The sequence below is a fragment of the Cetorhinus maximus genome, chromosome 6 (genome assembly GCF_964194155.1).
Source record: "Cetorhinus maximus chromosome 6, sCetMax3.hap1.1, whole genome shotgun sequence".
Classification (NCBI taxonomy): Eukaryota; Metazoa; Chordata; class Chondrichthyes; order Lamniformes; family Cetorhinidae; genus Cetorhinus; species Cetorhinus maximus.
In genome coordinates, this window is record NC_135884.1 from 928,804 (window position 1) to 991,490 (window position 62,687).

At 48.0% G+C, this 62,687-nt stretch overlaps 2 protein-coding genes across 5 annotated transcripts; one reads left to right on the top strand and one right to left on the bottom strand.

Moving 5' to 3' along the window:
* The first annotated feature begins 4,362 nt into the window (after positions 1 to 4,362).
* Positions 4,363 to 7,587, top strand: ndufaf3 (NADH:ubiquinone oxidoreductase complex assembly factor). 2 transcript variants are annotated; one of them, XM_078543087.1, is made up of 4 exons: positions 4,363 to 4,763; positions 5,589 to 5,655; positions 5,976 to 6,076; positions 7,423 to 7,587. In XM_078543087.1, the coding sequence occupies exons 1-4, from the start codon at positions 4,593 to 4,595 to the stop codon at positions 7,519 to 7,521; spliced, it is 438 nt and encodes a 145-aa protein (XP_078399213.1). In that variant the 5' UTR covers positions 4,363 to 4,592; the 3' UTR covers positions 7,522 to 7,587. The 2 variants fall into 2 exon arrangements, with proteins under 2 accessions (XP_078399213.1, XP_078399214.1); XM_078543088.1 differs by having other exon boundaries at positions 4,544 to 4,763; positions 5,976 to 6,117.
* Positions 7,588 to 8,759: 1,172 nt separating this feature from the next.
* LOC144681472 (inosine-5'-monophosphate dehydrogenase 2) lies at positions 8,760 to 46,776 on the bottom strand. 3 transcript variants are annotated; one of them, XM_078543086.1, is made up of 15 exons: positions 46,588 to 46,769; positions 38,255 to 38,303; positions 36,367 to 36,468; positions 34,935 to 35,009; positions 34,145 to 34,351; positions 31,331 to 31,418; positions 28,948 to 29,147; positions 28,566 to 28,656; positions 27,111 to 27,206; positions 17,992 to 18,063; positions 13,902 to 14,045; positions 11,397 to 11,541; positions 10,274 to 10,417; positions 10,073 to 10,156; positions 8,840 to 9,486 (listed from the first exon to the last, which is right to left on the bottom strand). In XM_078543086.1, exons 1-15 carry the CDS (start codon positions 46,737 to 46,739, stop codon positions 9,465 to 9,467), a joined length of 1,671 nt encoding a protein of 556 aa, XP_078399212.1. In that variant the 5' UTR covers positions 46,740 to 46,769; the 3' UTR covers positions 8,840 to 9,464. The 3 variants fall into 3 exon arrangements, with proteins under 3 accessions (XP_078399210.1, XP_078399211.1, XP_078399212.1); XM_078543084.1 differs by lacking the exon at positions 17,992 to 18,063 and having other exon boundaries at positions 8,760 to 9,486; positions 46,588 to 46,776; XM_078543085.1 differs by lacking the exon at positions 17,992 to 18,063 and having other exon boundaries at positions 8,760 to 9,486; positions 27,111 to 27,194.
* Between the last annotated feature and the right edge of the window lie 15,911 nt (positions 46,777 to 62,687).

Genomic DNA, 62,687 nt, shown 5'->3' on the forward strand with positions numbered 1-62,687 from the left:
TATTTAAGCAATTGCAGTTGGCTGGCTTAGTCATAAATCTGGCCAAACGCGAACTTGCAAAAGCAAGGGTATCTTACCTGGGTGACATTGTAGAACAAGGGCAAGTGTTGCCAAGAACAGCAAAAGTGAACGTTCTAATAGAATTCCCCGTTCCTAAAACTAAACGAGAAATCAAGAGGTTTTTGGGAATGTGTGGGTTTTAGAGGAAGTTTGTGCCTAACTTCAGCACAATAGCTGTACCTCTCACCAACGTGTTAAGAAAACAGGCAAAAGCGGTTTGGTTAGCAGAATGCCAAGCAACCTCTGAAAAGCTGAAGGTAATCTTAATAAATGAACCCGTGTTGGCCACCCCTGACTTTACCAAACCTTTTAAAATGGCCATTGATGCTAGTGACTTGGGGGTAGGTGCTGTCCTATTACAAGATGATCAATTAGGGATAGAGAAGCCAGTGGGGTACTTTTCCCTAACTAAATCAATATCAGAGGAAGTACTCTACGGTAGAAAAAGAAACTCCAACACTGTTGTTGTCTCTTCAACACTTTGAAGTTTATGTCCGACACAATAACAAAGAAACACTAATCTACACTGACCATAATCCGCTGGCGTTTATTGAAAAGTTTAAAACTCAAAATGAGAGACAGTTTAGACGTTGTTTCAACCATTCAATGTAAAGATTGTTCATGTTTCCGACAAAGATAATGTGATCACAGATGCATTGTCCCAGATGTAAAATACTGAAATAAATTAAAAGGGTAAGAAATGCTGAAGATTGTATAAGATTGTATAAGGGGAAGAAGGGTGAATGGAAGTAAGTCTCATGTTTTGTTGTCCATGTGTCACATACCTTGTGATGAAACCCATTTTTGAAATGGCTTATAAGTGTGGAGTCATGTAAAGAACATATCTTTTTATTTCTGTTGGACTGTGGATTAAAATTGCAATGGCTGCAGTTTGAAAGATATGTCTACTGGAACAGTATGAGGAATATATACAATGTTGCTTTCCTGGAACAGAGTGTGCCATGAAAGACAGGTTGTTGCCGAGGAGGATTCCGGTCTAATGGGGAACTGCCTGGCAACAACATTTTAATTGGGTCCTAACCAGGTGACCAGGGTTTGTGTGAGAGCCTGAAAAGAGAAAAGACCTAAAATCTCTTTCTCCTGTGTGTCAGATTCCAGTAATTCTACAATAATAGCTAGCTGGGTTTTTCCCCTCATATCTCAATAACCTGATCTCTCTCTGAAAAACCCCTGTCAAGAGGCAAAGGGGAAAATCACCATTAGAGACATTGAAAGGCAAGTGCTCAACTAGTGAACTAAATATTGAAAGTGCTGGAAGACCACCTCATGTCACCAACAAGAACTGAAAGGAATTTGGGAGACATCGATCAAAATCAACCCATCGAATCCTGTACTCTGGAATTGGTGCTATTGAACTGTTTTATCCCACCCTTAAAATCCATGTTTTTGGGTGTCTTATGTGTCTGTCTGTATGTGTGTGTATAGGGATTTAAGAAGGGGTAGAGTTTAGGTTATAAAGTTAGGGATTAGCAGTTCATATTTTTTTATTTCGCCACTGGTTAATGTCAGTTTGTTCAATAAAGTTATTTATTTATTAAGTTTACAAACCTGGTGTTCGTATTCTGTTAACCTAAATTAAACAATTAGATGATTTGATCAAACTTTTCACATTTGTTGTGGCTCTGGAACAGTGGGGCATCACATTGCAGTGCACTATCCCCAATGAATCATGACACCACCAACTACAAGGCACAAGTCAGGAGTGTGATGGAAAACTTTCCACTTGCCTGGATGAGTGCAGCTCCCACAACACTCAAGAAGCTCGACACCATCCAGGACAAAGCAGCCCCGCTTGATTGGCACCCCATCCACAAACATTCACTCCCTCCACCACCGATGCACAGGGACATCTACAAGATGCACTGCAGGAACTCACCAAGGCTCCTTAGACAGCAACTTCCAAACCCATAACCACTACCATCTGGAAGATCAAGGGCAGCAGATAGATGGGAACATCACCACCTGGAAGTTCCCCTCCAAGTCACTCACCATCCTGACTTGGAAATATATCGCCGTTCCTTCACTGTCGCTGGGTCAAAATCCTGGAACTCCCTCCCTAACAGCACTGTGGGTGTACCTACACCACATGGACTGCAGCGGTTCAAGAAGGCAGCTCACCCCCACCTTCTCAAGGGCAACTAGGGATGGACAATAAATGCTGGGCCCGGCCAGCGAAGCCCACATCCCATGAATGAATTTTTTTAAAAATTAGGAGTTCAGTTCCCAATTTAAAATAGAGATCAGGAGAAATGTCTTCTCTCAGAGTGTTATCAGCCTTTGGAATTCACTACCACAGGGAGCAGTGGAGGTTGGGTACCGAATATATTTAGGGCTGAGTTAGACAGATTTTTGATCGACAAGAGGGTTGTGGGTTATGGGGGACGGGCAGGAAAGTGGGGTTAAGGCCACAATCAGATCAGCTGTGATCTTATTGAATAGTGGAGCAGGTTTGAGGGGCCGAATGGCCAACACTTGTTCCCATTCTGGGGTGGCCCTGAGGAGTGCGATCTATTTACAATGGGAGTGAGCAGAGCAGGAGATGAGGCTGGTGGAGGGGCTGAGGCCTGGACTATGGATCTGGGGCAGCTGGGCTGTCCAAGCCTGGGGCAACTGAGGCTGCAGGATTAGTGGGAGCTGCAGTTGCTGGGAGTGGCCGGAGGGGGTGGCAGAGAGTCAGGCTGGAGTCCGGGGCCGCTCTTGCCGCCCGGCTCCTTGGCGCTGACCCCTGACCCCGAGCGAGCCAGCATCATGGCGGCCGCGCTGCGTCGGGGGTTCGTGTCCCGGTTCCGGCTATGGGCGGCCCGGGGAGCGGCCCGAGGAGCGGCCCGGGCACAGGCCTGGGGAGAGGCCCGGGACAGGTGAGGACCGCAGCCCCGGCCACGTTGAGCGGCGCGAAAGAAAATTAACGTTTCTATGGCGCCTGGCACATCCTCAGGGCGTCTCACAGCCAATGAGAGAGATTTATAACCCGAGAGACAGCAATAAAATAATGAGAAATATCACCCTCAGTACTGACCCTCCGACAGTGCCGCACTCCCTCAGTACTGACCCTCTGACAGTGCAGCACTCCCTCAGTACTGACCCTCTGACAGTGCAGCGCTCCCTCAGTACTGACCCTCTGACAGTGCAGCGCTCCCTCAGTACTGACCCTCTGACAGTGCAGCACTCCCTCAGTACTGACCCTCTGACAGTGCAGCACTCCCTCAGTACTGACCCTCTGACAGTGCAGCACTCCCTCAGTACTGACCCTCTGACAGTGCAGCACTCCCTCAGTACTGACCCTCCGACAGTGCAGCACTCCCTCAGTACTGACCCTCCGACAGTGCAGCACTCCCTCAGTAAACCCTCCGACAGTGCAGCACTCCCTCAGTATTGACCCTCTGACAGTGCAGCACTCCCTCAGCTGACCCTCTGACAGTGCAGCACTCCCTCAGTTCTGACCCTCTGACAGTGCAGCACTCCCTCAGTACTGACTCTCTGACAGTGCAGCGCTCCCTCAGTACTGACCCTCTGACAGTGCAGGACTCCCTCAGTACTGACCCTCTGACAGTGCAGCACTCCCTCAGTACTGACCCTCCGACAGTGCAGCACTCCCTCAGTGCTGACCCTCTGACAGTGCAGCACTCCCTCAGTACTGACCCTCTGACAGTGCAGCACTCCCTCAGTTCTGACCCTCTGACAGTGCAGCACTCCCTCAGTACTGACTCTCTGACAGTGCAGCGCTCCCTCAGTACTGACCCTCTGACAGTGCAGCACTCCCTCAGTTCTGACCCTCTGACAGTGCAGCACTCCCTCAGTACTGACCCTCTGACAGTGCAGCGCTCCCTCAGTACTGACCCTCTGACAGTGCAGCGCTCCCTCAGTACTGACCCTCTGACAGTGCAGCACTCCCTCAGTACTGACCCTCTGACAGTGCAGCGCTCCCTCAGTACTGACCCTCTGACAGTGCAGCACTCCCTCAGTACTGACCCCCTGACAGTGCAGCACTCCCTCAGTACTGACCCTCTGACAGTGCAGCACTCCCTCAGTACTGACCCTCTGACAGTGCAGCACTCCCTCAGTACTGACCCTCTGACTGTGTGGTTAAAATGTGGACATTTCCTGTTGCTAACCTTTCAGCGGGGTGATGCTAAAGAGAAAATGTTTGATGTACTTTTAATGCCGGAAGCAACAATTTACATTTATATAGAACCTTTAGTATGGTAAAATATCCCAAGGTAATGTGGAGGAGAATTATCAAACTAACATTGACACCAAATCACTGAATGAAATCGTCTGACAGGTGACCAAAAGCTTGGTCAGTGAGGTAGGCTGCATGTGAAAAGAGGAGGGAGACATGGAGAGGTTTAGGCAGAGAACATCACTGCAGCCGCTTTCAGTTTTCTTGTGCATCGCTACGTGCGTGTGTGGAGCTGGTTTGTAGCAGGTGAGTTCCGTTTCCAGGAGTGATTCCACACTGATTCCGAGTGATTTGATTCTCTCTTTGCAGGCAGCCCTGTCGGGGTTATAAGATGACACCCTCAGACGATGAGCTGTACCAGCGCACCAGAATGAACACTCTGGAGCGAGAATCGCACAATGTCATGTTCGTCGATGGTTACAGCAAGCACGGCTTCACTATTAACGGGAACCGAGTATTTGGCCCGTGTGCAGTGATTCCACAGGCAGTCCTACAGTGGGATGTGAGTGTTTGGGATGGTCGTTGAGTAAATGGATCTTCTGTAGAATTAATTCCCCAAAATAATAGGGTTCAAAGGCATTTATTGGTTTTCATAGGAAATAAGTATACAATGATAATCATTAATACTTTTACCACGTATACTTAACAAACATACACTACCAGTTAGTAGAGAATTCACATTATCATTCTCGAGTGCAATGGGTTAATAGCTAATCTGGCGGCCTTGCTTTCTGAAGCTTCCTTTGAGATCACCCACCTTTCACCCTGTCCCTGTGGAAGTCCACGTAATTCACGTTACCTCATCCAATTTGCTGCTCTACACTTCAGTTTTAAGAAGAATCAGTCCCAAGTCTGCACCTGACCTGAGCTGTCAGTCGAGTCTTTCCCGGTTACTGGAAGCAAAGACCCCCTCGCAGGGAGTAACACAGCTGCCCTCGGAGGAGGACTGTCTGAAAACGTGTCTGCCGCTGACTCACTGCTTCTGCTGAAACTGTGATCAGCCAAAACACAGATTAGAATCCTTTTTACTAACTGGACATTTCTAACAGATACACACTTAAAGGCTAAAGTTACCATAAACAATTAACCCAATCTGTGCTTTTAGCTTATTCCAGCTGCAGTTGAGTGTTAGGGAAGGTTACAGGTGACCCTGCAAACCCCAGTGAAATCAGACAATGTTTCTGTCTTGCCCGTGGGCAGTGGGCAGCTGGCCCTTGAGTAGTGGCTCAGGGGACATTGAGGGGGAGAAACGGGAATCTTGCTGCAACAGGATGAGATGAGAATAGGACTGGAGGGGTTAACGTTGATTTTTTTTCTCTCTATCTAGGTTGGAAGTTACAAAGACATCAGTGAGGACAGTCTTGCTCTGTTTTACATACTGGAGCCTAAAATAGGTGAGAACTATTGTGTCTCACTTGAAGCACTTAAGTCAAAACATTGGAGCTCAAATGATAAGGACAGGTTACATAAAGTGGGGTTTGTATTTTTTTTGGTTTAGAAGAGACTGAAGGTTTTTGGTTTTCTTTACCCTGTATATTCTGTATACACCAGATGGACTGCAGCGGTTCAAGAAGGCAGCTCACAACCACCTTCTCAAGGGCAATTAGGGACAGGCAATAAATGCTGGCTTTGCCAACAATGCTGACCTTAAATAAAAGATTAACCCCAAGTGCTGCCCTTCCTGCTCCACTAACTGAATTCTGTTCTGTTGCAGAGATTCTGGTTTTGGGTATGGGTAATCGAATCCAGAGACTGGACCCCAAACTGTTGATGTTTATGAAGAGCAAGGGCATTGCTGTGGAGATACAGGATACGGTGAGTGACCCAACCCAGAGACATAACAAAGGGGCAGGAGAGTGAGTTGGAACTAATTCAAGCCCAAAGTAAAATGCTTTTCCCAATAACACACCGACCCTCACTGGGGTACAGTCCCACACACACACCGACCCTCACTGGGGTACAGTCCCACACACACACACCGACTCTCACTGGGGTACAGTCCCACACACACACACACCGACCCTCACTGGGGTACAGTCCCACACACACACACACCGACTCTCACTGGGGTACAGTCCCACACACACACACACCGACTCTCACTGGGGTACAGTCCCACACCCACACACACTGACTCTCACCGGGGTACAGTCCCACACACACACACCGACTCTCACCGGGATACAGTCCCACACACACACACCGACTCTCACCGGGGTACGAGTCCCACACACACACCGACTCTCACCGGGGTACGGGTCCCACACACACACACCGACTCTCACTGGGGTACGGGTCCCACACACACACACACCGACTCTCACTGGGGTACGGGTCCCACACACACACAGACTCTCACTGGGGTACAGTCCCACACACACACCGACTCTCACTGGGGTACAGTCCCACACACACCGACTCTCACTGGAGTACAGTCCCACACATACACACCGACTCTCACTGGGGTAGTCCCACACACACACACCGACTCTCACTGGGGTACAGTCCCATACACACACACACCGACTCTCACTGGGGTACAGTCCCACACACACACACTGACTCTCACTGGGGTACAGTCCCACACACACACACACCGACTCTCACTGGGGTACAGTCCCCCACACACACACACCGACTCTCACTGGGGTACAGTCCCCCACACACACACACCGACTCTCACTGGGGTACAGTCCCCCACACACCGACTCTTACTGGGGTACAGTCCCACACACACACACCGACTCTCACTGGGGTACAGTCCCACACACACACACACCGACTCTCACTGGGGTACAGTCCCCCACACACACCGATTCTCACTGGGGTACAGTCCCACACACACACACACCGGCTCTCACTGGGGTACAGTCCCATGGGTTTCCCTGTAGTGTCTATTTCATGTGTTGGCTTGAGGGTGTGAAACTACAGGAGTTCTGGCTGCAGTGTGTTTGAGCAGTAACACAAGATGCTGCTTTGATTCTTGTCTGTGCTGCACTGGTGTTGGTCTCAGTGCCAACCCAGAGGGAGGGATCACTGGAGTGTCGTCACCAGACCATTTCTGAGGGGGCTTCACACTAACTCATGGTGCTCATTGTTTGGAATGAGATTTAGCCGCCCAGCCACCCACCATGCTAACCACTGCTCTTCTCTCCACACAGCCAAACGCCTGTGCGACCTTTAACTTCCTAACCAGTGAGAAAAGATGCACAGCAGCTGCACTGATCCCACCTCGCTACCTCTCTACAGAGCTGATGTAACTTGCAGTAGTGTTTGAGGAACCTTTCTCCAATTGTACAGAGTAATTAAACTGTTTGTGTCAAGAAGTTGTTTGTGTTGTTTTGCATTTGGATCAGGAGTTACTGGTATCTGCACCTGCTCATTGTGTGTGTAGAGGATCACACCTCACTGTCAGTGGCTGAACCCGCTAACCCCATTCCTGCTTATCAGTCTTTCTCCTTCCCAAGTTTCTCTCCCCATCTCAAGCAGTTTTGTATAAACCCTGGGCAGAGTGTTCAGCTGCCAAGGCATAGCACAGGCTGATCGCATCCTCCTCCACTGCCATCAGCCCTCATCCATTCCCCAGCTGCATAAGTACAAGTGAGGAAGGAAGAACAGGCTGTGTTGATGAAAAGGGATGGGAGGATATTTCATGTGGAATATTAACACTGGTCATGAACCAAATGAGCCACACGAGCGATTTCTGCGCTGACTCAGACTGTCTTCTACAAACACTGTCTTGTGTTTCCTTTCATTGATTTGACAGATTCATGATGGTTTTCCCTAAGTCTAAATTGGAACAAAAAATGTGCATTTGCTTTTATGTGAGTCTCTATTCACCAGGGAACAGAATGTGTTCTTCCAGTCACTGGCAAGAACGGAGAAGCAGCAACTGTTTAACTGTTTAAAAGTCTGATAGAAACACTGAAAATCATTATCAGTTTTATGAGAATGAATAGAAACTGTTCCCAGTGGCAGGAGCGTCAGAACCTGGGAAATACAACAAGCATCATTTCCATCTCGAGATAAAGGCACGTTTCTATTAGTGTTTCGGATTACTCTTTGTAGCCAGCTCTTGTGATCCAAGACCACGTCACTGTTCATTCATGAACCAACATCGGAAAGTATTTGCAGGCCATTTAACTGTGGAAGCCTCGTAACAGAGCCCGATAACCACATCAGGTCGGTACCAACAAGGTCTGAGTAATGATCAGAATTGGTCACTTTTACCCTCAGCATCCCAGCCACGAAATGTAGCACCTCCCACCCGCAACTCTAATTGCAGCAGAACGTTGGTGGTGGTGGGGGGGGGGGGTCAGTGCCGGGGGGAGTGGTTTCGTTTCCCTGGTTAATCAGACACGGTTGTTTTTGCTCAAGGCAACACCTGTCAGGATCCAGTCCCTTCAATCAAAGGGCTTTTTAACAACTTCTGTTGTTAAGTGTTCTGTGTGTGTATGTGTGTGTGCGCGCATGTACACAAGAAAGTCTTCAGCCTGCGACATCATTAGTTTAAGAACAGTTTAAGCCACAATCACAACCCTGTTTAAGACGATGAATCAGTAATTACACAGCCAGTTCGAAGGCATCATCCCATCTTTAAAATAAATGCTATTCATCTGTCAACAATTTGAGGCATTAATTATTCTGCAAACATGGATCTTCCAGTCAAACAGCTTCATAGACAGGTCCTGGCTTAGATTACGTTTCATGAAACCCCAGTTCCTCAATGTTCCAGAGTCGATTCCTAAGTGGCAGTGACAGATGCAAAGGCACCAGTCCCAGTAATAAATTCTGTGTTAATGTGCAATTGTAACTGAGAATAAACAATCCGACTGTGCAAAGGTTGGAAAATCCAACACAAACTGACTCGGTGACACCAACACTGACAAACTCAGTGACATCAAAGTGCCACACTCAGTAGCAGCTTTGAGGTTTAAATTACATAATGCCAAACAATCGCATTCCATTTTAACAAAAATAAAACACATTTGGTGAAAATAACCCTCATAATGCAGCGGAGGTATCAGGCATGCAGATTCAAACAGCTACAGTGTGAATTCCAGAGTTCCACAACCTCTCCCATCGCTCTCGGATATGAATTTCAAGCTGACGGAAGGCTGAAATAGGATATCTGGAAATTTGACCAGAAGCGTTCAATGAGAAACAGAATCCTGGAGTGAGACCGGGATTTCTTGGACAGGATTTAGAAAAGTCTCTTTTCATATCTGGAAAAAAAAGGAGGCAAATCACTCGCTGGTCGCAGATATTCAGTGGCTCTTTACTGTCCAATCAGAAAGCTGCACAGATGGGGACAGAGAAAAGCACTTGAGGTTTCGATGGCTGCTTCATGTTGCAACCTGGGGTTTAAAACATGTTAAAGAATCGGAGGAGATGGAAAGGAGATAAAAAACAAAAGTTACTGCATAACATACATCCCGTGGAACTCCGTATGGGAGGAGAGATATAGCAGCTGTGGTACTGAGACACATACAGCACATCATACTGTCTGTGTCAGTGAAAAATAATCACATGGCCAAGGGAGAGAGAAACTACAGTAAAGAAATTTGCTTTGAGTATTTCCCACTGAAAGACGCCAGGTTTTTCATCAGCCCAAACGGTCGCATTACAAAATTGTCATTCTATGCAACAGGATTGGCTGGAACTTGTATCTAAAGCGCTTTCACAACAGAAGAAACAGCCCAAATCTCAGCAGCTCAAAGGGGAAATGGGAAGTAGATCGATAGAGGAGATACAGGGAGAGGGAACCCTCAAGCTCTGCAAGGAGAGAGGGGGAAGGGAAACAATACTTACGAGTGCAGCCCATGAACACCTCCTTCCATCTGAGCACACAACGTTCTCTTCTCAAATTTCAGCTCCCCAGAGTACATCATCGCTCTAGAAAGAGCACAAAGTCAGTCACTGACACCAGATCACAGGGAGGGGGAGGAGAGACAAATGGAGAGGGTGGGAACAGCAGGAGAGCAGAGGGGAGAACAGGGGTCATGGTCATACCTGAGCTGTGATAGACTCTTGGCTCCAATGTCCTGGCAGCCATGTTGGATCCCAGCAATCAGGTAGGGAACAAACTTGTGGATGGAGCCCTTGTCCTGGACAGCACCAGAAACCCCCTGAGCCACTTTAATCTTGTCTGACTCACTGGAAAGAGGAGTTGAGTTACTTTGGATCAATCAATACATGATTCTACTTCAGACACACAGTCCCCTTATACTCCTGCAGTACATGTACCACAGCAAAACCCAAACAGCTTGTGGAAGAATGCTGCTGTCCTGTCCTGAAGGACAAGTCATTCAGTCACTTTTTTAATGACAATTCAACAACAGAGTCTTTTCTGGGGCAGTGCCAGAGAAATTATAGATTTATTAAATTCAGTTCCACAACCTGTTGTAGTCAGACTTGAACTTACGATCTCTGGATTCACACAAGTTGAACCCTGCACCCCCAACCCCCTTAAACCACTCCCTCCCCCCTTAAACCGCTCCCTCCCCCCTTAAACCGCTCCCTCCCCCCCCCCGTTAAACTCCACCCCCCTTAAACCACTCCCTCCCCCCTTAAACCACTCCCTCCCCACCAGTTAAACCCCAACCCCCTTAAACCACGCCCTCCCCCCTTAAACCACTCCCTCCCCACCAGTTAAACCCCACCCTCCCCCCTTAAACCACTCCCTCCCCACCAGTTAAACCCAAACCCCCCTTAATCCACACCCTCCCCACCAGTTAAACCCCACCCCCCCTTAAACCACACCCTCCCCCCTTAAACCACTCCCTCCCCACCAGTTAAACCCAAACCCCCCTTAATCCACACCCTCCCCACCAGTTAAACCCCACCCCCCCTTTATCCACTCCCTCCCCAGTTAAACCCACCCCCTTATCCACTCCCTCTCCACCAGTTCAAACCCTGCTGTCCCTTGTGATGAGATGTAAACTGGTAGAGGTTAATTATTGATGTAAATTTCTGGCTTCTCCAGGGTATATCTAAGTTAGAAAGGTGCTTTTGTCATCTTGTAAACATGTTAAATTCAGCAACTTTTTCATCTTGGAGAGGGGACATTTCAAACATTTTTACAAACAGATTTAGTGTAAGTTGACTCAGAGATTCACATCTATACACAACTAACCTAAAGTAGCGGTTTTGACTCCCCACATGTTTGTCCATCGCATCCAGGGAACCCATCCCTCGATACTTCTTCAGTCTTACTCCATCCGTGAAGAAATACTCGCCAGGGGCTTCACTAGTGGCAGCGAGTAGTGATCCCATCATCACTAGAAGGCAGGGGCGAGGGATCAACATTATAAAACCAACACATTTCCACCCACCCACTAGCCCCTCTGCTTTTAAGTAACATTTCCCTCCACTATCTCTCAAAGATGTGCATTTTTATAGCTTCATGTCCTCAGGACAACCCAAAGCACTTAACTGCTAATGAAATACTTCTGAAGTGCAGCCACTGTTGTAATGTAGGGAACCGTAGGAGCAAGGTTTTATACAAGGTTCCTCAAACAGCAAACTATTATCCACCAGATAATCTGTTTCAGGGAAGTTGGTTGAGGGATAAACATTGGACCCTGGAAACTGGAGAGAACTCCCCTATTATACGAGATCACTTACATTCATCTATAGGTCAGACATTCCCTCCAGAAGTAGGTACCTCCAACAGTGCAGCACTCCCTCAGTACTGACCCTCCGACAGTGCAGCACTCCCTCAGTACTGACCCTCCAACAGTACAGCACTCCCTCAGTACTGACTCTCGGATAGTGCGGCACTCCCTCAGTACTGACTCTCGGACAGTGCGGCACTCCCTCAGGACTGACCCTCCGACAGTACGGCACTCCCTCAGTACTGACTCTCGGACAGTGCAGCACTCCCTCAGTACTGACCCTCGGACAGTGCAGCACTCCCTCAGTACTGACTCTCAGACAGTGCATCACTCCCTCAGTACTGACCCTCGGACAGTGCAGCACTCCCTCAATACTGACCCTCGGACAGTGCAGCACTCCCTCAATACTGACCCTCCGACAGTGCAGCACTCCCTCAATACTGACTCTCGGACAGTGCAGCACTCCTTCAGTACTGACTCTCGGACAGTGCAGCACTCCCTCAGTACTGACTCTCGGACAGTGCAGCACTCCCTCAGTACTGACCCTCTGACAGTGCAGCACTCCCTCAGTACTGACCCTCTGACAGTGCAGCACTCCCTTAGCCCTGCAATGTGTGAGGAACCTGTTTTTGGAAAATTTGAAGGACATTGAATTTTGGACAATTCTTCCTCCTGAGTTAATGTTAAGAATTTGCAATATTAATTCGGGGCTGTGACTATGCCATTCTTCAACAAACCACTGGTCATGATAAAAACAGAATCCCGCTTTCACTGGTCAAGATAGATGACCAGTGGGAACCTGGACAGGGAAGAGATAGTTTGTATATCTAAGTTATCAAAGAACTGCTGTTGCCAGGTTAAAGATGCTTGCTCATTGGTTAAAAACACGTAGCCTAAGAGAAGTATTCTTTGAACATTTTAGTCTCTAAAACCCTCAGAGAGTGAGTGTGTATATGAGAGAGGGGCAGGGAGGGTGTGCCTTAGAAGCAGGCTGCAAGAAAAATACTCTCTTTCCCTCTCGCTGCTCCACGTCTGGGCTACATGTGGTCTTGAGTGAGTTAAACTTTTCTCAGAAACGTCTCAACAGGATAACTCAATGGTTTTATTTTGAAAGTCTGCAAAGTTGTGATGAGAGAGTCATCAAAGACAGTTTCACCAACAAATCTGTCTGAAAGAGCTTCCAGATCTATTGTGACCAGAACTCTGTTAGATCAACAGCATTGAGATCTTTTCAAATTTTAACCTTTAAAAAGAAACGTTTCCCATACTCCAGCCTCTGCAGGGGACCGTGTTTGTTTTGTCCTGTTTTGTGTGTGTGTGTGTGTGTGTGTTTGTAGTGTATGCAGATTCGAATATCTGTTTTTTAAAAAGGGGGAAAACAGTTACACTTCTAAACTACAACTTGTATGTTAACCAGTTTATTAGCTTGTTTTTAAAAAGAAGTTTGTTTTATAATAAATCAATGTTTTTTGTGTTTACTGAAAGAAGCCTGCTTCGAGACTTTTTATGCTGGGAATAACCATATCAAAAGGTATCAATCGGCTAGTTTTGTGGGTGATTTAAACTATTGTTACGACCTGTGGAGAAGCGGGGCCAGAATCAACTGCACACTCCTCCCATCTTGGTCTGTAACAATTGGGAGCGTCATCCTGGATTGTGTGTTTAAATTGCTGGACTGGAAGTTGAACCCACCACGTTCTCATTCAGGAGTATATTATCCACTGAGTCACACTGACGCTCTGGTTCCTAACAGGGAGCCTGTTTCACAGGCACTGGCTGCCTGTTCTTCACATACATGTGGCCTAATCAGGCGAAGCACACGAGGCAGATTACACGAGGATCACTGACAGCTTGGGACAGGAACCTGCTGAAGCCTGCCTGCCATTTGCAGCCTGCCTGCTTGTTTAGCTGTAATCAGTAAGTCAGGATTGTGTCTGGAGCCTTGCTCTGTTTGACAGTGAATTAATTCAGAGGAAACTTGAGTTTTGTTTCTTCTGCCTCGCTGAGGTTAATGATTCACTCACCTGTCGATGCTCCCAGTGCCAAGGCTTTGGCAATGTGACCAACAGTCTGAATCCCACCATCTGCTATCACAGGGACAGAAAATCTCCTCGCATATTCTGCTACCTTGTAAACAGCTGTGGCCTGAGGTCTCCCCACAGCCAGCACTGGACCCAGGAACAAACAGAAGTCAATCAGTATGAGAGGTCATGCACTCTGATCTCTGAAACAGCTCAGACTATAGGTCATCACCACTAACATTTTTAACATAATTAAACTCTTTCATTCTTGGCAAGGCCAGCATTGACCAACATTTTCTAGTTTCCCCTCACAAGATGGTAATAAGCTGCCTTCTCGAAATACCAGCTGCTGAGCTGATATAAACAGCGAGCATTATTGGGTCATTTCAGAGGGACAGTTAACGGTCACCCACATTGCTGTGGGTCTGGAGTCACATGTAGGCCCAGACCAGGTAAGGACGGCAGATTTCCTTCCCTAAAGGACATTACTGACCCAGGTGGGTTTTTACAACAATCGACAATGATTTCGTGGTCACGTTTACTGAGACCAGCTCATTTCCAGATTAATTTTCTTAAAATTGAAACCCCCATACAATACAAACTCATAATCCCTGGATCATTAGTCCAGTAATATTAACACTATTACAGCACCCACACCAACTTACTGCAGAGTTAGAAACTAGAAAAAGTGAATTATTTACAACTGCTGGAAGGCTCAGTTGTTAATATTTAGTTTGCGGTGATTTTAAAATGAACACATTTAGTGATGGATCTACTAATCCATATGTACCCGTCTCCCTAACCCTGCTCCGTCTGTGACTCCTGTACCCGTCTCCCTGACCCTGCTCCGTCTGCGACTCCCGTACCCGTCTCCCTGACCCTGCTCCGTCTGCGACTCCTGTACCCGTCTCCCTGACCCTGCTCCGTCTGCGACTCCCGTATGCGTCTCCCTGACCCTGCTCCGTCTGTGATTCCTGTACCCGTCTCTCTGACCCTGCTCCGTCTGCGACTCCCGTACCCGTCTCCCTGACCCTGCTCCGTCTGCGACTCCTGTACCCGTCTCCCTGAACGTGCTCCGTCTGCGACTCCTGTACCCGTCTCCCTGACCCTGTTCCATCTGTGACTCCCGTACCCGTCTCCCTGAATCTGCTCCGTCTCCCTGAATCTGCTCCGTCTGCCTGACCCTGCTCCATCTGCGACTCCCGTACCCGTCTCCCTGACCCTGCTCCGTCTGTGACTCCCGTACCCGTCTCCCTGACCCTGCTCCGTCTGTGATTCCCGTACCCGTCTCCCTGACCCTGCTCCGTCTGGGACTCCTGTACCCGTCTCCCTGACCCTGCTCCGTCTAGGACTCCCGTACCCGTCTCCCTGACCCTGCTCCGTCTGCGACTTCTGTACCCGCCTCACTGACCCTGCTCCGTCTGCGACTCCCGTACCCGTCTCCCTGACCCTGCTCCGTCTGCGACTCCTGTACCCGTCTCCCTGACCCTGCTCCGTCTGAGATTCCTGTACCCGTCTCCGTGACCCTGCTCCGTCTGCGACTCCTGTACCCGTCTCCCTGACCCTGCTCCGTCTGTGATTCCTGTACCCGTCTCACTGACCCTGCTCCGTCTGTGATTCCCGTACCCGTCTCCCTGACCCTGCTCCGTCTGCGACTCCTGTACCCGTCTCCCTGACCCTGCTCCGTCTGTGATTCCTGTACCCGTCTCCTTGACCCTGCTCCGTCTGTGATTCCCGTACCCGTCTCCATGACCCTGGTCCGTCTGCGACTCCTGTACCCGTCTCCCTGACCCTGCTCCGTCTGTGATTCCCGTACCCGTCTCCCTGACCCTGCTCCGTCTGTGATTCCCGTACCTGTCTCCCTGACCCTGCTCCGTCTGCGACTCCCGTACCCGTCTCCCTGACCCTGCTCCGTCTGTGATTCCCGTACCCGTCTCCCTGACCCTGCTCCGTCTGGGACTCCTGTATCCGTCTCCCTGACCCTGCTCCGTCTGCGACTCCTGTACCCGTCTCCCTGACCCTGCTCCGTCTGGGACTCCCGTACCCGTCTCCCTGACCCTGCTCCGTCTGGGACTCCCGTACCCGTCTCCCTGACCCTGCTCCGTCTGGGACTCCCGTACCCGTCTCCCTGACCCTGAAATACCTCAAGCGTTATCAGACTGATTGTTCTGGTGCTTTAAGTTGGCCCCAAGATTCCCACTAGCGCAGACTCCAAATATCACCACAGGTATTTTACTTCAAAATGTGCAAATATTGTTAAGCCATTACTGGGTTATAATTCAGCTCGAACAAAATAACAAGACACAGCACTAACTACAACATGCTCTGAGATTCCAAATAACAATCATGTAGCAGATTGTTGAAAACGATTGGAAATTATACATTCAGAACCGTCACTAGAGGCTCCAGGAATCACAAGGTGAGGATCACCAAACACACAGCCAGGGGCTCAACACATACCAGTCAGTCACTGCAGAGGCTAAACAACATTCCCAGCACAGATACAGCACAGGGTTAGATACAGAGTAAAGCTCCCTCTACACCGTCCCCATCAAACACTCCCAGGACAGGTACAGCACAGGGTTAGATACAGAGTAAAGCTCCCTCTACACCGTCCCCATCAAACACTCCCAGGACAGGTACAGCACAGGGTTAGATACAGAGTAAAGCTCCCTCTACACTGTCCCCATCAAACACTCCCAGGACAGGTACAGCACGGGGTTAGATACAGAGTAAAGCTCCCTCTACACCGTCCCCATCAAACACTCCCAGGACAGGTACAGCACAGGGTTAGATACAGAGTAAAGCTCCCTCTACACCGTCCCTATCAAACACTCCCAGGACAGGGACAGCACGGGGTTAGATACAGAGTAAAGCTCCCTCTACACTGTCCACATCAAACACTCCCAGGACAGGAACAGCACGGGGTTAGATATAGAGAAAAGCTCCCTCTACACTGTCCCCATCAAACACTCCCAGGACAGGTACAGCACGGTGTTAAATACAGAGTAAAGCTCCCTCTAAACTGGCCCCATCAAACACTCCCAGGACAGTCCATACTATGTAACATTCAATTTAAGTCAAGATCACACCTCTCTATCAAGGAATAGCAAATGGATTTGAGTTAAGGGCTGTGTAGGCCAGTGGCCATGGCCTTGATACACAATGTGAGAGCACACAAATTCTTTTCAAATTGTAATTGTACAACCAGCATACAGGGAATTTCAAACCCGTAATCCCAGTGAGAGTCAGTGTTTGTGGAACTGTACCCCAGTGAGAGTCAGTGTGTGTGGGACTGTACCCCAGTGAGAGTCAGTGTGTGTGGGACCCGTACCCCAATGAGTGTCAGTGTGTGTGGGACTGTACCCCAGTGAGAGTCAGTGTGTGTGGAACTGTACCCCAGTGAGAGTCAGTGTGTGTGGAACTGTATCCCAGTGAGAGTCAGTGTGTGTGGGACCCGTACCCCAGTGAGAGTCAGTGTTTGTGGAACTGTACCTCAGTGAGAGTCAGTGTGTGTGGAACTGTACCCCAGTGAGAGTCAGTGTGTGTAGGACTGTACCCCAGTGAGAGTCAGTGTTTGTGGAACTGTACCTCAGTGAGAGTCATTGTGTGTGGAACTGTATCCCAGTGAGAGTCAGTGTGTGTGGGACCCGTACCCCAGTGAGAGTCAGTGTTTGTGGAACTGTACCTCAGTGAGAGTCAGTGTGTGTGGAACTGTACCCCAGTGAGAGTCAGTGTGTGTGGGACTGTACCCCAGTGAGCGTCAGTGTGTGTGGGACTGTACCCCAGTGAGAGTCGGTGTTTGTGGAACTGTACCCCAGTGAGAGTCAGTGTTACTCTGATTAGATGAGGAAGCAAGTGTGGATCTCTGTTTCCCTGGCTTCAGGCTTCCTGTGTCACACCTATCAGTATCTTCAGACTAAGTGAGAGAAGTTAATCATAGTCATAAATCCCCAATATTATCGAGGAGTTTTCTCTCAGCTGTTAGATGAGGCTGTGGAGGAGGGGCAGCACAACAAATAGAAGCAAATGGTCAGAGCACCAGCCAATCACGTTTCAGCCTCCAACACAACAGGGTTTAAAAAGCACTTACTAAAAGACCCTGTGATGGTTGATGGGAGTTTGGGGCTGAGAGATTTAATGTCTGGAGGAATCTTGGGCGCTGCTAAAGATCGGAGAGAGAGAGTCAGATGGAAATTACAGCAGAAAGCTATGTCACAGAGTGAACGAGACAGAAAGCAGAGCTGGAGGGAGAGGAGCGAGCAGCCTTGTCACACTGTATTTAGCAATCTAATCATCCAAAGACTACTTGACCACTGTGCTCGGTGCCCTCTGAACTGTTGTCCAAAATCGCTCCCTACACACTCCATTCTCCCTGTGCTGAAATCAAGGCCCCACCATCATTTCAACTGCCGCAGAAAGTCAGTGCTGATCTTTTACCAATTATCTCCAATCTGTGTCCCTCTGGTTACTGACTCACCAGCCACTGGAAACAGTTTCTCTTTATTTACTTTTATCGAAACACCTCATTATTTTGAACACCTCCGTTGAATCTCCCCATAACCTTCTCTGCTCTATAGAGCAGCTTCTCCACATTAACTGAAGTCCCTCATCTCTGGTAAATCTTCTCTGCGCCCTCTCACACCTTCATATGTTTCCTAAAGTATGGTGCCCAGAATTGGACACAATACTGTCAATCAGGAAATGGACGGGAGGGAGGAACTTAGGAAAATTACAATCACCAGGAAAGTGGTACTGAGCAAATTGTTGGAGCTGTGGGCTGATAAGTCCTCAAGTCCTGATGGACTTTATCCTAGGGTCTTAAAAAGAAGTGTCTATTGAGATAGTTGATATGTAGGTTTTAATTTTCCAAAATTCCCTAGATTCAGGGAAGGTTCCATTAGATTGGAATACAGCAAATGTAACTTCTTTGTTCAGAAAGGGAGGGAGTCAGAAAGCAGGAAACTACAGGGCAGTTAGCTTAATCTGTCATAGGGAAAATGTTAGAAGCTGTTATTAAAGATGTTATAACAGGGCACTTAGAAAAATTCAGGGTAATCAGGCAGAGTCAACATGGTTTTGTAAAAGGGAAATCATGTTTAGCCAATTTATTGGAGTTCTTTGAAGGAGTCACATGTGCTGTGGATGAAGGGGAACCTGTGGATGTACTGTACTTAGATTTCCAGAAGGCATTTGATAAGGTGCCACATCAAAGGTTATTGCAGGAAATAAAAGCTCATGGTGTAGGAGGTAACATGTTGGCATGGATAGAAGATTGGCTGGCTAACAGGAAACAGAGTTGGCATAAATGGGTCTTCTTCAGGTTGGCAGGATATGATGAGTGGTGTGACACAGGGATCAGTGTTGGGGCCTCAACTTTTTTTACAATTTATATAAATGATTTGGATGAAGGGACCAAAGGTATGGTTGTTAAATTTGCTGATGATGCAAAGATAGCTAGGAAAGTAAGGTATGAAAAGGACATAAACAGGCCACGAAGGGGATATAGATAGGTTAAGTGAGTGGGTAAAGATCTGGCAAATGGAGTATAATGTGGGCAAATGTGAAATTGTTCATTTTGGCAGGAAGAATAAAAAATAAGCTTATTATCTAAACAGTGAGAGATTGCAGAGCTCTGAGATTCAGAGGGATCTGGGTGTCCTAGTGCATGAATCACAAAAGGCTAGTATGCAGGTACAGGGAGTAATTAGGAAAGCTAATAGAATGTTGTCATTTATTGAGGGGAATTGAATACAAAAGTAGAGGGGCTATGCATCATGTTAACTGCAGTTAGTTTTAAGTAAGTTATATCTCTATTAGTGGGTGTTAGGAATAAACTATAGCTTCATGCTTAATTTATCTTTTGTATGTGTGCGTTAAGAAAGGGGAACCCAGGTTTTTGTTTCACTTTAGAATGTTGCCTGCAAGTCTGTGAATTTGTTTATATACCTGCATTTTAATGAGGCTTTACGACCCTCGGAGAAATGCAGAGATTTAAAACAGTATTAAAGCAACTGTACAGGGTCCCCACAGAAATAGGGAAAAACAGAGTAGCAGCTTGAGTTCAGTTGGTCTATGGATACCACAGGGTGAGGAAGCTGGACAGGAGAAGGAACTGCAGAGAGCAGATTTCTCAAAAGAACAGAAGAAAGTCCCAGAAACCAGGGAGTGGGACAAAAGCAAGTCAAGGAAGACAGTTAAGTCAAGGAACAAGAACAGGAATCGGAAACAGGTCCTGTTCAGTGGAATCGAAAGGAGCAGAGGGAAGGGCTCCAAATTAAAGAGATTTCTGTGCTGTATAACTCTATGACTCTGACTATAAAAAACTGCAAGAAACAGACTTAAAGCAGAAAACATTTGTGAAAAGCCAGAAGATCCAAGGAGGCAGCCAAAGGTGGGTGACTCCTTACTATGAGCTTGCGAAGCACTGGTGTTCTGGACTGGGTATCTGAGAGTGTGCATGGAAGGCAGAGCTTGAATGCATGTGGTAATCCAGGGGAGGACAGCATCAGAAGAAGAGTTCAAATCCTTGGGAGGTGGATCCTTGTTGAAGATGTCCAAGTGAAAGTGTCATTTGAGAGAAGATTCCAAGATGAGTACTTGAGCGTTGAGGTAGGAAATCCTTGGGAGAAAGATGGAGTTCAGTGAGTCCGGCTGGCTTACAGTGAGACAAGACTCTGGGAGGAATTGATGAGAGATCCATAGCATCTGTTTAGGGTGGCATATGTCACTCGGTTTCAGAGTGTGGTGTCTCTGACCACATATTGCCTACTGGTTTACATGGACTGTGTATTTACTGTGAACATGAGAGTATGAGATAGCTTTTGTAACTTGTGTTATCCTTACAAACCTGTATATATCTGTAAAGGTACAATTGTGGGTGAAAGAGTATTGTAATATAGTTCATTTTCTCTTGTTTAATAAATGTTTTATTCTTTACTTAGACGTTCATCTGTAGACTCTTTGACTCTGCTCAATAGCCGCCCTCCACGTTTCTCAACATAAAAGTTAGGATCCATCAATCCAGGTTCCACCCTAGGACTGGCTTGTCCAGTAGTAACAAAAACAGAAAATGCTAGAAAAACTCAGCAGGTCTGACAGCATCTGTGGAGAGAGAAAAACAAAGTTAATGTTTCAAGTCCGTATGACCCTCCTTCAGAGCCTCTGAAACAGAGGACTCGAAACATTAACTTTGTTTTACTTGTCAGACCTGCTGAGTTTTTCCAGCACTTTCTGTATTTGTTTCAGGTTTCCAGCATCTGCAGGATTTTGCTTTTGTTCAGCAGTAACATTGGCTGCAATCAAAGTGGGGGCTCGTCCAGGATTTCGTTATAAGGAGGGATCTCTTGTGGGATGAAAGATCCTTGAATTTAAGTCTGATCTGTGAATCCTTAACGAAATAATCGCTTTAGGTGGAATTACTGTGCATAAGAACAGGTTTTGCTGTGAGGTGTATTACACGGGTTGGAATTAAAAATGGCTTTGTCTGTTGCTAAGACTTTTCTGGGAATAGAAGATGCAATTGTGGAATATTTGAAATCTTTGACTGAGGCTAAACTGAGACAGGTAGCAGATTAAGTGGAGGTAGAAATAAAAGCTATGGGATCAATGGTTTTGATCACTGAAGTTACAGAAAGCTTTTGAGAATGTGGGGGAAAATCATGATTATGGAAGAATTCAGAATTAGTATTCCAGTAATCATTAAAACTCACTTAGATGAGCATCGAAGAATTAAAGTTATGAGAAGCGGCAGTTTTGGCTGATACATATGATATCTCACACAGACAGTTACATGGGAGGAAACGGTCATATGAAAGGAAAACTTGAGGAACAGAAAATATGATAATGGCAAAGATAATAGTTCTAGAGAACAAATAGAAGGATTCGAAGATAATAGAAGAGATCGGCTAGATAAGGAAAATGCTACGCTCCCATTGTAATAAACCGGGACATATTAAATCTAATTGCTGGAAATTAAACGGGACTAGGAATGTGTAATGAATCCTCAGAAAAGGTAGCACCAAAAAAGGAAATGGCTATTAAAACTGTGGCAGTGGTAAAAGTGAAACGTGTTCCCTCAGAGCCTGTAGGAAGGAGTGGGGGGCGGGGGGGGGGTATGGCTCAAAATAGTCCAGAGAATTCTTCTTTGATCACTGGCAGAGATGTACAGACTACTGGAGATTCTGGATGTTTTGTCTTGAAGAGAGAAGTGTTCCCTTACTCCTCCAACAAAGTAAGTAAACAAATTAAAATTTTGAGAGATACTGTGGCAGATCAGTCCTTGACGGCTGATGATACAATTTGTGCTCCAGGTAGCTTTATGAAGGAAAGAGTATTAATAAGAGGTATTAATGGAATTTATGAACATGTTTCTTTGTGTAAAGTCAGTTTACAAAGTGACTTTGTAAATGGAATTGTTACGGTGGGAATTATTCCCAAATCACCGATTGAAGGGGTAGATTTTATTCTGGGTAATGATTTGGATAGAGGAACCAGTAATGTGGCAACAACTGTATTGCAGCAGGTGGGTGATCATGCTGACCTTAACCAACTCCTGAAAATTATGGTGGCCAAAAATGAGATGTTTACTGCATATAAGCAACTGAAGGAAAATGTGATCAATGTAGAGAACCAACTTTCACACACAAAACAGGAGTTTGCTCATGAAAAACGAGAATTGATAAGAACAATTGAGAATCAGTCACAGAGAGTAGAACACTTGACTGAGGACTTGAAATGTCTAAATGATAAACCTGTAGAAGCAAATTTAGCGAAGGTCAATCTTCAGTTAAAACTTGACGAACTTCAAGTATCAAAAGTCTCTCTGAAGTATCGTGAAAAACGTCTTGAACAGGAAAAGGAATTGCTGGTGAATCAGAACAATTGGTTAAACACTGAGTTAAAAACCAAAATGAGTGAACTGTTAGAACTTGGTCATGAAAAGAACGACGAGGTTCTTGAATCTCAATGCAAACTGGAGAAAGTGAGAGAGAAGATGATGTGTGGTATGGAGTGTTCCTGTGAATTGACCTCAGTAATGGGCAGTACAGAAGCAACTGCAGAATTAGAAATGAAGAAGTGTCAACAAAAAGGACTGAAAGTGCAAAATGACCCTTCCAGGTATTGACCAGAGACACTGATTTACAAGTGCTTGCCAGTGCTAAAATACAAGGTACAGCAGCTGGAATCCAGGCAAATGGAGTTTGCAAAAGACCATTCAAAACCTGCAGAAGACTGGAATGACATAGCTCATGAATTATGTAAAAAGGTTGAACAGTTGGAACTCCAGAGGGAGGAAGTGATTGACATTGCTCCAAGAGAATTGAAAAAGACCCATTTGAAATGGGATTGGGAGAAGTGGCAAGATCATAAAATGTTCAAAGAACAAACCAAGCAGCAGTATGACATCCTTTTGTGTGAATATAAAAAGCATCTCAATAGTATCCTTGAAACAGTTAAAAGGGGTTTTGATCAGCGGAGAAATGAGATGATAACCCAGAAAAATGCCATTTTGGCTTTGCTAAATCAAACTGAGAATTTGCCACATGTGACTTTGGACACTGAGCTAGAAGGTGGGATTATACCTACAGCAAACGAGAAGGATGATTGGGCTGTGGACTTAAACAATCTTTGCCAAGTTAAAGACTGGGAATATGAGGAAAAAAAAGAAACAATGGTTGAGTTACAATACTTCTACAATGTGCAAATTCAGTTAATTTTATTTTCATTCATATTTGTTGCTTTTGTTTTGGTTAAATCTTGGTGATTGTGTGATATGACATGTATAATTGTGAATTGAGGTGAAAAGTTTATCTGTATAGACTGTAATAAGCTATTTGTTAGAGGTTTATGATGTTGACTTTGTGTGAGGCAGATGTAAGGCCATTGTAAAGAACCTTTCACTGTTGTGACGCTTGCTTTCTTTTGAGGAGGGATGCGTAAGGAACAACAGTTAGTTTTAAGTAAGTTATACCTGTATTGGTGGGTGTTAGGAGTAAGCTATAGCTTTAAGTTTAAGTTTATATTTTGTATGTGTGTTAAGAAAGTGGGAACCTGAGTTTTCATTTCACTTTAGAATGTTGCCTGAAAGTCTGTGCGTTTGTTTGTATATCTGCATTTTATGAGGTTTTACGACCCTCAGGGTAGTGTAGGGATTTAAAGCAAAATATAAAAAACTGTGCAGGTGCCTAGCAACAGGGGGCCCACAGAGACAAGGAAAAACATAAAAGCAGTTTGAGTTCAGTTGGTCTATGGATACCACAGGATGAGGAAGCTGGACAGGAGAAGGAACTGCAGAGAGCAGATTTCCCAAAAGAACAGATGAAAGTCCCAGAAGCCAGTGAATGGGACAAAAGGAAGTCCAGGGAGACAAGTTAAGTCAAGGAACAAGAACAGGAATCGGGAACAGGTCCTGTTCAGTGGCAGCGAACGCAAGGAGCAGAGGGAAAGGCTCCAAATTAAAGAGAGAAAGCTGCAGGAAGCAGACTTAAAGCGGACCAGGCTTGTGAGAAGCTAGAAGATCCAAGGAGACAGCCAAAGGTGGGTATCTCCTTACTACAGGCCTGTGATGCAGTGATGTTCTGTTGCCATGGCTGGGTATCTGAGTGTGTGCACGGAAGGCGAAACTTGAATGCAAACAGAGATCCAGGGGAGAAGAACATGGAAGAAGAGTTCAAACCATTGGAGCTGGAATCTTTTTGAAAACATCCAAGTGAAAATGTCATTTGGAAGAAGATTCCAAGGTGAGGTCTTCAAGAGTGGAGATTGGAAACCCTCGTGTGAAAGACGGAGTTCAGTGAGACCGGTTGGCTCAAGCGTCTGGGGGGAGTTGGTGAAGGATCCATAGCATCTGCTCTGAGGTGGCATCTGTCACTTGGTTTCAGAGTGTGGGGTGTCTGACCACAGGTCACCTCTTGGTTTACGTGGACTGTGTGCTTACTGTGAACATTAGAGTATATGATAGCTTTTGTAACTTGTTTTATCCTTACAAGTCTGAATATATCTGTAAAAGTACGGCTGTGGGTGAAGGAGTTTTGTAATATAATTCATCCTGTTTAATAAGTGTTTTATTCTTTTGTTAGAAGTTCATCAGTGGACTGATTCTGTTCAGTAGCCCCTCTCCACGTATCTAAACAATAAGCTAAAGTTAGAATCTATCAAGCCGGGTTCCACCGCATGATTTAACTTGTCCAGTAGTAACATCAACTGGGATCATAACATTCAGTTATACAGACATTGGTGAGACCACATCTGGAGTACTGTGTACAGTACTGGTTTCCATATTTAAGGAAGGCTATAAATATGTTGGAAACAGTTCAGAGAAGGTTCACCAGATTAATACCTCGAATGGGTGGTTTGTCTTATGAGGAAAGGTTGGACAGGTTAGGCTTGTATCCACTGGAGTTTAGAAGAGTAAGAGGTGACTTGATTGAAACATATAAGATCCTGAGGGGTGTCGACAGGGTGGGTGTGGAGAGGATGTTTCCTCATGTGGGAGAATCTAGAACTAGGGGGTCACTGTTTAAAAATAAGGGGTCGCCCATTTAAGACAGAGATGAAGAGAAAATTTTTCTCTCAGAAGTTCATGAGTCTTTGGAACTCTCTTCCTCAAAAGGCGGTGGAAGCAGAGTCTCTGAATATTTTTAAGGCAGAGCTAGATAGATTCCTGATTAACAAGGGGGTGAAAGATTATCGGGGGTAGGTGGGAATGTGGGGTTGAGGTTACAATCAGATCAGCCATGACCTTATTGAATGGCAGAGCAGGCTCGAGGGGCCGAGTGGCCTCCTCCTGTTCCTAATTCAGATGCTCGGATGGACCCCAGCTGAGGCCAAACCAGTGTTTTACAAAAGTTCATCATAACCTCTTTGCTCTTGTACTCTATGCCCCTTTTAATAAAGCCCAGGGTGTTGTATATGCTTTATTAACTGCTCTCTCAGCCTTCAATGATTTATGTAGTGTCACCTTCAATTATTTACACACATATACACCCAGCTCCTTCTGTTCCTGCACCTACTTTAGAATTGTACTTTATATTTTATATTATCTCTCTACATTCTTCTCACCAAAGTGAATCACTTCACACTGATCTGCATTAAATGTCATCTGCCACTTGTCTGCCCATTCCACCAACCTGCCTACGTCACCCTGAAGTTTATTGCTATCCTCCTCATAGTTTATAACATTTCCCAGTCGTGCATCATTTCTCGGTTTAGCAATTAAAAGAAAAAACACAGAGTGAAATGATCAGACCCGGTTCCCCTCCAACCCAGGCAGCTCCATTAAAGCTACAGCCCTCCCCTTGGCAGTTCCAGGGAGGCAGGGGAGTAGAACAGATTCTTCAGATTTCTCATCACAGATAAACTCCAGGTCAATGAGAACTCTGACACTTCAGAGCTTTTCAAGTTTGACTAAAACCTCAGAGAGAAAATTAAAAAGTGTTAAATCTGTGGGACCTGTTATAAATAAATAGACGGAGGACTGGAAACCTGTTACAAAAACAGAAAATGCTGGGGAAACTCAGCAGGTCTGACAGCGTCTGTGGAGAGAGAAACAGAGTTAACGTTTCGAGTCCGTATGACTCTTCCTCAGATCTGAGTTTCTCCAGCATTTTCTGTTTTTGTTTCACATTTCCAGCGTCCGCAGCATTCTGCTTTTATTTTACTATAAACCTGTTACCTGTTGAAATTAGCCCAAAGGTACTGATCAAGACAGAGTCACTGACACATCACTGAATGGAATAAGCAGCAGCCACTGGGTGGGGGGTGGGTGAGAAGGAGGACAGGGGTAGGGGGGTGAGGTGGGGTGAATCCTGGTCTCTTTCTGTTGGAGGTGGTTAGAACAAAACTTTACAAAGCTAGAAATAAATCGGAAGAATTCAGGAAATCTGCCAACTCGAGAATTAGTGACGAATCAACTATGAGCAAGAACTTAAAAATGAGGCAATGGGTTCCCGGCTGCAGAGATGTTGGAGTCTGACAGACAATCCCAGGGGTTGGAACAAGGTCCTGTCCAGACACAAACCAGGAGTGCAGACAGTGAGTGCAGCAGTTGAGAAACCCCCTCCACCAGGCACTATTAGCAGCCTCACATGCACAGGAGGATCCCAGGCGGCAGTTACTCAGCAGAGAATAACTAAAGACAAACAGACCCCAGAACAGTCAGCGATTGGCCCAGGCAGATTCCCTCCGGGGTGGGGGATGGGGGTAAATTACCTTCCTGTGTAATGCAGATGGAGCCACTTCCCATTCCGACTCTCAGAGCATCCACTCCAGCATCAATCAGATTCTTCGCCTGTGCTGCAGTGACAACTGAGGAGACACAGAGGGGGGTATGGGAGGGGAGGGACATAGAGGGGTAGAGGGGGTGTTGGTGGTGGTGAGACACAGCGAGAAGAAAATGGTGAGTTTTACCATAAGACGAAAAGATCGATCATTTGCCTTAAACAGGGTGTAGGGGCGATTCGCGGGAATGAACCAATGATGGAGACTGTGGTTTTGTGGAGGGAGTGGGATTGTCCTCCTCACGCTAGAGAAAGTTACGGGGAGATTTAGTCACGTCAGCTGTCTCTGAGGAGGGCTCTCTCAGGAGAGTCAGGCTTTGCGGGATTAACCCACGAACCAGCTTGACAGAGCAGTAACTGAGACTGTCAGCGAGATCCTGTCTGTTGCCTCGGTCACCATAGGAGATCCCAGGGTGGTATTTAAAAAAAAAGAGTTCTCCCCGGTGTCCTGTCCATCAGTCAACATAACCTGGCCTGATTATCTGGTCACTGCCACACAGCTGTTTGTGGGAGCTTGCTGTGCACTAAACAGCTGCCATAAACTACATTTCACATGTATTTCATCGATTGTAAAGTGGCTTTATCATACTGGAGTTATCAAACACACTTTAGAAATGCAAGCTGGTCTTACTCTGCAATTTATTTTATTCACTCACAGGATGTGGGCTTCACTGGCTGGGCCAGCATTTATTGCCCATCCCTAATTGCCCCTTGAGAAGGTGGTAGTGAGCTGCCTTCTTGAACCGCTGCAGTCCATGTGGTGTAGGTACACCCACAGTGCTGTTAGGGAGGGAATTCCAGGATTTTGACCCAGTGACAGTGAAGGAACGGCCGATATATTTCCAAGTCAGGATGGTGAGTGGCTTGGAGAGGAACTTCCAGGTGGTGGTGTTCCCATGTGTCTGCTGCCCTTGTCCTTCTAGATGGTAGTGGTGGTGGGTTTTTGATAGTTTCTTGCTATCCACTCTGTTCCCAGTGTCTGGAACATCAGAAACCAGAGGAACACAGGTTTAAGGGAATTGGCAAAGAGCCGGTGGGGGGGGAAGATGGGGAGAATTTTTTCTTAACACAGTGAGCTGTTGTGATCTGGAACGCGCTGCCTGAAAGGGCAGTGGAAGCAACTTTCTAAAAGGGAATTGGATAAATACTGGAAAAGGAAAAAAAAAAAATGCTGCTCCCGGCAGGAAGAGCGATGCTAACTGAATCGGTCTTTCAAACAGCCAGCACTAGCACAATGGGCTGAATGGCCTCTTCCTGTTCTGTAAGATTCCAATGATAATACATGAACTGGACACACAAATCACAGCAATTCAAGCGCAGGTCCCTGAGGGAAGTTTCACTCAGGTGATAAACTCCTGTCTTTCATCAACAGTGACAGATAAATTACCATTTCCACCAATGACCTGCAGATCCGGGTACTTGTCCTTGATGTGTTTAATCATGTCAATCTGAAAGATGGAATTCCCCTGAGAGGAATCCTGTGGAGAACATGAGAGAGCAGTGAGAGCATAGCGAGGGGGGAGGGGGCGAGGGAGGAGGGGGCGAGGGAGGAGGGGGCGAGGGAGGAGGGGGCGAGGGAGGAGGGGGCGAGGGAGGAGGGGGCGAGGGAGGAGGGGGCGAGGGAGGAGGGGGCGAGGGAGGAAGGGGCGAGGGAGGAGGGGGCGAGGGAGGAGGGGGCGAGGGAGGAGGGGGCGAGGGAGGAGGGGGCGAGGGAGGAGGGGGCGAGGGAGGAGGGGGCGAGGGAGGGGTGAATGTCCAGATAAACTCACCAGGACCACAGCGTCCACACCAGCCTGGACCAAGAGGTCAAGCCGGTATCTGTCATCAGCGTGTGTGCCAACTGCAGCTCCGCATAGCAGCTGCTTCTTAGAGTCTTTCGATGCGAGCGGATAATCGCGATTCTTCTTCAGGTCTGTCCGGGCAATGATGGCCACCAAGTGATCATCGTCATTCACAATGGGCAGCTTCCCTGAGGCAGAGACACACAAGGTCAGGAGTCAGACCGACAGGGCATAGGGGGTGTGGCGGGTAGGACGAGGGCCCAGGGCTGAGGGATATTCAACAGCAGCTCCCAACTCAGCCTCACTCATCATCTCCGTGCACTGAGCTGAGTCACAGCTTCCAGAGAGTTAACAGCAACAGGAAGCTGCCTGTTACTGAATCTCAGAGTTTAGAGAAAAGGGGCCATTCAGCCCCACTGTACACATGCTACCCCATCAAGTGGTGCAATCTATTGTAATCCTATTATCCAATTATGGTAACTAATCAACCCCAGAATAATTCACCCCCAATCTCTCCTCTTCAAAATGTTTAAGTTCAACTTTTGTCCAAATCTCCTTGTTGCAATTTACTGATCCCCTCTCCAACGGCCAATCCGCTATCTACAATCTACTGATCCCCTCTCCAACGGCCAATCCGCTATCTACAATCTACTGATCCCCTCTCCAACGGCCAATCCGCTATCTACAATCTACTGATCCCCTCTCCAACGGCCAATCCACTATCTACAATCTACTGAGCCCCTCTCAATGGCCAATCCGCTGACTACAATCTACTGATCCCCTCTCCAACTGCCAATCCGCTGACTACAATCTACTGATCCCCTCTCCAATGGCCAATCCACTGGCTGCAATCTACTGATCCCCTCTCCAATGGCCAATCCACTGGCTGCAATCTACTGATCCCCTCTCCAATGGCCAATCCGCTGGCTGCAATCTACTGATCCCCTCTCCAATGGCCAATCCGCTGACCACAATCTACTGATCCCCTCTCCAACGGCCAATCCGCTGACTACAATCTACTGATCCCCTCTCCAATGGCCAATCCGCTGACCGCAATCTACTGATCCCCTCTCCAACGGCCAACCCGCTGACCACAATCTACTGATCCCCTCTCCAACGGCCAATCCGCTGACTACAATCTACTGATCCCCTCTCCAATGGCCAATCCGCTATCTACAATCTACTGATCCCCTCTCCAACAGCCAATCCGCTGACTACAATCTACTGATCCCCTCTCCAACAGCCAATCCGCTGACTACAATCTACTGATCCCCTCTCCAATGGCCAATCCGCTGGCTGCAATCTACTGATCCCCTCTCCAATGGCCAATCCGCTGGCTGCAATCTACTGATCCCCTCTCCAATGGCCAATCTGCTGACCGCAATCTACTGATCCCCTCTCCAACGGCCAACCCGCTGACCACAATCTACTGATCCCCTCTCCAACGGCCAATCCGCTGACTACAATCTACTGATCCCCTCTCCAACGGCCAATCCGCTATCTACAATCTACTGATCCCCTCTCCAATGGCCAATCCGCTGACCACAATCTACTGATCCCCTCTCCAATGGCCAATCCGCTGACCACAATCTACTGATCCCCTCTCCAATGGCCAATATGCTGACCACAATCTACTGATCCCCTCTCCAATGGCCAATCCGCTGGCTGCAATCTACTGATCCCCTCTCCAATGGCCAATCCGCTATCTACAATCTACTGATCCCCTCTCCAATGGCCAATCCGCTGGCTGCAATCTACTGATCCCCTCTCCAATGTCCAATCCGCTATCTACAATCTACTGATCCCCTCTCCAATGGCCAATCCGCTGACCACAATCTACTGATCCCCTCTCCAATGGCCAATCCGCTGACTACAATCTACTGATCCCCTCTCCAAAGGCCAATCCGCTGACTACAATCTACTGATCCCCTCTCCAATGGCCAATCCGCTGACTACAATCTACTGATCCCCTCTCCAACGGCCAATCCGCTATCTACAATCTACTGATCCCCTCTCCAACGGCCAATCCGCTGACTACAATCTACTGATCCCCTCTCCAACGGCCAATCCGCTGACTACAATCTACTGATCCCCTCTCCAATGGCCAATCCGCTGACTACAATCTACTGATCCCCTCTCCAATGGCCAATCCAGTGACTGGTTCGCTTGGACAGTGTGGGCCAGCTGGCTATTCCACTCTGGGAGTATCACATTCCTCTCACACACGGAGAGGCAGGTGTGTGGAGGAACTGACACAGACAGTGATTGAGACAGACAGTATGAATTACAATAGGTTAAATGGCCCCTTTGCCATCGATGCCACTTATTGTTTTGAGTTTATTCTCCCTGTTTTCCATACTGCACCATTTACCTTTCTTACTTCGCTGCAATATCTCGTTCGCTTCCTTCAATGTGACAGCAGCTGGTGCGACCACCAGATCTTCCCTCCTGGTCATCACCTGGTGCACAGACAGGGAAACAGTGAGAGCACAGCCCCAGCAGCAAGAAAATACAGCGGAGACGGTGGGGGTGAGGGGCCAGCTGGGAGGGGTCGATCTTGTCCCAGCTGTCAGAATAGAGATGATTTCACCGATTTCAAGTAGGTTCCTCAGCCCAAACCTTCCCCCGTTCTCTAATGGCACAGACCACAGACCCCAGCTGAGCCATTCCATGGGCTGCCCACTTGCTTCCCTCTCTGTACCTCCCATTGTCTCGTCTGAAGCTGGTCTCAATGACATTTCCAGTGTTAATCTCACTCCAACCAGTGGGAATTAATCACACCAGCACCTTTCCACCCAGTGTACAGGGAGCTGAGGCTGGGTGAATAGGCAAACATTTGGCAGATGGGATACAACGTGGAGAAATGTGAAGTTATCCACTTTGGTAGGAAAAATAGAAATAGAGTATTTCGTAAATGGTGAGAGGTTGGGAAGTGTTGAACTTCAAAGGGACTTGGGTGTCCTTGTCCATGAGTCACTGTAAACTAACAGGCAGGTGCAGCAAGCAGTTAGGAAGATAAATGGTGTGTTGGCCTTCATCACGAGGGGATTTGAGTGCAGGAGTAAAGATGTCTTGCTGCAATTGTGTAGAACCTTGGTGAGACCGCACCTAGACAGTTTTGGATCCCTTATCTAAGGAAGGATTTTATGCCATAGAGGGAGTGCAACAGAGGTTTACCAGACTGACCCCTGGGATGGCGAGACTGTCTTATGGGGAGGGATTGAGGAGACTGGGCCTGTATTCTCTAGAGTTTAGAAGAATGAGAGGTGATCTCATTCAAACATACAAAATTCTTACAGGGCTCTTACAGGGTAGATGCAGGAAGGATGTTTCCCTGGCTCGGTGGGGGGTCTAGAACCAGGGGACACAGTCTCAGGATAAGTGGTCAGCCTGTTTAGAACTGAGATGAGGAGGAATTTCTTCACTCAGAGGGTAGTGAATCTTTGGAATTCTCTACCCCAGAGGCTGCGGAGGCTCAGTCATTGAATATGTTCAAGACTGAGGTTGACAGATTTCTACACATTAAAAACATCCAGGGATACGGGAATAGTGCAGGAAAATAGATTTGAAGTAAATCAGCAATGATCTCACTGAATGGGGGAGAGGGCTCGAAGGGCATAGGATAAACACTAATCACAGAAAATGGTTCACCTTCAAGGAGGAAGAACATTCTGGAAGAATGTGTGTTTTGAAAAGACACTGTCCATTAAAAGGTTAATGCGAGGACTCTGGTTGCTGCTGTTCCTGGAAAAGACAGCATTTCACAGGAAAAGGTAATTAAGCAGTTTTAGAGAAACTGGAAACCTCTTGGCCCCAGCGGACTGTTTACAAAAGGGTCACATGGTGGTTTATGGCTTTAGGGAAAAACCCTGCCTGGAAATCTGTGTTTAGAAGCTGATTCTGGTTTTACTTTGGGGAGAAAACAAGAAGGACCAACTGCTTGAGTAAAGAGGACAGCAGCTCCTGAAGCTCCAGACCCAGTCCCAAAGCAGAGAGTGAATGGAAGTTGCTCTGAAGTCGCCCTACGTTCTGAAATCGACTGACAGCAAGTTTTCTGCAAAGTCCACCTGAAAAGTAGTGAAAGAGACATCGATTGTTTCACAGACCAGCACTGAGAGACCAAGTGTACAACCCGGACACCTTTTCAAGGACTCCACCATCTGTCCTTTTCCCTTGAACCACTGACTTTTAACCTTTTGGCAGAATTCCTCTATTTTTTTTTTGCTGTGTGTCCCTGTGTGTGTGTGTGTGCGTGTGTGTCAGTGTGCGTGTGTGCGTCAGTGTGCGTGTGTGCGTGTCAGTGTACGTGTGTGTGTCAGTGTGCGTGTGTGTCAGTGTGTCAGTGTACGTGTGTCAGTGTGCGTGTGTGTCAGTGTGCGTGTGTGTCAGTGTGCGTGTGTGTCAGTGTGCGTGTGTGTCAGTGTGCGTGTGTGTCAGTGTGTGTGTCAGTGTGTGTGTCAGTGTGTGTGTCAGTGTGTGTGTCAGTGTGCATGTGAGTGTGTGTGTCAGTGTGCGTGTGAATGTGTGTGTCAGTGTGCGTGTGAGTGTGTGTGTCAGTGTGCGTGAGAGTGTGTGTGTGTGTGTGTGTGTGTGGGAGACAGAGTGAGTTCGGGTATTTAGAAAGACTCAATAATATACTTTCATATTTCATTCAGCCCGTTCATAATCTTTGCCTTTTCCTTGACAAGTCTGGTTTTATTATAAACGAATAATTTTGTTGTTTATTGAAGAAATCTAGACATTGAGTGGTCATTCTGAGATTAATGGGTAAAGCACATATTTGGCCAGATATCTAGCTGGAGAAATCATTTAAATATATGTTGTGGTCCGTGGAATAGTGAGACTAGAGACAGACAGTGCACTTCTCCCATCTCAGTTGTAACAGGTCGAATGGCCTCCTCCTGTTCCTATGAGCTGTCACAGTCGGCACACGGTCTCTGTACAGGAAGCCTTCATTCCTGTAAACATCAATCGCCCGATACACAAACTGTATGAATTGATCACGTGAACATGGCTGCTTGCCGCGTTCGGTTATAAACAGAGCCACTGAGAACCCGGCAGCTCACAGCAAGTTATACTGACCACACCTGTGGCAATCTGAACATATTTATATTGGACTCGGGCAGTGAGACCTCACCACCCGGAACACGCTGCACAAACACATCGACTCTGTCTTGGACGTTACCTCAGCCAGACAAAGGTCGTGCTCTTTTTCTGTCAGGAAGTCGATGTCACGAGAGGAGATGATTCCCACCAGTTTCCCACCGAGCTTCCCAGTGTCCGTTATGGGAATTCCACAGAAGCCATGACGCGCCTTTGCTTCAAACACATCCCGTACCTTTTCCGAGGGGCTCATGACAACTGGGTCAGTGATGAATCCCTGCTCGTATTTCTGAAACAAAATTCAAAACATGGACACAAATCAGGAGTCAAAAGGAGATGATAAAATAGACAATTCATCATATTCCAAAGATACAAAACCAGGGAGAGACTGAGACTGGAGACACTATTGGAACCAAGCACAAGACAGAGTCCCACAAACTGGAAAACACCCAACAACAGATCCACAACCTCCTCATTCTCCAATCCCAACCCCTCAGCCTCACCTCATCCCCTCAGCTCTCCTCTGGTTCTATGAAGTCCTTTTCTCTCCAATAATGCACCCAATTCTCTCTCCCGACCCCCATGGACACCACCTGCTTCACTTTCCTCGCCTTGATTATTAAGAACATAAAAATAGGAGCAGGAATATTCAATATGACTCTAGAGCCCACTCCATCATTCAGTAACAATATTATTGAGCCTTTTGACTATTTACTTGGTCCGTCTGTCGATTCCCTTGTTGCTTTTAGCTCAAACTTCTCTAAATCCAAACATCCTGAACCTTTTCTCGGACCTGAAACTCCGGAATTCTGGAATTGCCTCATGAGCCTGACTGGCTGGAATCACACTGAGCTGACATTCCAAGTCTGTACCTTAACTTTTCGGACTTCGTTTGCCTGGAACTCAGGGGTACAGTTATGGTGGATGAATCCAATGCCTCCCATCAGCTGTCGTTTAAAGAGAAAATAACAGAAGTTAGTGACAATACCGTCCCCACACTCAGGACATGAACTGACCACAGGCTCAGCAACAACGCCAGCAGCACTGAATCACTGGGACTTTTCTATTTCAAACCGAGAATATGATTCATTGATGGATTGCAGGTTGTGCTGGGGACACACAACAGATTTGAGAGTATTTGACCTGTAAAATTCTGCAGGTGAAAAATGAGGGGGGTTGGAGGTTGGGGGCACCCAGGGCAATGGGTAAAAGGTAGCTGGCTTCTTGGGTTGACTCAGTAAATGCACCACCTGTTAATAACCAAACTGCAACAGATCAAAACTGGTACAAGTTTCACTGCCGTTCTGTGTTAACCTCGGCCAGTGTCCCGCTGGGTCACAACTGGATACAGTTCCCCAGGGAAGGTGTATTTGCAGAGAAACAGCAGCCCTCGGGTCTTGGATGTTACTCACAGCTCAGCCTGTGAGGGGCAGTGGCCGCAGGATCCTTCTGATCAAATACCCGACTGACCCTCGCTCGAGCTTTGCACCATGAAGAACAGCCACATGGCTGGGGTATTGACAAGCAGCCCCATTCTCAATCACAGACAAAGCCCAGGGACCCCGGGGGACTGGGCTAGGGAGTGAATGGATTGGAAATGAAGATGATCAGAACAGCCTCTCTGACACGGGCTGTGAGGTCGGCCATGGGACAAACATATGCAGCTGTGACCATTAATGTCACTGCCAGGAAGGACAGGCTGAGTGCGCTGGGAACAGTCACTGACCCCAACCCAATATAGAAAACTGCTTCAAAATCAACACCCAGACACGGAGGAACTACAAATCCACAATTATATATAACATTATTACAATTTCATCTCTGCTAACACTGTCTTTCCACATTTCCCAATTTCAAATTCTCACACCTTTATTTCCAATGGGATTTTCAATGTAAACATGATTTGTACAACAATCAGAAGTGGATCTGATGTGTTACCAGATGATGCACAAAATAGTTTTGCTGATTCCATTATTCGCTCTGTTCTCTGTCTGCCCGACCGGTCCGAGGGAATCAGCATCATGGGTTCATGTGTGAAGACGAGGGAGCGCGGGAGGACCACGGGTCACAAGCACGAGACCCTGGGCCGTGGTCAGGAGCTACCTCTCCAAGCACCCAGCACACAGTCACCAATGGTGCTGAGCAGAGAATGAGAGAAGTTTCCAGCAATGGGAATATTCCGTTTCTGAGCATCGATATCAGATTGAGAAACATTACAGCCCAGAGAGAGAGGAAGAGGAAGTTCCTCCCCATGGAACCAGCAGCAGGATCTCCCCGGCCAGTGTCAGTAAGGTGGTTACTCACCGCCATGGCGATCGCCATGTTAGCCTCAGTCACCGTGTCCATTGGAGAGGAGACCAGGGGGGTCTTTAATGTGATCTTCTTGGTGAGTGCGGAAGCCAGATCCTAAACACAGAAACACAGGGGAATGACCGGACTGTCCGAACGGCCCAGGGAGGAGAGTGACTGGTTCCCTCCACCTCCGCCTCCCACCACCTCCGCCTCCCACCACCTCCGCCTCCCACCACCTCCGCCTCCCACCACCTCCGCCTCCCACCACCTCCGCCTCCCACCACCTCCGCCTCCCACCACCTCCGCCTCCCACCACCTCCGCCTCCCACCACCTCCGCCTCCCACCACCTCCGCCTCCCACCACCTCCGCCTCCCACCACCTCCGCCTCCCACCACCTCCGCCTCCCACCACCTCCGCCTCCCACCACCTCCGCCTCCCACCTCCACCGCCTCCCACCTCCACCGCCTCCCACCACCTCCGCCTCCCACCACCTCCGCCTCCCACCACCTCCGCCTCCCACCACCTCCGCCTCCCACCACCTCCGCCTCCCACCACCTCCGCCTCCCACCTCCACCGCCTCCCACCTCCACCAGTGACACTCACTCAACTTCAAAGCAGCCGAGTCACAACCAACTCGACTGGGAATAGCACCCCCCCCCACCCCTCACAGCACCAACCCCACCCCCCCCCTCACAGCACCAACCCCCCCCACCCCTCACAGCACCAACCCCCCCCCACCCCTCACAGCACCAACCCCCCCCACCCCTCACAGCACCAACCCCCCCCACCCCTCACAGCACCAACCCCCCCCACCCCTCACAGCACCAACCCCACCCCCCCCCTCACAGCACCAACCCCTCCCACCCCTCACAGCACCAACCCCCCCCACCCCTCACAGCACCAACCCCCCCCACCCCTCACAGCACCAACCCCCCCCACCCCTCACAGCACCAACCCCCCCCACCCCTCACAGCACCAACCCCCCCTCACCCCTCACAGCACCAACCCCCCCCACCCCTCACAGCACCAACCCCCCCCACCCCTCACAGCACCAACCCCCCCCACCCCTCACAGCACCAACCCCCCCCACCCCTCACAGCACCAACCCCCCCCCACCCCCCCTCACATCGCGCCCCCACCCCCCCTCACATCGCGCCCCCATCACATCGCGCTCCCCGCCCCCCCCTCACATCGCGCCCCCACCCCCGCTCCCATCGCGCCCCCACCCACCCCTTACATCGCCGCCCGACCCCCCCAGGTTTAAGGTGACTGACTAAAGGACCAGGGAGGGGATGGAGGGAAATTTCTCTTTTCAAACAGCGATGTTGGGATCTGGAAGATGCTGTTTGAAAAGGTTTGGAAGCAGATTCAACAGGAACTTTAAACAGGGAATTGGAGAAATACTGGAAAACTCAGAAATTTACAGGGATATGGGGAAAGATCGGTGGGGGGGGGGGGGGAATTAACTGGGCAGCTACTTCAAAGAGCCAGCAAGGCATGATGGGCTGAATGGCCTCATTCTGTGCCGTGAGATGGCATCCACTAAGGTATTCAGTGTTTCTCCTTTCCCAACAGCTTTATCCCAACAGCTTTATCCCAACAGCTTTATCCCAACAGCTTTATCCCAACAGCTTTATCCCAACAGCTTTATCCCAACAGCTTTATCCCAACAGCTTTATCCCAACAGCTTTATCCCAACAGCTTTATCCCAACAGCTTTATCCCAACAGCTTTATCCCAACAGCTTTATCTCAACAGCTTTATCCCGCAGTTTTATCCCAACAGCTTTATCCCAACAGCTTTATCCCAACAGCTTTATCCCAACAGCTTTATCCCAACAGCTTTATCCCAACAGCTTTATCTCAACAGCTTTATCCCGCAGTTTTATCCGAATACTCACCACTTGGTCAGAGGTGAAATCGATGTATCCAGGCAGGACCAGGAAATCACTGAGAGAGAGAGAGACAGAGAGAGAACAATCAACATTTAAACAACTCCTTGGGTCCAGATTCACAACCATCACTATCAGCCATTCTGAGTCTGATGTGACTGCTCCCTACAGCAACAGTTGCTGATGGACTGCGTTTACACATGGCGCCAAGATCGGCCGTGGGTTCAATTCCCACTGCAGCCTGTGTTAATCTAATCAGGCAGAATTCCCTGACTGTGCTGGAGGCCAGTGGATTGACCAGAGTGTACAACATAGAAACAGGCCATTCAGCCCAGTGAGCCTCTGCTAGTGCCTCCTCCCACCCCTCTTCATCTCACCCCACCCCCATATCCTTCTACTCCTCTCTCCCTCATGTGTTTATCCAGCTTCCCCTTAAATGTCTCTATACTATTCACCTCAACCACTCGCTGTGGGAGCGGGTGCCACATTCCCCCTGCTCTCTGGGTAAAGACATTTCTCCTGAATTCCACATAAGATTTATTCATTCACAAGATGTGGGCTTCGCTGGCTGGGTCAGCACTTATTGCCCACCCCTAGTTGCCCTTGAGAAGGTGGTGGTGAGCTGCCTTCTTGAACCGCTGCAGTCCATGTGGTGTAGGTACACCCACAGTGCTGTTAGGGAGGGTGTTCCAGGATTTTGACCCAGCGACAGTGAAGGAACGGCGATATATTTCCAAGTCAGGATGGTGAGTGACTTGGAGGGGAACTTCCAGGTGGTGGTGTTCCCATGTGTCTGCTGCCCTTGTCCTTCTAGGTGGTAGTGGTCATGGGTTTGGAAGGTGCTGTCAAAGGAGCCTTGGTGAATTCCTGCAGTGAATCTCTATTATTAACAAGCTTACATTTACACTGCCCCACCGCCCCAATTAGAAACATATTCTCTACGTCCAGCCTATCAAACCCATCATGATCTTAAAGACCTGTCAAGTTGCCCTCTCAATCTTCTCTTTTCTAGAGAAAAAGAGCCCCACTCTTTTCAATTTTTCCTGATAGTTATAACCTCTCAGTTTTGGTATAATCTTAGTAAATCATTTTTGCACCTTCTCCAGTGCATCTCTATCCATTTTATAATGTGGAGACCACAACTCTTCACAGTTATTCGCAAGGCGGCCTAATTAAAGTTTGATACAAATTAAACATAATTTCTCTGCTTTTCAGTTCTAACCCTCTAGAATAAACCCCAGTGGTTTATCTGCTTTTTTATGGCCTCACCTACATTGCTCTATTTAGTAATTTCTGTAACCGTAACCCTGACAACAGGTCTTCTGGTCAGACTAGATATGAGCAGCCGGACTGTATCTGTACCCCCAGATCCCTCTGCTCTTCAACCTCATTTAGACTCATTTTCCAAGATGTCTGTAACATCCTTGGTCTTATTCTGCCAAACACACCATCTCACCGATCAGTCAATGAGATCCCACACCTAGTGCATTGTGGCACCACGTCAAACACTGAGGATCCAAGCAACAGGTGACACCCAGTTTCCAGTCACTGGGTCCCTCTCCCTTATAGCTGGGTCCTGGGGAAGGTGATTCTCCCCTCAATATTCAGGCAATAACTCGTCAGGGTGAGATTCACACGGCCCCTTTCTACATCGTAGCACCAGAGAAGCGACCACCCATTTGGACAGAATCACAACAAGTAACAGTCAGCACTGGTCTCATTGGGAGAGCAGTTATGGGGTGGGGGCCCAACCATGGGAGGTAGGTGGGGAGGGGGGGTGGGGTACATGCCAGAGTTGCCAGGGGTCCAGGCGTACACACTATTCTGGAACTATCCAGGATGACCGAGATCTCACGGTCCTGTGACAGGTCTCATGTAACCTCACGGAATCGATTATCAACCCATTGAAAGAGTTTTGTAGCATTAGCTGAGATGGATTTAATTTAAACAGTTTCCTCACATGATTGCATTTCCTGTTAGTGTTCTCTTCATGGCTGGTTATAGAACCAGGTGACACTGAACAATCAATCCTGTCAGTCAGCTCTGCCTGACTTCAACACGTAGCTCACTGGAATTTCAATCAGACCTGTCACCAGAGCAGCCCCAAGCCAGACACACAGACAGAGAATGGGTTCTACAGGCTCTGGCTGCTCCTCAGTCCTTCAGCCCATGAAGGTGTCCGAAAATGGAGGGGTTCAGCCTGGTCCCAATGTCACTGGGGGTGTCAGGCAGTAACCAGCCTAACCAAATGAGTTTTACCAGCCTCTGAGCCCAGGGTCCTCTGGTTGGGGGGAGGGGAATAGAGAGCAGCCTCTGGGCCCAGGGTCCTCTGTTTGGGGGGGTGGGGGTGAATAGAGAGCAGCCTCTGGGCCCAGGGTCCTCTGGTTGGGGGGAGGGGAATAGAGAGCAGCCTCTGGACCCAGGGTCCTCTGGTTGGGGGGAGGGGAATAGAGAGCAGCCTCTGGACCCAGGGTCCTCTGGTTGGAGCAGGGGGGGGGGAATAGAGAGCTGCCTCTGGACCCAGGGTCCTCTGGTTGGGGGGAGGGGAATAGAGAGCAGCCTCTGGACCCAGGGTCCTCTGGTTGGGGGGAGGGGAATAGAGAGCAGCCTCTGGGCCCAGGGTCCTCTGTTTGGGGGGGTGGGGGTGAATAGAGAGCAGCCTCTGGGCCCAGGGTCCTCTGGTTGGGGGGAGGGGAATAGAGAGCAGCCTCTGGACCCAGGGTCCTCTGGTTGGGGGGAGGGGAATAGAGAGCAGCCTCTGGGCCCAGGGTCCTCTGTTTGGGGGGGTGGGGGTGAATAGAGAGCAGCCTCTGGGCCCAGGGTCCTCTGGTTGGGGAGGGAATAGAGAGCAGCCTCTGGACCCAGGGTCCTCTGGTTGGGGAGGGAATAGAGAGCAGCCTCTGGACCCAGGGTCCTCTGGTTGGGGGGAGGGGAATAGAGAGCAGCCTCTGGACTCAGGGTCCTCTGGTTGGGGAGGGAATAGAGAGCAGCCTCTGGACCCAGGGTCCTCTGGTTGGGGAGGGAATAGAGAGCAGCCTCTGGACCCAGGGTCCTCTGGTTGGGGGGAGGGGAATAGAGAGCTGCCTCTGGACCCAGGGTCCTCTGGTTGGGGGGGGGAAATAGAGAGCAGCCTCTGGACTCAGGGTCCTCTGGTTGGGGGGGGGGAAATAGAGAGCTGCCTCTGGACTCAGGGTCCTCTGGTTGGGGAGGGAATAGAGAGCTGCCTCTGGACCCAGGGTCCTCGGGTTGGGGAGGGAATAGAGAGCAGCCTCTGGACCCAGCCTGGAAGCCGCCTGTGGGAAATTTAAAGCCAATTCCATACTGAAATCACCACCCGGAGGCTCAGTGAATGAGAAGGTTACTCACAGCCTTACCTACACACAGCTTCAGCACTCACAGGCTGTAATTCAGAGCAGGCACTGATGACTCTGCTGCTCCCCACAACTCCTCTACCCTCAGAAACTTGCATCTCCGTCATGTCCTGATGGTTTTTAAAAACTGACTCCACTTGGGAGCTGGGCTCTGTGGTTCAGGCCCAGTCCAGTGAGGCACTGGGAGATCAGGTCAATGGGATTCAGGGGGCGTGAGTTTAATCACACACTCCTCTCTCGGCCCCCACACGACAGCGGGTGGATAGGGAGGGGGGAAGGGATCACAGGCTCCCCGATTACTGGATTATGGAGACAGCAGCAGCTGTTTTAATCGGAGAGCGAGGTCAGGAGTTAGTTCTGGGAAGGAGACTCCAATCAATTCCCCGCAGTGTAACTACATTTAATTCAGTTACTGAAGTCACACAGTGTACATTAACACAAAGTTATATTTAGCAGAGTCAATCTTTGCAGCCAGACCTTTCCTCCACATTCACAAATGGGGCAGAATGTTAACCCACACTGAACACATTCAAAGCCTCAGGACAAATGGCAGCGTCCATAAGGGCATTCCAGTGATCGTCACTTTGTACATAGCAAGATCCCACAATGTGGCTGATTGGCCTGTTCCTGTTCCTTGTTCCTAAGTCCTATGTTCTGATGAACAGTTACATGATTAGGTGGGTAATGAGCCCGAGTCCACAAGGGACCAGAGGTATCTCTCTCCATGAGTGAGAGAGAGAGACATGGTTGTATAGTTTGATGGACATCTACTCCACAATAAGCATAGGGCAGGCAAGTATCCCAAGCCTACCCCAGCCGGAATGGAACTGAACCCATTCTGTTGCATTACTGAGGGAGCATTCCCTCAGCACTGACCCTCCGACAGTGCCGCACTCCCTCAGCACTGACCCTCTGACAGTGCGGCACTCCCTCGGCACTGACCCTCCGACAGTGCGGCACTCCCTCGGCACTGACCCTCCGACAGTGCGGCACTCCCTCGACACTGACCCTCCGACAGTGCGGCACTCCCTCAGCACTGACCCTCCGACAGGGCGGCACTCCCTCAGCACTGACCCTCCGACAGGGCGGCACTCCCTCAGCACTGACCCTCCGACAGGGCGGCACTCCCTCAGCACTGACTGTCCGACAGTTCGGCTCTCCCTCAGCACTGACCCTCCGACAGTGCGGCTCTCCCTCAGCACTGACCCTTCCACCAAGTCAGAGGATCAACACCAGTTCAATGAAGAGTGCAGGAGGGCATGCCAGAAGCAACACCCGACATACCTAAAAATGAGGTGTCAACCTGGTGAAGCTATAACACAGGACTACTTGCGTGTCAAACAGCATAAGCAGCAAGTGAGACAGAGGTAAGTGATCCCACAACCAACAGATCAGATCTAAGCTCTGCAGTCCTCCCACATCCAGTCGTGAATGGTGGTGGACAATTAAACAACTCACTGGAGGAGGAGGTTCCACAAATATCCCCATCCTCAATGATGGAGGAGCCCAGCACATCAGTGCAAAAGATAAGGCTGAAGCATTTGCAACAACTTTCCATCATAAGGTCAGAAGTGGGGATGTTCGCTGATGATTGCACAATGTTCAGCACCATTCGCGACTCCTCAGATACTGAAGCAGTCCATGTCCATATGTAGCAAGACCTGGATAATATCCAGGGTCAGGACTGACAAGTGGCAAATAACATTCACGCCACACAAGTGTCAGGCAATGATCATAACCAACAAGAGAGAATCTAACCATCGCCCCTTGATGTTCAATGGCATTACCATCACTGAATCCCCCACTATCAACATCCTGGGGGTTACCATTAACCAGAAACTGAACTGGACTAGCCAAATAAATACTGTGGCTACAAGAGCAGGTCAGAGGCTGGGAATCCTGCGGTGAGTAACTCACCTCCTGACTCCCCAAAGCCTGTCCACCATCTACAAGGCACAAGTCAGGAGTGTGATGGAATACTCCCCACTTGCCTGGATGAGTGCAGCTCCCACAACACTCAAGGAGCTTGACACCATCCAGGACAAAACAGCCCGCTTGATTGGCACCACATCCACAAACATTCACTCCCTCCACCACCGACGCACAGTAGCAGCAGTGTGTACCATCTACAAGATGCACTGCAGGAATTCACCAAGGATCCTTCAACAGTACCTTCCAAACCCACGACCACTACCACCTAGAAGGACAAGGGCAGCAGATAGATGGGAACACAACCACCTGGAAGTTCCGCTCCAAGTCACTCACCGTCCTGACTTGGAAATATATCGCTGTTCCTTCACTGCCACTGGGTCAAAATCCTGGAACTCCCTCCCTAACAGCACTGTGGGTGTACCTACACCAAATGGACTGCAGCGGTTCAAGAAGGCAGCTCACCACCACCTTCTCAAGGGCAATTAGGGATGGGAAATAAATGCTGACCCAACCAGCGACGCCCACATCCTATGAACAAATAATATTTTAAAAGCACAGTTAGGGGGATTGACACTGTTTTCTGCAGCAAAGAGCGAGATTCCAGATGGCTGTGTTGTCTGCCCAGTGCCAGGGTCCAGGACATCTGCTCAGGGCTGGTGAAGAACTTGCAGTGGGAGGGGGTGGATCCAGTTGTCGTGGTCCATGTAGGTACCAACGACATAGGTAGAACTAGGAAAGAGGTTCCACATAGTTAGAGCTGGGCACTAAATTAAGAAGCAGAACCTCAAAGGTAATAATCTCTGGATTATTACCGGAGAGAGGTGCAAATGGGCAGAGGGTAAATAAAATTAGAGAGAGATGAATGCATGGCTCAAAGACTGGTGTGGGAGAAGTGGGTTCCAGTTTGTGGGGCACCGGCACCAGCACCAGGTTTTGGGGAAAGTAGGGGCTGTACAGTTGGGACAGTTTACACCTGAACAGAGCTGGGACCGGTGTTCTAGTGAGAACTAGGATGACATTGATGCAATAGTTAGAGACAACCTTGGTTCAAGAGATTAGGATGTAGAATCGGTTTGGGTGGAGATGAGGAACAGTAGAGGAAAGAAGGGACTAGTGGGAGTGGTCTACAGGCCCCCTCACAGTAACCACAATGTAGGACAAACTATACAGAAGAAATAAATGCAAAAAACTGCGGATGCTGGAAATCCAAAACAAAAATAAAAATACCTGGAAAAACTCAGCAGGTCTGACAGCATGTTGAAGAATCATGCGGACTCGAAACGTTAACTGTGTTCCTCTCCGCAGATGCTGTCAGGCCTGCTGAGTTTTTCCAGGCATTTTTGTTTTTATACAGAAGAAATATTGGATGCTTCTGATAAAGGGACAACAATAATCATGGGTGACTTTAATCTACACATAAACTGGAAAAATCAGATTGGCAGTAGTAGCCTGGATGAGGAGTTCTTAGAATGCCTTTGAGATAGTTTCTTAGAGCAGCACACTCTGGAACCAACCAGAGAGCAGGTTATATTAGACTTGGTATTGTGTAATGTGACAGGATTAATTAGTGACCTCAGAGTAAAGGCATCCCTAGGTAGCAGCGACCACAGTATGATTGAATTTTACATCCAGTTTAAAAGGGAGAAGAGCAGGTCTAAGACTAGTATCTTAAACGTAAATAAGGGCAGCTATGTGGGGATGAAAGCTCAGCTAGCTGAAGTTAACCAGGAAACTAGGCCAGAGGATAGATCAATAGAGCAGCAGGGGCAGACATTTAAGGGGACAGAGTATTCAGAATAAGTATATTCCTACTATAAAGAAAAATTCTAAGGGGAGGACCCACCATCCGTGGTTAACTAAAGTAGTTAAGGAAAGCATCAAACTTAAGGGAAAAGTATATAACTGCACAAAGATAAGTGGCAGGACAGATGGGGTCAGAATATAAAAAACGGCAGAAAATAACTAAAAGGTTAATCAGGAGAAAGATTACAGTATGAGAGGAAGTTGGCTAGAAATGTAAAAACGGATAGCAAGAGTTTCTACAGGTGCATAAAAAGGAAAAAGGGTAAAGTGAGTGTTGGTCCTCTAGAGAGTGGGGAGCTAATAGTAGGTAATAATGAAATGGTGGGTGAAAGGGGGGGTTGCGGTGGTGTAGTGGTATTGTCACTGGGCTAGTGTTCCAGAGGCACAGTTTCAAATCCCACCACGGCAACTTTTTCACACAGCGAGTGGTTCGGGTCTGGAATGCACGGCCTGGAAGTGTGGGGGAGGCAGGTTCAGTCAAGGCATTCAAGAGGACATTGGATGATTATTTGAATAGAAACAATGCGCAGGGGTACGGGGAAAAGGCAGGGCAATGGCACTAGGTCATAATGCTCATTTGGAGAGCCAGTGCAGACACGATGGGCCGAATGGCCTCCTTCTGTGCTGTTAAAATTCACTGATTCTGTGTAACTCCCACATCAGCAGATTTCCCTCCGTAAAAGGGATCAGTGACTCTGACGGGTTTTTATGATAATTAATGACTGACCGGAGACAATGTGAGACTAACTTTCCACCCAGGTTCTGAAAAACTAACACCCACCCCCCCCCAGACAGACAGACCCCCCCCCCCAAACCTCCCCCCCCCAGACAGACAGACAGACCCCCCCCAAACCCCCCCCCCAGACAGACAGACAGACCCCCCCCAACCCCCCAGACAGACAGACCCCCCCCCAACCCCCCAGACAGACAGACCCCCCCCAAACCCCCCCCCAGACAGAGACAGACCCCCCACAAACCTCCCCCCCCCAGACAGACAGACCCCCCACCCCCCCCCAGACAGACAGACCCCCCACCCCCCCCCCAGACAGACAGACCCCCCACCCCCCCCCAGACAGACAGACCCCCCCCGCCCCCAGACAGACAGACAGACCCCCCCAACCCCCCCCAGACAGACAGACCCCCCCCAAACCCCCCCCAGACAGACAGACCCCCCCCAACCCCCCCCAGACAGACAGACCGACCCGCCGCCGCCGCTCCCGCCCCCCGGGCACTCACTTGTAGGTCAGCCCTTCTCCGGCCCCGAACAGTTGCTGTCCACTCTGTCCATCCTCCGGGACGTAGCCGGTCCCCCCGCTGATGAGGAACTGGGTCCCGGGGGTGGGGGCTCGGCCCGCGGGGTCGGATCCGGGAATCAGCGGCTCCGACATGGGGAGAAACACGAGGGTAAGGACCGGAAATCCGCTCCCAGAGACCAATCAGAACCCGAGACAGTGTATCCAATCAGAACCCGAGACAGTGTATCCAATCAGAACCCGAGACACTGTATCCAATCAGAACCCGAGACACTGTATCCAATCAGAACCCGAGACACTGTATCCAATCAGAAGCCGAGACAGTGTATCCAATCAGAACCCGAGACAGTGTATCCAATCAGAGCCCGAGACACTGTATCCAATCAGAACCCGAGACACTGTATCCAATCAGAACCCGAGACACTGTATCCAATCAGAAGCCAAGACAGTGTATCCAATCAGAGCCCGAGACAGTGTATCCAATCAGAGCCCGAGACAGTGTATCCAATCAGAACCCGAGACAGTGTATCCAATCAGAACCCGAGACAGTGTATCCAATCAGAACCCGAGACAGTGTATCCAATCAGAGCCCGAGACAGTGTATCCAATCAGAACCCGAGACAGTGTATCCAATCAGAACCCGAGACAGTGTATCCAATCAGAGCCCGAGACAGTGTATCCAATCAGAGCCCGAGACAGTGTATCCAATCAGAACCCGAGACACTGTATCCAATCAGAACCCGAGACACTGTATCCAATCAGAACCTGAGACAGTGTATCCAATCAGAGCCCGAGACAGTGTATCCAATCAGAACCCGAGACACTGTATCCAATCAGAACCCGAGACAGTGTATCCAATCAGAACCCGAGACAGTGTATCCAATCAGAACCTGAGACAGTGTATCCAATCAGAGCCCGAGACAGTGTATCCAATCAGAACCCGAGACACTGTATCCAATCAGAACCCGAGACACTGTATCCAATCAGAACCCGAGACAGTGTATCCAATCAGAGCCCGAGACAGTGTATCCAATCAGAGCCCGAGACAGTGTATCCAATCAGAACCCGAGACAGTGTATCCAATCAGAACCCGAGACAGTGTATCCAATCAGAACCTGAGACAGTGTATCCAATCAGAGCCCGAGACAGTGTATCCAATCAGAACCCGAGTCAGTGTATCCAATCAGAGCCCGAGACAGTGTTTCCAATCAGAACCCGAGACAGTGTATCCAATCAGAGCCAGGAACTCCCCAAGGCTCCTTCGACAGCCCCTTCCAAACCCACGACCATGACCATCTAGAAGGACAAGGGCAGCAGATAGATGGGAACACCACCACCTGGAAGTTCCCCTCCAAACCACTCACCATCCTGATTTGGAAATATATCGCCGTTCCTTCACTGTCGCTGGGTCAAAATCCTGGAACTCCCTCCCTAACAGCACTGTGGGTGTACCTACACCACATGGACTGCAGCGGTTCAAGAAGGCAGCTCACCACCACCTTCTCAAGGGCAACTAGGGATGGGCAGTAAATGCTGGCCCAGTCAGCGAAGCCCACATCCCGTGAATGAATAAAAAATAGCCCAAGACAGTGTATCCAATCAAAGCCCGAGAGACTGTGACCAATCAGAGCCCGAGATACTGTAACCAATCAGGCCCCAGACAGTGTATCTGACCAGAGGCCGAGACAATATATCCAATCAGAGGCTGACCGCTATCATGTTGTTATTGTCTGTCCCTCGATTTGAGGATAACATCTACTCAGGGTTGTGAGTTTCTGCCGCGGTCGTCTTGTGACTGAACAGGCCGACTCTCAACCCACAGATCTTTGGGTACATGGGGCAGGACGTCCCATGGGTTAGTGGGCTCCCGAGTGCAGGATTTGATTCCTTTTCTCCTCCGCTACCTCTCTGCCTCATCATTAAGACATTGTGATTTAAAGTGTGATGTAGCTTCAGGGGCAAGTTGTTGCTATTTTGAATGATTGGTGGCAAACAGCTCCCAGTCATTAATGTCAATGCTGCCGCGCTTCACGGAGAGTTTCAGAGTGTCTTTGAAACGTTTGTCATCTCCTGGAATGTTTCTCGTTTGAGACTGTAGAGCCTGATTCAGTGTATCTAATAAGTTTTGCTACAGTTGTACAAGGTTTTGGTGAGACCACATCTGGAATATTGTGCACAGTTTTGGTTTCCACATTTAAGGAAGGACATACTTGTATTGGAGGCTGTACAGTGAAGGTTCACTATATTGGTCCCTGGGATGAGGGGGCTGTCCTATGCTGAGAGGCTGAGTGAATTGGGTTTATATTCTCTGGAGTTTAGAAGGAGAGGCGATCTCATTGAAACATACAAAATTCTGAGGGGGTTCGATAGAGAGATTGTTTCCACTGGTCGGGGAATCTAAAACACGGGGGCACAGTCTCAGGATAAGAGGCCGATCATTCAGGGCTGAGATGAGGAGAAATTACTTCACTCAAAGAGTTGTGAATCCTTGGAATTCTCTACCCCAGAGGGTTATGGAAGCTCCATCGTTGAATATATTTAAGGTTGGGATAGACAGATTTTTGGTCTCTCAGGGAATTAAGGGGTACGGGGAGCGGGCGGGAAATGGAGTTGAAATCCAGGATCAGTCGTGATCGTGATGGTGGAGCATGGCCGAGGGGCCGAATGGCCTATTTGTGTTTCAGCTGGAGCTTTCCCCACAACCTGGGAAAATTGATTTTTCCTAAATATTTTTCCTTTGGCCATTTGAAAGATATTCTAGATTCTGCTCCCACCATTGTCTCTGCGCAAATGTTCCAAGTCCTAACATCTACATAAATTAAAATAAAACCTCCTATCCTCCTGCTTAGCTCAAAAGCCTGATTTGCTTTGCCAATCACCTTGTCATGGAGTGTGTAGACCTTGAACAATGCATCACCGGTGAATCCTGGCTTCTGCTCCCTGACCTCAGCATCCTCTGGACATAGCTGCAGTTTGGAACCTTGTCCTGGGGTTTGGTTTGCAAAGGGACAAGTTTATCAACCTTCAAAATGGTCAGGAGAAAGTGATGGGCATATTGTCTGTTCTCCATTTAGGCAGTTAAACCATGACTAAGTGATTAATATTTAAACAGGTTGAGTTGTCCCATACACAACAACACACATCCAGTCAATAAAAGAAGCCAGTTTACTGCTGAAAACTGCATCTAATTGGAAATAAACATTCAGAAAACGGAAATCTACATTTAATCATTTAACCTGCGTGACCAAGGAAGGACTGACCTGGGAAAAGGGCTCAAACAATCCGTACTGTTACAAGATTTTAAATTAAACACAAACCACCAGGACAGATGGGCCAGTCCCAATTTGTTGACTCACCACTGGGATTGATAAATTAAGAAAAAGCATTCAAAAATTGAACAGAAAAATCAGGAGGAATGTGAGAAATTCTCAGCCTATGCAACAACAAAAATCAGAAATTCCAGCAGATCAGAGACTGGGACTGGGAATCCTGCGGAGAGTAACTCACCTCCAGACTCCCCAAAGCCTGTCCACCATCTACAAGGCACGAGTCAGGAGTGTGATGGAATACTCCCCACTTGCCTGGATGAGTGCAGCTCCAACAACACTCAAGGCTGACTGTCCTTGACTTCAAGGCAGCATTTGACCGAGTGTGGCATCAGGGAGCCCTAGCAAAACTGGAGTCAATGGGAATCAGGGGGAAAAATCTCCGCTGGTTTGAGTCATGCCCAGCACAAAGGAAGATAGTTGTGGTGTTGGGGATCAGTCATCTCAGCTCCAGGACATCACTGCAGGAGTTCCTCAGGGTAGTGTCCTCGGCCCAACCATCTTCAGCTGCTTCATCAATGACCTTCCTTCCATCATAAGGTCAGAAGTGGGGATGTTCGCTGATGATTGCACAATGTTCAGCACCATTCGCGACTCCTCAGATACTGAACAGTCCAGGTCCAAATGCAGCAAGAACTGAACAATATCCAGGTTTGGGCTGACAACTGACAAGTAACATTCACGCCAAACAAGTGTCAGGCAATGACCATCTCCAACAAGAGAGAATCTAGCCATTGCCCCTTGACATTCAATTGCATTACCATTGCTGAATTCCCCCCACCCCCCTTCCCTTATCAACAGCATAGGAAGATGGTGGAGCAGTGGTAATTTCACTGGATTAGTAATCCAAAGGCTCTGGGGACTTGGGTTCACATCCCACTACAGCAGCTGGTGGAATTTAAATTCAATAGATGGAGGCAGGGTCATGAGACAAATGCCTAAGATGTGGATTGAGTGAGTTGGATCAGGTGGTAAATTCTGCTAAACTTTTTAGATTATGAGTTAGGCTCTTACTTTGAAACATTGTTAGTTTAATAGCCTAGTTTTTGAAATTAATTTTATGGGATGTGGGCGTTGCTGGCTAAGCCAGCACTTATTGCCCATCCTTAATTGCCCTTGGGAAGGTGGTGGTGAGCTGCCTTCTTGAACCGCTGCAGTCCATGTGGTGTGGGTACACCCACAGTGCTGTTAGGGAGGGAGTTCCAGGATTTTGACCCAGTGACAGTGAAGGAACGGTGATATATTTCCAAGTCAGGATGGTGTGTGGTTTGGAGGGGGACTTCTAGGTGGTGGTGTTCCCATCTATCTGCTGCCCTTGTCCTTCTAGATGGTGGTGGTCGTGGGTTTGGAAGGTGCTGCCTAAGGAGCCTTGGTGAGTTCCTGCAGTGCATCTTGTAGATGATACACACTGCTGCTACTGTGAGTCAGTAGCGGAGGGAGTGAATGTTTGTGGATGTGGTGCCAATCAAGCAGGCTGCTTTGTCCTGGACGGTGTCAAGCTTCTTCAGTGCTGTGGGAGTTGCACTCATCCAAGCAAGTGGAAAGTATTCCATCACACTCCTGACTTATGCCTTGTAGATGGTGGACAGGCTTTGGGGAGTCAGGAGGGGAATTACTTGCCACAGGATTCCTAGCCCCTGACCTGTTCTTGTAGCCATATGTATTTACATGGCTAGTCCAGTTCAGTTTCTGGTTAATGGTAACCCCCAGGATGTTGATAGTTAGGGATTTAGCGATCGCAATGCCATTGAATATCAAGGGGCAATGGTTTCTCTCTTGTTGGAGATGGTCAAATGCTGCCTTGATGTCAAGGGCAGTCACTCTCACCTCACTCTGGACTTCAGCTCATTTGTCCATATTTGGACCAAGGTCAGGAGCTGAGTGACCCTGGCAGAACCCAAACTGAGCATCAGTAAGCAGCTTATTGTTAAGCAAGTGCCACTCGATAGCACTGTTGATTACACTTTCCATTACTTTACTGATGATGGAGAGTAGACTGATGGGGCGGTAATTGGCCAGGTTGGATTTGTCCTGCTTTTTGTGTACAGGACATACCTGGGCAATTATCCACAGCCGGGTAGATGCCAGTGTTGTAGCTGTACTGGACCAGCTTGGCTAGGGGCACAGCACGTTCTGGAGCACAAGTCTTCAGTACTATTGCCGGAATATTGTCAGGGCCCATAGCCTTTGCAGTATCCAGTGCCTTCAGCCATTTCTGGATATGACGTGGAGTGAATCGAATTGGCTGAAGACTGGCATCTGTGATGCTGGGGACCTCCGGAGGAGGCTGAGATGGATCATCCACTCGGCACTTCTGGCTCAGTATTTTTCACAGAATCACAGTGCAGAAGAGGCCCTTCGGCCCATCGAGTCTGCACCGACACGTGAGAAACACCTGACCTACCTACCTAATCCCATTTACCAGCACTTGGCCCATAGCCTTGAATGTTATGACATGCCAAGTGCTCATCCAGGTACTTTTTAAGGGATGTGAGGCAACCCGCCACCACCACTCTCCCAGGCAGCGTGTTCCAGACCGTCACCACCTTCTGGTAAAAAGGTTTTTCCTCACATCCCCCCCTAAACCTCCTGCCCCTCACCTTGAACTTATGTCCCCTTGTGATTGACACTTCAACTAAGGGGAACAGCTGCTCCCTATCCACCCTGTCCATGCCCCTCATAATCTTGTATACCTCGATCAGGTCTCCCCTCAGTCTTCTCTGCTCCAACGGAAACAACCCAAGTCTATCCAACCTCTCTTCATAACTTAAATGTTTCATCCCAGGCAACATCTTGGTGAATCTCCTCTGCACCCCCTCCAGTACAATCACATCCTTCCTATAATGTGGCAACCAGAACTGCACACAGTACTCCAGCTGTGGCCTCACCAAGGTTCTATACAACTTCAACATGACCTCCCTACTTTTGTAATCTATGCCTCGATTGATAAAGGCAAGTGTCCCATATGCCTTTTTCACCACCCCACTAACATGCCCCTCCGCCTTCAGAGATCTATGGACACACACGCCAAGGTCCTCAGAACTTCCTAGTGCCATGCTGTTCATTGAATACTTCCTTGTCAAATTACTCCTTCCAAAGTGTATCACCTCACACTTTTCAGGGTTAAATTCCATCTGCCACTTATCTGCCCATTTGACCATCCCGTCTATATCTTCCTGTAGCCCAAGACATTCAACCTCACTGTTAACCACCCGGCCAATCTTAGTGTCATCTGCAAACTTACTAATCCTACCCCCCACATAGTCATCTATGTCATTTATATAAATGACAAATAATAGGGGACCCAGGACAGATCCCTGTGGTATGCCACTGGACACTGGCTTCCAGTCACTAAAGCAGCTTTCTGTCAACACCCTCTGCCTCCTACAACTAAGCCAATTTTGAATCCACCTTATCAAATTACCCTGTATCCCATGTGCCTTTGCCTTCTTTATAAGTCTCCCATGTGGGACCTTGTCAAAGGCTTTGCTGAAATCCATATAAACTACATCAACAGCACTACCCTCATCTACACAGCTGGTCACCTCCTCAAAAAATTCAATCAAATTTGTTAGGCATGACCTCCCTCTGACAAAGCCATGCTGACTATCCCTGATCAAACCTTGCCTCTCCAAGTGGAGATAGATACTCTCCTTCAGAAGTTTCTCCAATAGTTTCCCTACTCACTGGCCTGTAGTTCCCTGGCTTATCCCTACAACCCTTGTTAAATAGCGGAACCACATTAGCTGTTCTCCAATCCTCTGGCACCTTCCCTGTGGCCAGAGAGGAATTTAAAAATTGGGTCAGAGCCCCTGCAATCACCTCCCTTGCCTCCCTCAGCAGTCTGGGACACAAGTCATCTGGACCTGGATATTTGTCCACTTTTAAGCCTGCCAACACCTCCAATACCTTATCACTCCTGATATCAATTTGCTTAAGAACCTGGCAGTCTCTCTCCCCGAGTTCCATTCCTTCATCCTCATTCTCTTGGGTGAAGACGGACGTGAAGTATTCATTCAACACTCCAGCAATGTCCTCTGGCTCCACCCATAGATTGCCCCCTTGGTCCCTACTCTTTCCCTGGTTATCCTCTTCCCATGGATATACTTATAGAATATCTTGGGATTTCCCCTACTTTTACCAGCCAGAGCTTTCTCATATCCCCTCTTTGCTCTCCTAATTGCTTTCTTAAACTCCACCCTGCACTTTCTGTACTCCACTAATGCCTCCACTGATTTGCTTCCCTTGTACCTGCTAAAAGCCTCTTTTTCTTCTCATCGTAACCTGAATATCTCTGGTCAGCCATGGTTCTCTGGGCTTGTTACTGCTTCCTATCACCCTAGAGGGAACATGTTGAGTCTGTACCCTCCCCATTTCCTTTTTGAACCCATTGCTCCTCTGTCGATTTCCCCACAAGTAGCTGTTCCCAGTTTACCTTGGCCAGATCCTGACTTATTTTACTAAAATCCACTCTCCCCCAACCCAAAACATTCTTTTGCAACTTATCTATGTCTTTGTCCATAACAAACTTAAACTGTACCATTCTGTTCTGTTGAAGAGTCATACGGACTAGAAACGTTAACTGTGTTCCTCTCCGCAGATGCTGTCAGACCTGCTGAGTTTTTCCAGGTATTTTTATTTTAATTTTAATCTGTACCATGTTGTGGTCGCTATCGCTAAAATGCTCCCCACCACCACCTCAGCCACCTGTCCGGCTTCATTCCCCAGAATTAGGTCCAGCACTGTGCCGTCCCTTGTTGGACCCTCTACATATTGACCTAAAATGTTATCTTATACAAATTTCAAGAAATCCACTCCATCCAAGCCCTTAACACTATGTCAATCCCAATTAATGTTGGGAAAGTTGAAATCACCTAATATAATTACCCTATTGTTATTGTTTTTACACACCTCCACAAATAGTGCACATATTTGCTCCCTAATTTCCCACTGACTATCTGGGGATCTATAATAAACACCTAACAATGCTGCTGCCCCTTTTTTATTCCTAAGCTCCACTCACAAAGCTTCATTCAATGTCCCCTCCAAGGTATCATCTCTCCTTACTGCAGTAACTGACTCTTTAACTAATAATGCAACGCCTCCTCCTCTTTTATCCCCTCCCCTGTCTCACCTGAACATTCTATATCCCGGAATGTTGAGCTGCCAATCCTGCTCCTCCCTCAACCACGTTTCAATGATAGCTACTATATCACAATTCCACGTGTCAATCCTCACCCTTAACTCATCCATTTTACCTGTAATGCCCCTGGCATTAAAGTAGAGGCCATCCAGCCTTGCCTTACTCCCTTGAAACTTAATGCAGCTATACCCACCCTGACTTGATTGTTTTACTGTATTATGATGTGTCCCTATTCTGCTAACATTCTGTGTCCCCTCCCCCTGCCGAATTAGTTTAAACTCCTCCCAACAGCACTAGCAAACCCGCCCGCAAGGATGTTAGTCCAGCTCTGGTTCAGATGTAGACTGTCCCACTTGTACAGGTCCCACCTTCCCCAGAAATGGTCCCAGTGATCCAGGAATCTAAAACCCTCCCTCCTGCACCAACTCTTAAGCCACGTATTCATCTGCGCTATTCTCCTATTTCTGAGCTCACTAGCACGTGGCACTGGGAGTAATCCAGAGATTACAACCCGAGAGGTTTTGCTTTTTAGTCTACTGCCTAACTCCCTGAATTCTTGATGCAAGACCTCATCCCTCTTTCTCCCTGTGTCATTGGTAACAACATGTACTATGACCTCTGCCTTATCACCTTCCCCCTTCAGGATGCCCTGCAGCTGATCTGTGACATCCCGGACCCTGGCACCAGGGAGGCAACATACCATCCTGGAGTCACGTTGACGGCCACAGTAGCGCCTATCTGTTCCTCTGACTATAGAATCCCCTATTACTATTGCTCTTCCTCCCCTCCTGAACAGACAGGCTGCTTATGGTGCCAGAAGCTTGGCTCTGTCTGCACTCCCTGGAGGAACCAGCGCCCTCATCAGCCTTCAAAATGGAATACCGATTTGCGAGCGGGACCCCAGGGGACTCCTGAGCTACCTGCCTGTTTCTCTTGGACTGCCTGGTGGTCACCCATTCCCTTCCTTCCTCAAGTCCCTTCAGCTTCGGTGTGACCACCTCTCTAAATGTGCTATCCACGATGCTCTCAGACTCGCGGATGCTCCACAGTGTCCCCAGCCGCTGTTCCAGCTCTGAAACCTGAGCTTCCAGGAGCTGCAGCTGGACACACTTCCTGCACACATGCTGGTCCCGGGCACTGGAAATGTTCACGGCTTCCCACATGGAGCACACCACGGCTTTGAGCTCCCCTGCTATGACTTATTCCTTTAAATTAAACCTTTTAAATCAATTACTCTATGGCTCTTCTTTCCTGATCTTCATTACTATAGAATATATAAACTAAGAACCACAAAAAGACCTTCAACTATAAGCAATTAAAGTAGTAAATACTTACCCGGCCTTACCCACTGCTTACCAGTCATTCCTTTCCCTTGTAACCTCTACTGCTGCAGCAGGGCAAGACCACTCTCTGAAGATTTAAGAAGTTGGATAGCAAGGAAAAAATGCAGAGAGCACCTCTTCCCCTCTGCACCAAATTCCCACTGTGCACCAAACTGCCAATACCCACACTCACTCTGGCTGTGTCTCACTCAGGATGAGCTCTCTGCCCTGTTCATGTGCAAGCAAATGATTCAGCCTTATCTTTTGCACTGATGTGCAGGGCTCCCCCATCATGGAGGATGAGGATATTTGTGGACACTGCTCCTCCAGTGAGTTGTTTAATTGTCCACCACCATTCACAACTGGATGTGGCAGGACTGCAGAGCTTAGATCTGGTCTGTTGGTTGTGGGATCGCTTAGCTCTGTCTATCACTTGCTGCTTATGCTGTTTGTCATGCAAGTAGTTCTGTGTTATAGCTTCACCAGGTTGACACCTCATTTTTAGGTATGCTGCTCCTGGCATGCCCTCCTGCACTCTTCATTGAACCAGGGATGATCTCCTGGTTTGATGGTAATGGTAGAGTGGGGGATATACCGGGCCACGAAGTTACAGATTGCATTTGAGTACAACTCTGCTGCTGCTGATTGCCCACAGCGCCTTATGGATGCCCAGTCATGAGTTACTAGATCTGTTCAAAATCTATCCCATTTAGTACGGTGGTAGTGCCACACAACATGGTGGAGGATATCCTCAATGTGAAGGCGGGATCTCAGTTCAGGGAGCAGCCTAAAGTGACAGTTATCGGTCAGTCGGCTGAAAGTAGCTGCCCTGCATTTTTGTGTAAATTATTAACTAATTCACTAATTAAATAAATAAGGTTGGACAGAAATGGCAGGGCTGACGGTGTGTCTTGACTGCAGCATGTGGGAATCTGTGGAATGCACTGTAATCCCAGACAACCATATCTGTAGAAAGTGTCTGCAGTTTAGGCAACTTCAGCTCCAAGTTGCTGAGCTGGAGTCTGAGTTGCAGACATTGCGGGGCATCAGGGAGGAAGTCAGTCCCCTTTAGGTCAGGTGGAACTTTAGAGTTGACCAATGGTCAGGTACAGGAGGGTGTGACTGCGAGTCAGGCAGGTGAGGGGAACCATGGAGGAGCCTCAGCACCTGACATTGTCCAACAGGTATGAGATGCTCACTACCTATGTGGATGAGGAGAAGGACTGCAAGGTGAATGAGCGGACTGACCAAGGCACCACGATGAAGGATGCCATTCAAGTCGGGGGAGTGAAGAAGAATGTGGTAGTGATAGGGGACGATATAGTCAGGGGGATAGATACTGTTCTCTGCAGCTGTGACTGGGAGTTCCGTCGGTCATATTGCCTGCCCAGTGCCAGGGTTAAGGACATCACCTCACGGCTGGAGAGGAACTTGGAGTGGGAGGGAGAGGATCCAGTTGTCACGGTTCACTTGGAAACCAATAATATAGTGGAACATCATTCCTGGTTCTACCAAAGAGAATTTGAGCAGCTAGGGACAAAATTAAAATGCAGAACATCAAAGGCAATCATCTCTGGATCGTTACCTGAGCCATGTGCAAATTGGCATGGGATCAAGCAGATTAGAGAATTAAACACGTGGCTCAAGGAGTGGTGTGGGAAGAAGGGGTTTCAGTTATTGGGGCACTGGCATTAGTACTCAGGGAAGATTGAGCTGTTCTGTTGGGATGGGCTCCACTTGAACCGGGTTGGGACCAGTGTCCTGGCCAATCGTCTAACTAGGGCTGTGGACAAGGCTTTAAAATAATAGGGGGGAGGGCTCGGGTGAAGGGAGATTTAGAAATCCAAAGAGAAAGGTCGTGGCATCAGAACAGTATAGTGATGTGGATAAAGACAAGCAGTGTGGGACAGGAAGGGGGAGAGGGTTTAACAGAATTTGTACATTGAATAAGACATTGCAGGGAATAAAAGTAAAAAACTGAAATTAAAAGGTTCTTTATTTGAATGCATGAAGCATCCACAATAAAATAGATGGCATTTGTAGCACAAATAAAAGGTATTTGAGTTAGATCTAATTGTCATTACAAAGACATGGTTACAAGGTGACCAAGGGTAGGAAATAAATATTCCAGAAAGACAGACAGAATGGCAAAGAAGGAGGGGTAGTCCGATAGTAAAAGATGACATAAGGACATTAGTGAGAAAGGATCTGGCCCCAGAAGATCATGAAGTAGAATCAGTATTGGTGAAATTAGGAATAGCAAAAGTCAGGAAACACAGCTGGGAGTAGTTTATAGCCCCCCTAACAGTAGTTATACCATTGGACAGAGCATTAAACAAGAAATTATTGAAGCTTGTGACCAAGGCAATGTAATAATTGTAGGGGACTTTAATCTTCACATAGATTGAGACAATCAAATTGCTAAGAGTGGTCTAGAAGATGAGTTTGTAGGACGTTTTCATGACAGTTTCTTGGAGCAATATGTTGTGGAACTGACTAGGGAAAAAGCTATCTTAGATCTAGTATTGTGTAATGGAGGGTTAATTAGCAATGTCACAGTAAAAGGTCCTCTGGGAAATAGTGATCATAATACCATTGAGCTCCATCTCAAATTTAAAAGTGGCATCTTCCAATCAGTCAAGAATCTTAAACTTAAAGCCAATTACATAGGTATGAGGGGAGAATTGGCTGAGGTTAATTGGGTAACTAGACTAAAAAGGTATGGAGATAAATTAACAGTATGAAACATAACTGAAAATGAGGTACAATCCTAATGAAGCTACACCACAAAACTACATGCATGCTTACATGCAGACCATATGTGGTCTGGCCTACAAGTGACTTCAGATCTGCAGAAATGTGGTTGACTCTTAACTGCCCCCCAAACTGGCCTAAAGGCCACAGTTCGTGGGTAATTAGGGATGGGTAACAAATGCTTGCCTTGCCAGCGACATCCACATCCAAAAGAATAAAAGAAATGCTAAATAGTGGAAGAGACAGAGCTAAGTGATCCCACAATCAATGGATCAGATCTAAGCTCTGCAGTCCTCCCACATCTACTCGTGAATGGTGGTGGACAATTAAACAACTCAATGGAAGAGGAGGCTCCACAAATATCCCCATCCTCAATGATGGAGGAGCCCAGCACATCAGTTCAAAAGATAAGGCTGAAACATTTGCAACAATCTTCAGTCAGAAGTGCCAAGTGGATGATCCATCTCAGCCTCCTCCAGAGGTCCCCAGCATCAGATGCCAGTCTTCAGCCAATTTGATTCACTCCACGTGATATCAAGAAACGGCTGAAGGTACTGGATAGTGCAAAGGCTATGGGCCCTGACAATATTCCGGCGATAGAACTGAAGACTTGTGCTCCAGAATTAGTCGCACCCTTAAGCAAGTTGTTCCAGTACAGCTACAACACTGGCATCTGCCAACAAAGTGGAAAATTGCCCAGGTATGTCCTGTTCAAGAAAGACAAGACAAATGCAATCCAGCCAATTGCCACCCCTTCAGTTTACTCTCAATCAGTAAATTGATGTTAGATTTCGACAGTGCTATCAAGCTACACTTACTCAGTAGCAAGCTGCTCACCAATGCTTAATTTGGCTTCTGCCAGGGCCACTCAGCTCCTGACCTCATTACAGCCTTGGTACAAACATAGACAAAAGAGCTGAACTCCCGAGGTGAGGTGAGAGTGACTGCTCTTGACATCAAGGCCGCATTTGACCGAGCGTAGCATCAAGGAGCCCTAACAAAACTGGAGTCAATGGGAATCAGCGGGAAAACTTGCTGCTGGTTGGAGTCATACCTAGCACAAAGGAAGATGGTTGTGGTTGTTGGAGGTCAGTCATCTCAGCTCCAGGATATCACTGCAGGAGTCCCTCAGGGTAGTGTCCTTGGCCCAACCATCGTCAGCTGCTTCATCAATGAGCTTCCATCCATCATAAGGTCAGAAGTGGGATGTTTGCTGATGATTGCAGAGCATTCAGCACCAATTGCCGTTCCTCTGAAACAGTCTTATGCCTGCATGCAGCACGACGTGGACAACATTCAAGCTTGGGTTGATAGGTGACATTCTTGCCACAAAGGTTCCTGACAAAGACCATCTCCAATAAGAGAAAATCTAACCATCTGACCTTGGCTTCAACAGCATTACCATTGCTGAATCCCGCACTAACATTTTGAGCCTTACCATTGGTTTAACTGGGCTAGGCACTGTGGCTACAAGAGCATGTCAGAGGCTGGGAATTCAGCAGGGAGTAACTCAGCTCCTGACTCCCCAAAGCCTGTCCCACCATCTACAAGGCACAAGTCAGGAGTGTGATGGAATACTCCCCACTTGCTTGGATGTGTGGAGCTCCAACAACACTCGAGAAGCTCAACACCATCCAGCACAAAGCAGCCCGCTTGATTGGCACCCCATTCACCACCTTAAACACTCACTTCATCCACCACCGACACACAGTGGCAGCAGTGTGTACAAGATGCACTGCAGCAACTCATCAAGGCTCCTTAGACAGCACCTCACCACCACCTTCTCAAGGGCAACAAGGGACAGGCAATAAATGCTAGCCCAGCCAGCAAAGCCCGCATCCCATGAATGAATAAAAAAAAATCTTGCAAACCCACAGCAACTGCCATCTAGAAGAATAAGGGCAGCAAATGGGAACACCGCCACCTGGAAGTTTCCCTCCAAGTCACTCACCATCCTGACTTGGAACTATACTGCCATTCCTTCACTGTCGCTGGGTCAAAACCCTCAAATGGCCTCCCTAACAGCACTCTGGGTGTACCTACAGTGACTGCAGGCAGTTCAAGGCAGCATCTCACTCCTACCTTCTCAAGGGCAATTAGGGACTGGCAATATATGCTGGCCTAGCCAGCAGTGCAAAAGTCCCAAGAACAAATAAAAAGCACAGAGTGTTCAAAAGGAGAGAAATGAAAAGGAGTGTGATAATTGTGGAGATTCTAGATGGGGTAAAGAGAAAAGAGTGAAATGGGGGAACTGGAGTTCAGAACCAGAGCAGCAAAATGTACATTTGGACCCAGGGAAAACTCAAATTACCCAGGCCTGGTTACGTATTAAGTTTGGGATAGATTATGGCCTGGTTTAAAAAAATACAAAAAGAGAGTCGATAGTTGCGAGTCAGGAGTTAAAGTCAGAGGCCCCACCAGAGATTAAGTTGACTTACATTGGATGAACTGATGTTCATCTATATCAATGACTTGGATGAAGAAACTGCATGGTTGATAAATTTGCTGATGACACAAAGATAGGTAGGATAAGTTGTGAAGAGGACATGACCTATCTATTTACCTTTGCAGACTTAAGTGAGTGGGTAAAAATTTGGTAGATGAAGTAAGTGGAAAAATATGAACAAATGGGAGGAAACAGGGGGAGGAAATGGCGTAGTGGTATTGTCACTGGACTAGTAATCCAGAGACCCAGGGTAATGCTCTGGGGACCCGGGTTTGAATCCCACCACAGCAGATGGTGGAATTTGAATTCAATAAAAATTTGGAATTAAAAGTCTAATGATGACATGAAACCATAGTCGATTGTTGTAAAAACTCATCTGGTTCACTAATGTCCTTTAGGAAAGGAAATCTGCTGTCCTTACCTGGTCTGGCCTACATGTGACTCCAGACTCTCAGCAATGTGGTTGACTCTTAAATGCCCTCTGAACAAGAGATGGGCAATAAATGCTGGCCTAGCCAGTGATGCCCACATCCCATGAACAAATAATTTTTAAAAATGAACTTGTCCACTTTGGCAGGAAGAATGGAAAAACCGCAAACTATTTACGTAGGGAGAAAATGGTACATGAATCACCAAAAGCAAGCCTGCAAATAAAGCAAGTGATTAGGAAGCAAATGGAACGTTATCTTTTATATTCCATTCTCCTTGCAATGAAAGTTGGAATGGTTTGCTACACTTGTAGGCAAGGCCACATCTGCAGTAGTGTGTAATTTTGGTCTTCTTATTTAAGAAAGGATATAATTGCATTGGAAGCAGTTGAGGGAAGGTTCACGCGACTGATTCCTGGGGTGAGGGGGGTTATCTTATGAGGAAAGGTTGGACAGGCTGAGCCTATGTCCATTGGAGTTTAGGAGAATGAGAGGTGACCTCATTGAAACATAAAAGATCTGAGGGGACCTGACAGGGTGGATGCTTGTGGGAGAGGCTAGAACTAGGGGACACAGTTTAAAAATAAAGGATCGCCCATTTAAAACAGAGATGAGGAGACATTTTTCTCTGAGGGTCATTAGACTGTGGAACTCTCTCCAGAAA

Excerpts from the sequence above, each read along its gene's own strand:
- ndufaf3 (XM_078543087.1), top strand. The coding sequence starts at position 4,593 with ATGACACCCTCAGACGATGAGCTGTACCAGCGCACCAGAATGAACACT. Across the intron at positions 4,764-5,588 it reads AGGCAGTCCTACAGTGGGAT|GTTGGAAGTTACAAAGACAT; the intron begins GTGAGTGTTTGG and ends CTCTCTATCTAG. Across the intron at positions 5,656-5,975 it reads CATACTGGAGCCTAAAATAG|AGATTCTGGTTTTGGGTATG; the intron begins GTGAGAACTATT and ends GTTCTGTTGCAG.
- LOC144681472 (XM_078543086.1), bottom strand. The coding sequence starts at position 46,739 with ATGTCGGAGCCGCTGATTCCCGGATCCGACCCCGCGGGCCGAGCCCCC. Across the intron at positions 38,304-46,587 it reads GGAGAAGGGCTGACCTACAA|TGATTTCCTGGTCCTGCCTG; the intron begins GTGAGTGCCCGG and ends TCTCTCTCTCAG. Across the intron at positions 34,352-34,934 it reads ACGAAGTCCGAAAAGTTAAG|AAATACGAGCAGGGATTCAT; the intron begins GTACAGACTTGG and ends ATTTTGTTTCAG.